The sequence below is a fragment of the Diceros bicornis genome, chromosome 9, assembly GCF_020826845.1.
Source record: "Diceros bicornis minor isolate mBicDic1 chromosome 9, mDicBic1.mat.cur, whole genome shotgun sequence".
Taxonomy (NCBI): Eukaryota; Metazoa; Chordata; class Mammalia; order Perissodactyla; family Rhinocerotidae; genus Diceros; species Diceros bicornis.
Genome location: NC_080748.1, coordinates 48661488 through 48733576, shown reverse-complemented (window position 1 = coordinate 48733576; position 72089 = coordinate 48661488).

Sequence of the window (72089 nt, the reverse complement as noted above, 5' to 3'; positions counted from 1 at the left end):
AAGAGAGCAGAGAATATTAGGAAAAAAGAGACAATTTTTTTTTTTTTTTGTGAGGAAGATCAGCCCTGAACTAACACCCATGCCAATCCTCCTCTTTTTTTGCTGAGGAAGACTGGCCCTGGGCTAACATCTCTGCCTATCTTCCTCCACTTTATATGGGACACCGCCACAGCATGGACTGACAAGGGGTGCATGGATGCACACCCGGGATCCAAACCTGTGCCGCCAACAGTGGAGCATGTGCGCTTAACCAGTAAGCCATGGGTCCGGCCTGACGAGTTGTTACACATAGATCTAACTACTAGACGTGTGATATCAAAACACAACTTCTCTGAGCCTCATCTTATTTTTAAAATAAGATGGTTAGAATAGTTGATCTTTAAAGATAATTTCAGTTCTAAATTTCAATGCTTTTTCTTCATTCTTAATAAATAATATGGTAATAATGTGACTCAATCGTTATTTATCATTTTTCAACCTCAGTAAATATACCCAGCCACTATTCTCCAGAGATGTCAGATTACACACTCTAGTTACATATGAATGTGCTTGCTCTCTTTCATGGGTGATTCACTAAGAATAAAGTCAGTCCTAGAAAAATATTTAAGTAGTTGAAAGTGTTCTTCAATATGCTCTCAGTAATTTTGATAGCACTTATAAATCTATTTTTGGTGCTCTTCGCCTCCCCAGTCTCTTTCTCTCCAGATATTGGCCAATATGTTGTGCTAGACAAAACAAACAAACAAACAAACAGAAACGTGTTCTGGAGTTTTTTCTTCTCACATCCAGCATCTACATTTTGTTATAATTTTTATGACTGTATTTTTCTCATTGCTAATTAACGACCAAATATTTCTGGGTACTGTATTTTGATACAATGATCATCTATGTCCTCCTGAATTATTTTCTGTTGTCATATGTACTGGAAAAGTGGACTCATGTTTCTGGACAATGTTGTCAGCAAAATTCCAGTTTGGATTTTGTCAAAACAACGTACTCATATGATATTTGGAATGTGGAAAAGAAGAAAGAAACCATTCTTCTTCTCTGGCCTGAAGGGTAGATGTGTGGACAGGTGACAGCCCTGAGGTTTGTAGCAGTTCCCTGTAAAGCTCCTACAAACCAACGCTTACTGCTGCCTAGGTGCTGAAGGGAGTTTGATCAGTGATGACAATTTATTGTGCTACTGTTACTTTCTGATTTTTCAAAAACAAGATCCCCCAGACTAGAAGGTTGTGCTCTTTTAAAATGCTTTTCTGAAGATAAATATGAAGGTCTGTATTTAGGTTCACAAATTAACAATAAAAGCTAAAATGAGAGGACCCTAGTTTGTCTGTATGTGACTGTCCTGATGGTCAGGAAATCTTGACTCTTTTGATAATATGAATAAATAAGACAAGACTCCTCTCCTTTTGCCAATACCAAATATTTGCTAATAATTTTTTTGGTTGTTTCTTGACAATCTCCTTATCTTGTTTTCAAAATATAACCCACCTATAACCCTTAGGCTCTGAGCTGAGGTTTAGGTCAAAGACCCACTTTTCCCTCCAGAAATAGTTTATTTTCCTGACTTCATTACAATCCAGAGGGAACACTAACCACTTTACTCTGTAAACTTCCCTTGGGTTCTTCCTGAGCTTATGTGCTTGAACTCGGCTGGCCTTTTTTCTTCCTCTTCCTCTTCCTCTTTCTCTACCTTCTTTAGAAAGAGCCATGTTTACTCTCATGTTTTCTTTGCATTTTAGGGCTAAACACAGTATGGCCTTAATAATATTCCAGATTTTGGTCCTCAAACACTCTCACACAAAATTCACAGATGGAAATATAGAACTGTTTCTTTGTGAATTTTTAAAATGACTCTGATATTTTCACTTAATAGAGGCTTTAAGCATCTATTAAGATTTTGATCAGTTTTCATGGTCTCATAATCCTTGTTTCTAAATTGATTGTTTAGTGAATGGAAATTATTGTTAGGTATGGTTGAATAAAATATTTGGATATTTTGTACCATCATTTATCGTGGGTATTTTAATAAATTTTACAACAAATTTACTACTTAGTTTATTAAGCCATAATTCATGTTTTGACAGCTTAATCTCAAGGAATGGACAGATTCTATAAATTTATCAAACAGCTATTTATAAATACTTCATTTAAGATTCTGTTGAATATCAGCTGATCTGTATCATCAGGATTGATAAAAGATCTGGGCATAACATTTCTATTTCTTCAATGTGGCCTTAGAGTGGATACCTCTTCCTACAGACTAACATAAGGATTGGAATGCTAGCTACTCCTTGAAAGATCTGTCAGCTTAGTCTCACTTAATGTGAACTCATGGTACTATAGAGGAGCTTAGTATTATAAATATAGAAATTGATAGTTTTCAGTTATGATAAGCAGATTATATAATTATGTGTCCTATGCGTCTGTCTGTGAACAGAGAGAGAAAGGGAGGGAGGGAAGGAGGAGGGGCGAAAGGGAGGGAGAGAGAGAATGAAAAGAAGGGAGGAAGATCAAATGAACTGGTTTGAATGAGTTGAGAATTGAAAATAATTTGATAGCCTAATTGGATAGAAATTCAAAGTTTGAACATGTTTTAAATATAAAATCTTGTGTATATTTAAGTATTAACGTTGTTATCGACAATACAAAACACAATTATTCTTGAGCTTGACTTTGATTTTCTTTGAGCTTAACTTGACATTTGATGGCCTTCATAGAGCATAACGTGAATAATCGCATTAACCATTCATATTGTAGATTATAATTGCAGAGCAATTATAATCACATACATGTAATCATTGTTTTACTCTTTGTAGTGACAAAATGGTTGTGTCTTTTATTCTCTTCTTTATTCAAGTCTGTGTTATAAGATTGGCTTTTTTAAATATTTTTTTTAATTTTATTGCAAATGTTTTTATTAACTGTTAATTCATCACATTAATGTATTGCTTGTTATTTTTATACATTTTAAAGTATTTCTAGTGGAGTTAAGTTCCAGTCAAATAGTTAAAATAGTGGTCAGTCGTATGTATTTGCCTGGTTTCTACAGTTTAGCTAGCCAAGTTACCTATAGTATAATTATATGATATATATTCATTTTGGACTGTGGAAGAATATTAACAGAAATAATTGAAGCTGCAATATGCTCCCTTTTTGTCTTAATTATCTCTCATATTACAGTTTATTTTTTAAGTTTTCCTCTTTTATTGAGCTAATTGCTTTAATTACTGGTAAAAATGAATAATCATAAAATATCGCTTCCTATATTTTTTGGATTTATTTTGTTTTAAAATATTTAATTTCCTAAGGAAGGTACTCTATCTTTCCTTCTCATAAAGGAACCTCTATTAGGATGTAATCATGTCTATTTGAATTAGACCTTGAAATGGTCATTCACGCTTTTGTTATTTCAGGATTAGATTACTGCAATCCTCTACTGGCTTCTGGCCCAGGAGGAACCTGCATAAACTCCAGCTGGTGCAGGATGTTGCTGCCAGATTCTTCGTGCAAAAGACATCAGTCTGAATATATTTTCATACTCTTTTCTGATTTTTATCTAAATTATTGGTTAAACAGTCCACTGATTATAAAATGACCCCTTTTCCTTGAAAGATTTTTAGTGACATTGGCTCGCTGAGTATTAGCAAGTCCTTTCTTTTAAAAAGTGTTCTTAAGCAAACTTTGCATTAACCTCAAGGTTAGCTTATAATCATCTTGTAATAAAGCCTTGTAAAGTTGTTCTGTGGCTTCATTTATAGAATTACTTCAATAAAAGTGTTTCGGTATTCCAGATATATATATTTCTCAGCAAAGTTATATCTTAACCTCTTGTAAATATGAGAAAATAACTTAAAAATCTTATTTCAAGGTTATCACTCTTACATTCACATTGTTTTCTAAATTGTCAGAAGTTATGTTGCATAAAACTGCCGCTGCAATGCTATTAGACAGCGCAATATATCGTCCATATTTAAGTGTTAGGTTTAATGACAAAAAAAAAAAGACAGATCAAATGATCTGATTTTCATTTGGGAACTGATTAATTTCTGTGAGCAGAACATGCTTCAGGTAAGCTCAATATCACAATGTTACTTTTCAGAAAAAAAAAATTTATATATATATATATATATATACATACTTGAGTTAGGGTTACGAGGATATATAAGACAATATTGGTGCCTTCATATCATTTATAATTTATTTATAATTTAAGAAAGTAGATGAACAGTTTAAACAATTGCAACATGAAGTAATTTGTTATGTGAGCTATATAAATACAATATACAGAAGACAACACAAGGGAGGGGAAAGATGAGAGTCGGTAAAAATTATACGCAGGATTTGGCTGATCTTAGACGATGAGAAATTTTTATAGGCCAGAACAGCAGTAGGGGAAAGGTAATTCAGAATGAGGAAACAATGACATGGGTAAAGTCACAGAGGAAGAAATATCTAAGAAATATGAAGTCACATAGTTCGATAGGAATGTATGTTTGGGGAAAGGAAATAGTAAAAGGAAAGAAAAAAATAGATTTTGGGGGAAAAATAGTAAAAGCCCTTAAACACTTGATCAAAGAAATCTGTAGAAAGTTTGTAGATAGGGTGTTGGTGTGATTAATATGAGGATCTAAAAGATTAAGTTAATGATGCCATACAGGATGCTATCGTGTCATTACCAATGAGTAATGATGAAGGCATCTGTTAGGTCCAAGAATAAAAACAAAACAGCAATAGATTGTATATTTAGAGGTGTATATTTTTTGAGGGACTTTAATGCACATATGTTAAGGGTTTTACACAAGTTTTTAGTTTATAATTATTATTAGAAATTATTGTTACACCTGTTTTATTAGATGAGCAAACCGAGCACCAGAATAATGTGCCCACCCTCACTTCCCTTAATAGGTATCAGTACCAGCAGTCAAAGTCAAGTCCCATTAACTTCTTAGTTCAAATGATGTCTATAAAATCATTTTCTGATTGTCTAAATTATAAAAGATACATAATAAATTCTTGCACTTACTCTAGAAAACTATTACTCTGCCTCATTATGATATCTTTGTTGTTTTAATAGAATGAGTTTTATGCCACATTACTATTTTTAAGTCCTCTGGGAGAAAAAATCCAGAGTACTGAAGAACATATGAACACTTGAGGCTTGGGTACACTCTAAGGTATTCAAAAATACTTATCAGATCTTGTTGATAAAATAAGTGCTAATCTCATATAATTCTCTGTCTGTTTACTATGTATTTTAAGAAGATTTACAAACATCTTATTTATCCACCATAGTAGAATGTGATTTTATAAAAATTACATTCCTCCGTCTACATACCTTTAAAATGTTTATGTTAAAATTTGCTTTTTTAGAACTCAGACCTCTAGTTAAATTCAGCACATGAAAGGATTTTCTTGCCTACCCTTTGAATGGCAGCTGCAAATATGTCCCCGACTTGGGGGTAAAGGTTCTACATAATTTATAGACTGAAGCTTGAGGATGTGTTGCAGTGTAAATCTTGTTCAGCAGGACTAATGAGATATTGACCGCTTCCTCCTTGCTACACAGTGCCTTTATTTTGAACCCGTGCTGGTGATAATGCATAACAATTGGGGATTTTTATCCTTGACAAGGTGGGAATAGGCAAATCCTCACATGAAGAAAACTGTGCTTGGTGGCCAAATCAACCCAATATTTACATAACAAAGAACACTATTGCTGCATACTGATTTGAGAATACGTAACACTTAAACACAATTGTTTCTAATAAATTGTTAATGCATTCAGTTACTTGACAATGTCAACTAAAATTAACAAATTACTAAAATGGAAAAATTATTCTCAGTAATTTAATAATTTTGTTAGCTGATGTTAATTATAGAGCTCTTCATTTTTTGGTGAAGAGCAAATTCCATTTCATGGGAAATTATTCCGATGTATTTAAATTATAGTGTAATTAATGATTTTTTTAAACAAAGAATTTTGTAATATCAGAATTTTTTTCTGTTCACAGACTAGTAGCAATATTTTAAAGAGAACAATTTACTCAAATCTGAAATAAGTTTCATTAATTGTTTTACGCTTTACTGTAACATTTTCATTACTCTAGTTTCTTTAAAAATAAGTAGGTGCTTTTAGAATGATTAAGGACTTCTCATCCATTGCTGTTCATACTGTCTATTTGCACTCTAATCAAGACTTTGCTTAAATTTTAAATTTATCAAAATACAAATGTGTTTATTTGTTGTAATAACAAATAATACAGGACTATAAGAAGCCGATATGCTTTTTTTCAATCTAAAATTTTCGCTATCCAAACTGAGTGTAGGGGAAGAAGATAATTCCTCTACCCTCTAGGGCCTTCTGACTGGTCTAAGAACCTAATTGACATAAGACAGAATAACAGGAAAAAATCAAACAAAGTTTAATAACATGTATACATACGAGAAACCCAGGAAAGCTGAGTAACTTGCCAGAATGGCTGAAGCAACCACCTTAAACATCATCTTTAGCTAAAGACAAGGAGGAAGTGGGGATAGTAGTTTGGGTTTTCAAAGGGGAGGATGGCAATTTACATGGAGATGGAAACGCAAATGTTTGTTAAACAAGGGTTTGCTGGGCCACCTATAGACAATGTGACCTGAGAGGCACATTTTACATTACACTACTGTTATCTTATGGTATTAGCTCCTTCCTGGAACAGGTCTTCTATCCTAAATTCTTTTAGGCAGTTAGGGGGAAGGTCACAGTGTCTTTCAGAGTCTTCTGTTCTTAAAAATAGGGCAAAGAGATACATGTTGGAGTGGCCGATTTTGATCCCCCCACATGAGCAATAATTCTAGAACACTGTCACATAAATGCAATTGGTACAGTTACTTCTCATGAAATTTTTCCATTCTTGTCTAGGTTATTTATAAAACTGAATGCTTTATAAATCCAGCTAGTATGGAAGCCGTTTTCTGACAATTCACTTCACTGTGTGTTGTTTATGAGTGAGCAGGAGTAATAATGAAACTCACTACATTGGAATTTTGAGACTAGAGTTTACTTTTTTCCCCTTAGTTTTGTTGAAAAAAGAAACAATTTTAATAATAAGCAAATAAAATTGCGTGAGAAATATTTAACATACTGGAGAGAATATTCAAGTACCTCATTCTTATTAATTTGCAAATAAAGTATTAATGAAGCTTATCCACTCAGTAAAGAAGGAACTAGATGATCTCCACTTGGCGGCACTTTGTTAGCAGTTGTTTGGAATGGATGAATGTAACAGCAATGATACTGTATTGTCTCAACAATTCTATAATTCAATTTACATTTTAAACTCAGACAGGCTGACCCACGTTCTAATTTTGAGTTTTTAGCCTCCTATAAGGTGGTGGCTAAAAAGACAATTTCTATTACAAACATAGTTGTTAGTCATTGGAAATGTATAAAAGCAATAAAAATGTATGGCAGTGTGGAATCGTGTCCTAATATTTTTGCATCAATAATTGTAGTGAATATAAGTTAAAGAGACTGTAGATTAAACAGTAACAGTGGTTAAAGACATATCATAATGGTTCACATTGTGTCTTTGTATAAGGCAACACAGTGGGTGAAACACAGGCAAAAATATTTCTTTGCTATAAGAAATATATGTAGTTTTTCCTCTCCAATAGCCTCATGTTTTGACACATTTCGTTATAGAATCATCTTACAGCAGCTGAAGAGCTGGAGACTAGAAGACAAGTACTTATGATCAGGACTGTTCTCTAGTCCAAGGATATTAAAGAGAAGGCTAGAGAAACTACTTAACTTTTCCTCCTGTTTTAGGACAATGTTGAGAATAGTAGTGAGGAGGGGGGCATTAGAAAAAGGCATCTTTTCTTTTCTCCCTACCTAGAAACTTTGCCCTCCGGGAATACTCACGTCTTTACCACTGCTCAAATATCTCCTCCTTAGTCATCTCTTTAAAATTCTTTCTAAACTAGCTGCTCCCCATTACTATCTCTGCTTGCTTTCTCTTGGCCAAGATGGCCTTCGCATTTGTCTAATCTTGACTAAACTTTAGACAGGCTTCCTCCCCCTTTTAGGCCCTTCACCACTCTTTTCTTAGACTATGTTTTTAAGAAAACTTATAGTTGTGAATTCTTTCTCTGCCCCTCGAGATATGTGTAAGTCTTTTTAAAAAAGCTTCTTGCCAGTTTACAACCCAAGAATGTCTTTCTCACAGACTTGGGAGATATCCCATCATGCAAGTGCTCCTATCTCCCAGTCTCTATGGGCAGGCTAAGAGCCTAACTTCCATGGCAGCCAATTAGCAAACACAGAGAAAAATATCTGCAAACTCAGGAAATAGCTCAATGTATGCCACATGTCCCTCTGATCAGCCTCCTCTCAAACATCCTCTAGCACTTTCCTCTAGTTCATCCCAACCCTTAAAAATTCACCTGGCCTAGTAAGTACATACTTATCAATAGTTACTTTAAACGTCAATGGACTAAACGCTCCAATTAAAAGGCATAGGGTGGCTGAATGGATAAAAAAACAAGACCCATATATATGTTGCATACAAGAGACACACTTCAGACCTAAAGACACTCACAAACTGAAAGTGAAGGGATGGAAAAAGATACTCCACGCAAATGGCAATGAAAAGAAAGCTGGAGTAGCAGTACTCATATCAGACAAAATAGACTTTAAAACAAAAACTGTAAAAAGAGACAAAGAAGGGCATTACATAATGATCAAGGGAACAATCCAACAAGAGGATATAACACTTGTAAATATCTACGCACCCAATGTAGGTGCACCTAAATATATAAAGCAATTATTAACAGACATAAAAACAGAAATAGACAGTAACACAATAATAGTAGGGGACTTTAACACTCCACTTACACCAATGGATAGATCATCCAAACAGAAGATCAATAAGGCAACATTGGCCTTAAACGACACACTAGAACAGATGGGCTTAGTAGATATATACAGAGCATTCCATCCAAAAACCAAAGAATACACATTCTTTTCAAATGCACATGGAACATTCTCCAGGATTGATCACATATTAGGCCACAAAATAAGTCTCCACAAATTTAAGAAGATTGAAATAATACCAAACATCTTTTCTGACCACAACGGTATGAAACTAGAAATCAACTATAGGAAGAAAATCAGAAAAGCCACAAATACGTGGAGATTAAACAAAATGCTACTGAGCAACGACCGGGTTAACGAAGAAATAAAAGAAGAAATCAAAAAATACCTGGAGACAAATGAAAATGAAAATACGACATGCCAGAACTTATGGGATACAGCAAAAGCGGTTCTAAGAGGGAAGTTTATAGCAATACAGGCCTATCTCAACAAACAAGAAAAATCTCAAATAAACAATCTAACAGTGCACCTAAAGGAACTGGAAAAAGAGGAACAAACCAAGCCCAAAATCAGTAGAAGAAGGGAAATAATAAAAATCAGAGCAGAAATAAATGAAATAGAGACCAAAAAAACAATAGAAAAAATTAATAAAATCAAGAGCTGGTTCTTTGAAAAGATCAACAAAATTGACAAATCTTTAGCTAACTCACCAAGAAAAAAAGAGAGAAGGCACAAATAAGTAAAATTAGAAATGAAAGAGGAGAGGTTACAACAGACACCTCGGAAATACAAAAGATTATAAGAGAATACTATGAAAAGCTACATGCCAACCAATTCGACAATCTGGAAGAAATGGATAAATTCTTAGAATCATACAACCTTCCAAAGCTGGATGAAGAAGAAGTAGAGAATTTGAATAGACCAATCACCAATAAGGAGATTGAAACAGTAATCACAAACCTCCCCAAAAATAAAAGTCCAGGACCAGACGGCTTCCCTGGTGAATTCTACCAAACATTCAAAGAAGACTTAATACCTATCCTTCTCAAACTCTTCCAAAAATTGAGGAGGGGGGAAGCTCCCTAACTCATTCTACCAAGCTGACATTACCCTGATACCAAAACCAGACAAGGACAGCACAAAAAAAAAGAAAATTACAGGCCAATATCACTGATGTATATCGATGCAAAAATCCTCAACAAAATACTGGCAAATCGCATACAACAATATGTTAAAAAGATTATACACCATGATCAAGTGGGATTTATTCCAGGGATGCAGGGATGATTTAACATTCGCAAATCAATCAATGTAATACACCACATTAATAAAATGAAGAATAAAAATCACATGATCATTTCAATAGATGCAGAGAAAGCATTTGACAAGATACAGCATCCATTTATGATAAAAACTCTGAATAAAATGGGTATAGAAGGAAAGTATCTCAACATAATAAAGACCATATATGAGAAACCCACAGCTAATATCATCCTCAATGGTGAAAAAGTGAAAGCCATTCCTCTAAGAAGAGGAACCAGACAAGGATGCCCACTGTCACCACTCCTATTTAACACAGTACTGGAAGTCCTAGCCAGAGCAATCAGGCAAGAGAAAGAAATAAAAGGGATCCAAATTGGAAAGGAAGAAGTGAAACTTTCACTATTTGCAGATGACATGATTTTATATGTAGAAAACCCTAAAGAATCCACCAGAAAACTTTTAGAAGTAATAAACGAATATGGTAAAGTTGCAGGATACAAAATCAACATACAAAAATCAGTTGCATTTCTGTACACTAACAATGAAGTAGCAGAAAGAGAAATTAAGAATACCATCCCATTTACAAATGCAACAAAAAGAATAAAATACCTAGGAATAAACTTAACCAAAGAAGTGAAAGATCTGTACACCGAAAACTATAAAACATTGCTGAAAGAAATTGAAGAAGACACAAAGAAATGGAAAGATATTCCGTGCTCTTGGATTGGAAGAATTAACATAGTTAAGATGTCCATACTTCCTAAAGCCATCTATAGATTCAATGCAATCCCTATCAAAGTTCCAACAACATTTTTCACAGAAATAGAACAAAGAATCCTAAAATTTGTATGGAACAACAAAAGACCCCGAATAGGTAAAGGAATCCTGAGAAAAAAGAACAAAGCTGGAGGTATCACACTCCCTGATTTCAAAATATACTACAAAGCTATAGTAACCAAAACAGCATGGTACTGGCACAAAAACAGACACACAGATCAATGGAATAGAATCGAAAGCCCAGAAATAAACCCACACATCTATGGACAGCTAATCTTTGACAAAGGAGCCAAGAACATACAATGGGGAAAAGAAAGTCTCTTCAACAAATGGTGTTGGGAAAACTGGATAGCCATATGCAAAAAAATGAAAGTAGACCCTTACCTTACACCATACACAAAAATTAACTCCAAATGGATTAAAGACTTGAATGTAAGACCTGAAACTATGAAACTTCTAGAAGAAAACATAGGCAGTATGCTCTTCGACATCGGTCTTAGCAATATCTTTTCAAACACCACGTCTGACCGAGCAAGAGAAACAATAGAAAAAATAAACAAATGGGAGTACATCAAACTAAAAAGCTTCTGCACAGCAAAGGAAACCATCAACAAAACGAAAAGACAACCTAACAATTGGGAGAAGATATTTGTAAATCATACTTCTGATAAGGGTTTAATCTCCAAAATATATAAAGAACTCATGCATCTCAACAACAAAAAAATTACCAACCCAATTAAAAAATGGGCAAAAGACGTGAACAGACATTTCTCCAAAGAAGATATACAGATGGTCAACAGACACATGAAAAGATGTTCAAAATCACTAACTATCAGGGAAATGCAAATCAAAACTACAATGAGATATCACCTCACGCCTGTCAGAATGGCTATAATTAACAAGACAGGAAACAACATGTGTTGGAGAGGATGTGGAGAGAAGGGAACTCTCATACACTGCTGGTGGGAGTGCAAACTGGTTCAGCCACTATGGAAAACAGTATGGAGATTCCTCAAAAAATCAACGATAGAACTACCATATGATCCAGCTATTCCACTGTTGGGTATTTATCCAAAGAACTTGAAAACACCAATTTGTAAAGGTACATGTACCCCTGTGTTCATTGCAGCGTTATTCACAATAGCCAAGCCTTGGAAGCAACCTAGGTGCCCATCAAGGGACGAATGGATAAAGAAGCTGTGGTATATATACACAATGGAATACTACTCAGCCATAAGAAACGATGAAATCCAGCCATTTGTGACAACATGGATGGACATTGAGGGTATAATGCAAAGTGAAATAAGTCAGAGGGAGAAGGTCAAATACCGTATGATTTCCTTCATTAAGTAGTAGATAATAACAACAATAAACAAACACATAGAGACAGAGATTGGATTGGTGGTTACCAGAGGGGAAGGGGGGAGGGAGGAGGGTGAAAGGGATAATTCGGTACATGTGTGTGGTGATGGGTTGTAATTAGTATTTTGGTGGTGAACATGATGTAATCTATGCAGAAATAGAAGTACAATGATGTACACCTGAAATTTTTACAATGTCATAAACCAATGTTACTGCAATAAACAAAAAATTAAAAAAAAAAAATTCTCCTGCCCTTTGTTTCAGTAGAGCTGAGTTCAGATTAGTTTTGGCCTGCCTCCCCTATTGTAGTAGCTTTGAAAAAAAAGTCTTCCTTGCCTGTTTAACATTAGTACTGTTCATATTAATAATCTTAAATCATATATTTACTTGTTTATTTTCTGAACCTTCACCTGAATGTAAACATTTTAGATGAGGCAAAATTTTACTTCCAACCCATCATAGGTTTCCAGCTGAGGATCTTCAATAAAAAGATAGATCAACAAGAGAAAAACAAACAGCTTGTTAACACGTTCAGCACACACCATTTGGGAGAAACCTCAACGAAAAGTAACTCAAGGTAGCGACTTAGAACTCTAGCTCACATAACATCTTCAACAAAGAACAATAAATTTGTAGGGAAACGGCAGAACCAAGCAAAGCAGTTTTAGGCTTCCAAGGTGGCCAACTGCGGGAAGGAAAAGAAATGGGAGGAAACTAATGGAATAAGGTTTGTTTGCAGATTCCTCTGGTGCCCTCTCTGGGCTCATAAGAGTCTATCTATCTCCAGTAAAAGAATTTATTTCTGGCCTTTAGGCAGAAAAGCAGAGGTCAGAGCAAGCTTTCCCTGTATCTTCTGCTTCTTAATTGCCTTCAGATCAAAATAATTTTTATGTCAGAGAAGCATATTTGCCAGTGACATATTCTGGTTCCTTCAGCATCGTGATGGTGGTAATTTATGTTTTGCTCACCATGATATCCTTACTTCCTAGAACAATGCCTAGCACAAAGTAGATATTAAAAATAAATATGTATTGAGTGAATAAATATTGATATATTTTTTAGTTCACCATTGTATACCCTATTTCTTAGCATGTAATTAATGTATAATAAATACCTATTAAATACATATTGTTATTAGATGTTTATTAACATTGTGATTAAAAAGAAAAGGAAATTATGTATGCAAAGGCATTTAGGGGTCAACCGCAGGCTAGGTGTGGAATAATTGCAACCAATTTCCTGTAGTCAAAACATGGAATAAAAATAGAGAAGTAGAAAGGATTTATGCTGATTAGAACAACAATTACTGGATCATACAACACCTTGAAATACATACTTGGGGTTTTTATCCTCTAGGTTATGGACATGTGATAAATGAGTGTGAGTAATGATAAAGGAAATCTCCGTTCACTCTTGCACATGCGCCTATGGGCCTGACGCTTGTATGACCCTAAGCCAACTCAAGTCTTAACATTCTAGACCTTTTTAAGAAGTGAGCACAGTTTGATGCTCACTAAAAAAATGTCACACTGTGATAATAATGAGCAAGGTGGATTTCCAGTTCCTTTCTATAAGAAATCAATAAATGCCTTTCCAATTCTTACCCTAATTAGAAGGTATTTCTGCCTTGCTGTATATGATTCTCTCGTACTTCAGAGTTGAGGAGACTCACTGAACTCTCTTCAGAAGTCATGACTCTTCCTTGCCTGGAATATTATAAATTCAGCCACAGAATAAATTATTATTGGAGGTCTTTGTTTCTCCTTTCATGGTAAAGTGGTTAGATGTTTTATGGGATCAGTCCCTACAAACCTATTGAGGACTAACGAAATCAAGTTTTCAGGATGGATACATAACAATATAGAGGAAAGAAATGCAAACAATTTTTCTTATAAAAGAGTATCAATTCTTTAAAAGTTCTCGAGGAATAGCTATGTTGTAGCCAATTAAAAGAAATATGGCATTTTTATGTTTATAATCCTGAGCAAGTACTTTGTGCAAATGTTAACATTTTCCATCATCACCATCCCAAAACACAAATTTAAATGATGAAAATATTTTTATAGTGGATTGAGGGTCATCTAGTATGTGTTTTCTTATGGAAAAAAATGCCTTATGGGAAGTGCAAAATCCTGACTTTAAGCAGATATGCAAAATTTTAATATAACATTTTTATTATAATTTTGAAATTTCCTAGAAGATATTCAAAATAGAAAAGGATTGCATCTTTAATATTTACAATGAGCCAAATACATTTTAAAGGGAAAACTTAAAGTAGGTTAAAATGCATAATTTATACCACATGTTAAGAATAGTTTGCTAAAAAAAAAATTGCTGGAGTAAGTAAACTTTATTCAAGGAAAATGTATAAAAGAGGGGCCACATTATACAGAGAAGAAAATAAAGTCTGATTTAGCTAGTGCCGTGCACCTGGACAACTACAAAACAACAATATGATCCTGAATTTAAATTTAGGCTGACGACAATATTGTTCTGACTTATTTTAAATAATTTCTTATTACTGGTTTCTTTATATAAGGTTTTGTTGTTATTGTTGCTATTTAGTATATTTCTAGCGTAACAATTTTTTTAAAAAAAGAAGAATCGTTTTGTACCTCCCTCAGGTATTTTTACAATAAGTGGCAATCCATGTTGTACAATAAATACCAGAATATCTAGCCTGTGGTTATCTCTCTGACCTATTTCCTGTGGATTTCACCTCTTGCTTACTTAACAACAGCCATATTGGCCTCTTGCTAATCCTTAAATACGCCAAGCATGCTCCTACGTTTTCAGTTCCTTAGTCTCTGCCTTGAATGCTCTTCATCCCATTCATGCCTCACTTTACCATGTCTTTGCTCAAATGTCACCTTTTCAGAATGGCCTTCAGTGATCAGAAAGAGCACCTCCCAATCTGGATTCACAGAGCTTGCTTTATCTTTATAGCTCTCATACCATTAACCTCATTGTATATTCACTTTTTACCATTTGCTTTCCCCCAATTGGAATGAAGCTATAGGAGAGTTGAGGCCTTCTTTAGTTTATTGCTCCATCTTTGGTACCTATAATAATGCCTGCACATAATAAATACTCAATAAACATTTGTTTAACAATTAATGAATAAATGGGTGAACAAATCGTCAACAAATTCCAATCATTGAGCTTTTACTAGTGTGAGGGCATAATGCTAATACTTTGTCTCATTTAATCTCAACAGAAATATTCTAGCATAGGTACTATTATTTCTGTTTTACAGACAAGAAAGTGGATTTACAGAAATGAAGAAAACCAACTCAGATTATAGTGTTTATATGTGCTATATAGCAGGGAGAACAACTTAGGATATAAAGACTATGAGTACAAATTAGAACATATTGAATTAATTCACCAGTGGGAAATGCACTTGGAGGTGTCTAGTAGGGACTTGGATATGAGTCTGAAGCTTAGGAAAGACAGCTAGTGTGCGTATATATATATATGATAAATGTAGCTATGACATATTAGAGGCATTGTGAGTATATAAGTGCTAGTTCAAACAATAAAAATTAATGGAATTTTCTAGGAATCTGAGTGTGAGAGAGAAAATGAAATTAACAAGGAAATACAGACATGCACCGCATAACGACGTTTCAGTCAACAACGCACCGCATATGTGACAGTGGTCCCATAAGATTAGTACCATGTAACCTAGGTGTGTATTAGGCTACACAATCTAGGTTTGTGTAAGTACACTCTATGATGTTCACACAACGAAGAAATCTCCTAACAATGCGTTTCTCAGAATATAGCTCCATCGTTAAGCGATTCATGACTGTTACGAACCTTTATACGTGTGAATAGCTATACATAGACAACTTTTTCAAGCTGGGTAAGTCACATTTTCCATTCTTTCTTCCTTAAAGAGGCATTACAGTGTACAACTCAGCAATATAGAAATTATGCTAGATTCTTCTGTTTTCATTCACACCTACTCAGCCATTAAATACTTTTGATTTTATTCTCTAAGTATTTTCCTAATCAATCTTCTCTATCCGATTTCCTCTACTTTGGCTGGACCTTTATCATTTTCTTATTTTGCTTTCTGCAACAGCCTTTCACCTTATCTCTCAACTGATATCTAGTCTTGTTCCTCCAGATTTTTTTTTCTACACTAAGTACAAAAGCTTATTTATACTAAATAAGCCTAAATTATCTTTCTGAGTCACAGTACATTCCTGGTACAAATTGTTCTACAGCTTCCTCTCAGGCAGCACAGGCATGAGCAGCTCAGTGCCAACCATCAATATATAGACCTTTTACCTTTGCAATCTAATGTCAGGAGCAACATTCAATTATTGCAAAGGAGAAGCACTGGGGGTAGAATGAGTATGGTACAATCAATATGTAACTACAAACTCGAGAATGAGGAGTTTAACAAAAAGAATTTGTAGAAATGCTCAGCCTGTGAATGATTCAGTGTGGTGCCCCTGCTGGGACTTAGGTCTAGTATTTGGGGAGCAATCCAATGATAGTAAGGATGCTATAGCATGTAGCCCTTCCAAGAGACCACGCATGGTAACAATGCTTCAGATGCGCAAGCCCAACTATATGGAGAGCCTATATCTACAAAATAAAAGGGCCTGTTTTGGAAAAGCGTGGAAGACTATTTTATTCATTGCTCTATTCCCAATGCCCAGCACAGCTCTTGACACTCCGTAGGTGCTTAACAAATGCTGCATTGAGAGGAATTAGTTTGAATCTTCAGCCCTTCTACACTGTGAGACTGAGAAAGTAACTTGAAGTCTCTGAACTTCAGTTGCTTTCTCGATGAAGTAAGTATGCAGTGAGATCGTACCTGTGAACCTGCCAGATAAATTGTAACTCAAATCGCAAATGAAAGGGATGAATGATAAAGCTACTTCTGTGTTGTTCATTCTAAAGTATTTCTAGATATTAATATTAATTTTCAGGATTAAAGAACAGTGCCAATTTCTCAGTAACATTCTTCTATTCAATAAAATAGATCGTCCAAGTTATAAGAATATATATTATTCATGGAATTCAACAAAGCTCTTTTAATTTGCAGGAGAAAAATGCAGACCATGAACATTTTTATTTTTCCTCAGTTATTCACCTCATTTTCACAGATTACAGGCCATGTTCCAAGAGGTTGGCTTTGCAGGAAAAGCGTTTCATGTTCTGACTACTGCCTCTCTGTGCCTCTTCATCCCCCTTCTATACTACGCATTAGATCAGCAGACACTTAGCCTACATCTGTGCTAAGCCCGGCTTACTTCCCTGAAATTGCAATGCTCTTTCTCACCTGTGAGCATTTGAGTGTGCTATCAGTCTACATAACCCACTTCCTGCTTTCCTGTGACTCACATCTCTGTAACATTTCAGGTGAAGAAAGATTGCCTTGTGATCATCACATATTACTTTCCATGAGCTATATGTACTGCAAGATATTTTTAGAGGGGATATAAATATGGGAATAGCCATTGTGAACACCTAAAATAATTTCACATATGGCAACATGACATAATTACATCTAACATTAACTAACTGTGTAGATTTGTGTGTGTGTGTGTGTGTGTGTGAGGAAGATTAGCCCTGAACTAACATCTGTTGCCAATCCTCCTCTTTTTGCTGAGGAAGATTGGCCCTGGGCTAACATCCGTGCCCATCTTCCTCTACTTTATACGGGACGCCGCCACAGCACAGCTCGATAAGCGGTGCGTCGGTCCACGCTCGGGATCCGAACCCAGGAACCCTGGGCCGCCGAAGTGAAGTGTGCAAACTTAACTGCTATGCCACCAGGCCGGCCCCTGTATAGATTTTTTTAAAATCTTAATGTACCTTACTGTGCCTTCATTCTTTAGAAAAATGTGTTGGCTTACATATAATCAAAGACAAGTCAATGTCCTTCTTTTCTAAATCAGTATTTCCCAAACAATGTTTCACAGGATGTTATAAGAATTTAAAAAAAATTCCATGGTCAAATATATTTGGGAAAACTGAGTCAAACAAAAATATTTTTTGTAAATTCCAGATAATAGTTCAATATACTGATGTACTCCGGGGACACTAAGAGATATTCATTAAGAAGTGTTTCCCAAACTTTTTTGAACACAGGACCATGTATATAGAAGTAATATCTTGCAGAAATATTGATGTAGGCCTATCAATTTATCTTTCTAGGAAAAAAGAGCAAAATAATTCTGCCTTGAGAAATATTCCCCCAAATAATCTCTTCTATTTAAATTTGTGCCAATGCCTACAATTCTAATTAGAATGCCTTTGGATTAATATTTTGGTTTCTGTTAAAACATCACTACCTAAGAGATCAGTTCCAGTTTATGCCCTACTAGTTATATATACTCCATGTTAAAACTGTCTCTCAAAGTTAATGTCAAAAATCATCTGGATGGATCATGGAAACCTTAGACATTTGAGAAGATGCTGTTACCCTAACAACAACAACAACAAAAATCTGGCAATAAAAAAAGGGTCAAACAGCACTACTTCAACATTTTTCTAAGGGTCAAAATGTTACAACAGTGGAAAATTACAAGGCAACTAGCTGGTCTTGCCTTCAAACCTTCCTAAAAAATTGTTATCTATAATCTGCCTCAAGAATGAAGTCATTTGGAGTTAACCATTATCCAAAATCTATTTACAAGTTAAGAGCTCTCTAAGCCTCCAGCTATGGAATCATGACAGTATAATAGATGGTGTGCACTGCCTTTGAAAAAATGAAGGTTACTTACCTATAAGCCTGTTTTTCTGACTATGTATCATTACCTATCGGCCATTAGAAAGCCACTCACCACCCCAGAGCAGTTAACTTGCTGATTGGTTTCTGATTATTATATTTCCTTGGGCAATTGATTGATTCTTATCATTTTTTTTCCTTCTCTGTTGCCTGCAAAAAGATTTGTACACTACAGGTAATTTTCTCAGTACTTTTCTGCCAGCAGGGGGAGTTTTATAGTTTTCTTTCAAATATTAACACTTTTATAACTCCTATGCCAGGAGGCTTAAACTGTGTTCCAATGACAATGGAAATGATGGTTCATATGTACTAAGAAAGAATTCCTGAGTACCCTTTTAAAAGGCCTTATATGGAGCACAATGGTAGTTTCACATCATCACAACAGTGTTCTGACAAGCTTGGCATTATCTTTGCAGTATCGATGATAAACATAACTTGCCCTAGGTTAATCATTTTAAACACAAGCTTCATTCCTTTTTATTCCTAAGGCTATTGCAGAAGATGACTTTTTAAAAATTAAAGTCTATAGCCTTTGATCCAAAGGATTTAATAAGTGGGACTACTGAATGACATTTTTCTGACAAATCAAAGAAAGTATAAAAATAGTGTAGGCAACTAGGACTCAGAATTTAAAAATTCCGCTCTGCCTAATAAGCGTTAAATCTACCTACAAAAGGTCCCTATGTTTGCCTGATTACTGCTACACTAGTTTGAGTTAAGGTAGTGTTACTTCCACATATCTACTTTTAAAATGAATATACAAATACAAAGGATAATAAAATCCACTATCAGCCTTGTGTGACTTAGTTTATCTGACCACTTTAATGACAATAGCTGAAAAAATAAACTAGAATATGGAGCATTGGATATGGGATTTGAAATAAACAACTTGGTCAGGGGAAATAACAACTGTGTGGGGTGCTGAAGTGAGGAGCTGTGTAAAATAGAGGAGAACCCTGAGTGAACTGGGCATTCATGGAGACCATGTGAAGGAAAGTGGTAAAAAAAGAAGAATTTGAATGAGAAGCTAAGAGGGAAAATAAAGATACTTCTCTCACCTCACAGCTTTGCATAGGAACCGTGAAATTCCGACACATTCATGGAAGTTCAAAAATTATCATTCACTGACAGGACACCTTTGTCATCAGTTTCCTAAATATTACCAATAAAATATCTGTCATGTTTTTGTGTCCTATTGGCAATAAAGATGACATTTCTTTTTTCTTTTTGCAAAGGTTACCTTGCTCTTCATATTTTTAGCTGTTGGAAGGCAATATAACTCTAGGCAAAAAGGACAATGAGTTTAAAGCTTTATTGAAAATTAATTGAGTTATTTCTTTATCCTTAACTGTATTATTCCTTGCCTAAATGAAGTAAAATTAGTGTATCCTATTTTAACAACAAATAATAACTTTTTAAACATGAATTTAATTTAAGGAAATATTTAAAGGGCTGATAAGATAATATATGCAAAATTAAAAATAGTGGGCTAACCTAATTGTAGATCGGTGATCTTTAAGAATTTTAGATTTTCAGAAGGGAGAGAAACATCATATAATATCTATAAATTTACTATTCTAACATAGTGTAACTATATTACAAAAACCATGCTAAAATTGATTAAGGTTTTTATTACCTATCATGAACTGAAGCAAAGTAATTTCTTAAATAATTAAACTAATATTTTACCTTATTTTCATTGTCATCATGTATTAAGTAAAGCCAAAATACTTTGATTTCTCTGCTGAAATTTCTAATAGAAAACTTTCTAAATTATAAACTTCCATCTTAATCTAAAAGGAAAAATGTGAACATAATTTTAAAAATTAATGGTGAGAAAGGCTTACTATAAAATTGATTGTATAGTAATAAAGGCTTTTTTAGTTGTAGAAATCATTTACCCCTACAATAAATGGCCTCAACCTTCTAGATAATGACCTTACATTTCTTTCTGCTGCAACTACTTCTTGAAGTTTTGTTTTTTATGTTACATAGCACTGTCTAGGTTAGAGTCTGCTTGTGACTGCTTTTCTTATAATCAGGCTTTTTTTTCTAATCTTGCTGTCATGATTATGTACCATAAGATTGAGGATGTTGGAGATAGAGGCTTTTTGTAGCTAGGATTTAAGTCTTAAATGTCTAGGTCATGATAAGTGCAAATTTATGTGTTAGACTGGACTGCCTCAACTTTTCTTTTTTAACTTATAAGATTATGTTAACACATATTCAATAAAATAACGTTTTAAATCCCGTTTTTCATATGCTGTGAAAACCTTAAATCACAAATAGAGTCAATGAACTAGACAAGCTTTATGTTGACTGAAGACAAACTAAGATGGTAAGCAGTTACCCAAAATCAAAACAGACACCAATGTACAGTTTTGCTGAGAGAGCTCTCTCTCTAGTAAGTTTAGAAAGTAGATGCTGTGGTAATACAACCCTATAATAAACAGTGAACTTTCTCATTATAGGTAGGTTAGATAGGTTAAAAGTATTGATTGTGATCTCGGTGATCACACATGATATCAAAAAATCAACAAATTATTTAATATTTTCATTTTTTCCAGAGATATGAAGAACGAAGGTTTTTAATTATATTTGTGTCACAACTCAGTTACTCACAAATTTTTATCATACAATTAAATAATATATACTATTAAAATTGGAATAATATCAAGCAATTTTCACCCTTCAACCAGACAATCTAACACTACATTTACCTTTAATTGCTCTCTGCATCCTGTCATTTTTTAACATTCTAAACCAAATCTTTTCTGCCCTAGGTAGCTAATTAAAGAGCATCTAGGTACTACATATACACAGAATAATGTTGAATAATACATGAAGATCGACTGAAGTCAATTTCTGTATAATTTTATCTTTTATTCATTTGGAATATTCATTTTATCATTTTATTCATTTGGTAAAGAAAAGTAAGAGGAAATGAATCCTACAAACCTGGGGCTGGCCCGGTGGTGCAGTGGTTGCATCCACGAGTTCCACTTAGGTGGCCCAGGGTTTGCTGGTTTGGATCCTGGGCACAGACCTACTCACCGCTCATCAAGCCACGCTGAGGCCATGTTCCACACAGAAGAGCTACAACTCTACAACTATGATACGCAACTATGTACTGGGGCTTTGGGGAGAAAAAAGCAAAAGAGGAAGATTGGCAACAGATGATAGCGCAGGACCAATCTTCCTCAAAAAAACAAACAAACAACCAAAAACACCACAAAGGTCTCTGTCTTTACCAAAAATTAAAAAAAAAAGAATCCTAGAAACCTTGCAGTCACTTTCAATGCAACTTTAGAAGCCGTGAAATAGTACTCACTTAAGAATCTGTTCTAAAAAGTAACAGGCCACTAAAAGATGAGATTTGCTATTCTCCAGTATTACTGTGTTCTATGGGATTTCCTTGACTCATTCGTCACTACCTGTTTAAAACATCTTCATTTACCCTGCACGTTTATTATGTCTGGCATTAGAAACGATATGTATTAGTGGTGGGAGTGCTACTGTTAACATTTTAATTTAATGAAGATTGTGCTTCTCTTGTCTCAAATTTCATCCATTCATTCATTCAGAAAATATTATTGAATATTGAATATGTGCCAAACTGTTGGGGGCTCTGGGATCATAGCAGTAAATAAAATCTGTAAAAATCTGTGCCCTTATAAAGCTTAATTCTGGTGGAGGGTGCGGGGAATGGACAATAAATATAATAAATAAGCAAAACATATGGTATGTTAAAAAGTATTAATTGCTGAGTGTAAAAAAAGAGTAAAGGGGAATGGGAAATATTGGTGATTGAATATTTTATATTTCTTACTCAAACTAAAACTGGGAAGTAGAACAAACAATGTTTAAGTAATGGAATGAGGTTTTATTTGTTTCTTTAAGTTTGTTTGCTTAACAAATTAAGTATGTAGCTTCATTCTGATGAGTAATCTATTCCAAATGAGTTTTATTAAACACAAGAACAAAATAAGAACACATACACACAAAAAAGAATAATTAAATCCCAACTATATTTTTCCCTTTTTCTGATTTGGATGGGAAGCAACTGTACATAGTAGAAAAAGAGACAGTTGTCACGAAATGTGGGTGTAATTTCTCATCAAGAACTATCGGTGTTTCTGTAAGCAAATTCTAATCTCTTGGATCATCAGTTCCTTAGTAGGATGAAGGAATAGACTGAATATTCTCTTAAATATAAAATTATAAAATAATAAGGGCATGTGAATGCTGTCCGACTGCAAGGTGAGCGACTTCCCATTTATCTTCAAGTATGATGTGGCTGATCCGACCAGCTACAAGGGCGAACTTCTTCCTTCCTTTCTCTATCCTATCTAAATTTTATGACAGGAAAGACTTCCCTGAAATAAGAAAACAGTTCTCTAGGTGGGTATAAGAGGAGATGTCCTCCCTGAATCTCCAGATGAGCTCTGAAAGAGTGTTTGTAAAAGATAGAAGAATCACACTTGGAAGTATGAAGTGAAAACTAAAGTTAAAACCCCGAGAGATTTCTAAAGATGAAATTTCATGCACAGAGAAAGGTAATGAGGAAGATATTTTATTTTAAGTAAAAATAATTCCACAGTGTTTTCAAATCATATGACATATTCAGCTACCTACTTTGACTCTTCATAAGGCCTACTCACGGATAAGGCTTGACAATTGGATTTAAGAATGCCACATTTGATTGCAGTTTCTGTGATTACAAAGAGAACAATGAGTAATATATGAATTTACCCTATTTTAAGAATTCATAAGTAAACGAGGACTTACCAAACTTACTTGTTAAGAAAGTTTGCATGACAAATAATTAATTTTTTGGTTAAAATCGGTATATCACAATACCGTAATTCCCTTTTTTGTTTTTATTTTACATGCTATTGCAATTGCTATCCTTAATTAAATAAAAACAAAGCTATTTGATTCCACCAAATCCTGAATTTGTAAGGATATGTGACTATTTTAGGATTTATTAAGAGCATATTTTCTGGAGTGGATTTTATGATTTCACATCTTTCAGAGTTCTTTGTTTTAAATAGTTTTTGCATATGAGCAATTAGGTTAGAAAAAAGGTTATTACTTCAAGTTTTAGTATCTAAAAAGTTTATATTATCTTAGATAATCACATTTGAACAATGAAACACAAGTAGAAATAAAGTTGCATAGTCAATGTTTACTATTTTATATTTTCCCTCTGGCCTGTGTAATTTCAATATGTAATAATGCAAGAAAAATAAATGATGATAATGATGCTATTCATTTGCTCATTTATTTATTCATTCACAGACTCTATATATCTATGAACCCCACAGGTAGATTCTCTTCCAGAGCAAGATGCAGTGGTCAAAAACAACAACAAGATCTTGCTTGTGCGTGGAGTTTACATTATAGCGGGGGAAATACATATACTATAAAAATCAATATTTTCTTAAGTAAATAAACAGGCTAATGTGAGACACAGTGGTAGGTTAGAGGAGAGAACAGTATAGTGGGTGATTATAGAAGGCTTCTATAAACAACTGGCATTAGATCCAAAATATAACTGACAATTATTAATCTAGAAATCTCCCAAACATTCAGCCATATCTATGTGATCATGTGATCTCAAACCTGATTATATTTTAAAAACGTGTTGAGTCATTTCTATTTTGTGCCCTGACATTTCACAAAATTGAACACCTTTCCAAGCATGTACAGAGAAAAAAACATATGTAACATAAAATGATATAATGCAATATAATACAACCATAAGAGCAGCGTATATCCATGCTCAAATGAACCTAAGGTAACATAAATAGCAAAGTTGCCCATGGATGTGTTAAAACACAACAATGCATTATAGAAACTTTATGTAAATGTGCATACATCTTTCTGAAAATACTAACAGTAACTATTGAAATTTTACTACATTTCAGATGCTGAGTAGAAAACTGATTTTCACCAAACCATATCTGTATTTTATGCCATGTGAAAAAGGAAAACAAAACAAAAAAATTATCTATGCTTTTAAATCTTGCATTCAAGGATTAGATAAAGATTAGGTCTGGAGCTGAACTGAAACAAAAATCTCTTTGTCTTTTAGTTTCTCAGGCATTTGATTTTCATTTGAAGAATTCTAAGGAAGTAGTTATCTACTACTAATATTCAAAACAATATTTTTTGCTTCAATACAGCTCTAATATGAACATAATACACTGCATTGTTGGTGATTACCATTAGTTTTACTTATATTTTCATTCTTTTAAACCGCTGGATAGCATTGGTAAGAATACAGGCTTGAGAGGATGACTGCCTGAGATGAATTCCAACCCTTTGTTGTACCAAATTATTCTCTCTGGACAAGATACTCGAATTTTCTAAGCCTTGTGAAGAAAAATAAGGCTACCAAGCTCACGAGCTCGAGTCTTTAAAAAATGTTGTGTGTGAACAATTCAAGATAACTGTTCTGGAGGAGAGCAAGAAGTTTAAAGATGCATAGGCTAGATTGAGGAAAGTCAGTCAAAGGATGGACTGAATGTAATTCTAGGTGTAAATATTGGAGACGATTTAGCCTTGTAAGTGTATGTATTAGTATCCCTCTTGTTTTGGTTATAGCTGCAGTTATATGGCTTTTGAAGGGTAAGCTTGAAACTTCTTCATCCTGGTAAGTCTTGTAATTTTTAATGTGTGAGCTAGAAGAATGTGAGTTTTGGGTTTTTTTTTCTAAAAAAAATAGCTATGTTGCTGAAATGCTTGTACTTAATATTACTGCTATTTTGGTTTCTTTTTTAGTTTCATTCTCTTGAGAAAGTTATGGGAGAACATGGGCCTAATAATTTCTACCTTCAAACTAGCTTGTTAAAATGAAGGCTATCCCCCCTCCTATCTAAAGTAGGCACATATAAATCATAATTCACCTTGTTAGTGTGCTAGCGAATGTGTACTATTTTTGCTAACCTTGACTTAAAGTTGGTTGTATCCTATATAGGACAAACTTCTTATATTTATAACCTAACAGCTCAAAAGTAGAAAGAGAGCAACCATGCTGCTAATTTAGTATTTCAATTCTATTTAAAATTTCATAATTTAAATGTAACATACATTGTCTATGTATGTAGTATGAATAGACTTTTAACCTTCCTCTTCAAAGAATCTTCCCCATCAATTTGTTCTTATGCATAAAAATGTATCAATGAATTAGAAAGTTATTATATTAATGAAATCTACAATAAAAATTCTTGGGATAGAATAATTTCTACCCTAGGTATCATTGACTGAAAACAAAATCTTGAAGAATAAGAAAGATGAAAGATAAACTAAGAACAAAAAGAGGAGATTTACCAAAAGAAATTAATATTCATAGGATTCAAATAATATATTTTTTTGAATTATTGACGATGATGTTAAATATGACATATAGAATATTTGGTAGAAATGACTCAGACTACACAACTAAAGATAGTACTGATAATAATATATATTTAGTGTCTACTGTATGTCAGAAACTGAGCTAATATTTTAACGTGCATAGTGTTATTTAATCCTCACAAGATTGGCATGAGGATTAATGGGTTAATATATTTATATAACAATTGTTATTGTTATTAGTTAATAACCTAGTCTTCGGCTGAATAAATAAGGTAATACATGCAAAGTACTTTAAAAAGTATCTCACACATAGTAAGCTCTTAATAGAAAGAAATTAACTCTATGAGAACAGTGAAGCACAGTGGTTAAAAATATAAGTTCTACAGTTCGTGTCTGGGCTCTGTCATTTCCTCAGCCTGTGATTTGGGGAAAGTGACTTTACTTATGTGTGCCTCTGTTGCTTCATCTCAAAAATGAGTATAATACGGGCTGGCCTGGTGGCATAGTGATTAAGTTCACACACTCCACTTTAGCGACCCAGGGTTTGCAGGTTTGGATTCCAGGCATGGACCAGCGCACTGCTTATCAAGCCATGCTGTGGCAGGTGCCCCACATATAAAGTATAGGAAGATGAGCATGGATGTTAGCCCAGGGCCAATCTTCCTCAGCCAAAAGGGGAGGATTGGCAACAGATGTTAGCTCAGAGCTAATCTTCCTCACAAAAATAAAAAAAAATTTTTTAAATGAATATAATAATATTTGTAATTCATAAGATTATTTTCTTAATAATATAATTTTAAATCATTATTAATTCTAAATATTTTCTGTTCTTTTTTTAGGACAAATAATCTTAATATGTTAATTTGATTTAATAATATATATGATTTTTTACAAGTGATTTATTCTTAATTTTTTTATTGTGGAAAGATATGCATAACATAAAATTTACTGTTGTAAATTTTTAAATTTAAAGGCATTAAGTACCTTTACATTGTTGTGCAACCATTGCCGCCATCCATGGCCAGAACATTTTTCATCTTCCCAAACTGAAACTCCATAACCATTAAATAATAACTCCCTATTCCCCACTCCCCCGATGTCCTGCAACCACTATTCTACTTTGTATTTCTATGAATTTGACTGCTGTAGGTACCTCATATAAGTGTGACTTATTCTATTTGAAAAGCTTTCCTCAGTTATTAAGTAGACTTTGTGATTTTTGTCCAATTTACTAGTTTTAAATCATATATTCCCATTTGAGGTAAGCTTTAAAGAGAAATAAAAAGGATAAAGGGTGGGGCTGGCCCTGTCGTCTAGTGATTAAGTTCAGCATGCTCTGCTTTGGTGGCTCAGGTTCGGTACCCAGGCATGTACCTACACCACTCATCGGCAGCCATGCTGTGGCAGAGACCCACGCACAAAATAGAGGAACATTGGCACAGATGTTAGCTCAGGGCAAATCTTCCTCAGCAAAAAGAATAAGAAATGAAGTCAGGCATCCAATCTATAAGTCGCCTGTCTTGGTCTCCTATTTTCATTTAGAAAGCACTTACTCGCCTTTAATATCCTATGCTGTTTTCCATACAAGGTTCTTACTTAAATAGACATACTAAAAGCCCAGTGCTGGATTTTGAGTAGGTAATATCTCCATCAAGATGTTAAAAACTTGATCTCTTTAGTAACATTTCCAGTGCAAATAAGACCAACAAAGTCATAAACATATTAAAATTGACAGAGGAAACCAGTAAAGGTAAATACTGCTGAATTGAAATCAGTTGAAGGCTAGCTCCTCTAGTCTTGCCAAATAATGCATTATTATTGGATAGTTCATCAATGTAACAAATTGTTTTTTGAAAAAAAAAATATGATGTTGAAGAAGAGACATAAGAACACTAAAATTTATGGTAAAACCTTTTTCTCTTTGGGTCTGGATTTTAGACATATATGGTAGCTCCAATAATCTGGATGCATGATGAGATCAATAAAATACTTTTCTTTGAGAGAGATTTCTCTTTATTCACAAACGCACCCTCAGACCTCTGGTAGGTCAAGAAAAGTTGTTTGAGGAGACAGCCTTCTAAATGTAGGAGTCAAAAGGAACCAGCAATGTTAGTTTACTGTCCAGATTCCATAATGTAGCTATTGAAGAGGCTGAATCCAGGTAGCAGTACATTTCTTTACTCAGTGAAGACAGGAACTATACCAATTCAAGGTAGCACTTTATGGAAAGTTTGCTGCTTAGCAACACAGAGTATATATGGAAGAGTGTTGCTAGGCAGCACACCTCATCTATTCTACTGCTGAGGATATTTTTTGTTAGTGCAATGAGAAAATAACCCAACATTCATCTCTTATAAAGCTTTTACGTGTATAAGTAAGTTTATACAAAGCAAAGTCATTTTAAGCATGAAATAGAGATATTAGAAAATGAGAAAAAGTCTACCACAATTTGGAGACTGGTAATACCATATGGTGGAGTGATTCACCTCTACAAATGTCAATTTGACAATCATGGAAAATCGACCACAACTGACAAAATACAACTGAAACAATGAGAAATAGAGTTGATATTCTTTTTTCTTTTTTCTTTTTTTGGTGAAGAAGATTGGCCCTGAGCTAACAACTGTTGCCAATCTTCCTCTTTTTGCTTGAGGAAGATTGTCCTTGAGGAAGATCTGTGCCAATCTTCCTTTACTTTGTATGTAGGATGCTGCCACAGCATGGCTTCATGAGCAGTGTGTAGGTCTCCACCCAGGATCCAAACCTGTTAACCCCAGGCTGCTGAAGTAGAGCACGTGAACCTAACCACTATGCCACTGGGCCAGCCCCAAGTACCCTAGAGTTGATATTCTTGACATGTAAAGATCTGGTATACACAAACAGGAGAATCTTTAAAACTTCACTAGGGAGAAAAAATGACATGACCAGACATAACAGGAAAAATAAAAAGTCAAGCAGAGACTAACAAGTCTATTCAAAATATCTAGGTATGTGTTGGTGTTACTCAAGTTTCTGTTGCTGTGCTTTTTCTCTACTTGTTCCTTCAGTCATCTCTTCTGAGATAGTGTCTGTATTAGTCACCTTGGGCTGCCATAACTAAATACCATAGACTGTGTGGTTTAAACACAGAAATTTATTTTCTAACAATACTAGAGGCTGGAAATCCGAGACCCAGGTGCCAACATGGTCAAAATCTGGTGAGAACTCTCTTTTTGGCTTTCAGATGATGGCTGCCTTCTTGCTGTGTGCTCTTACGGCCTTTCCTCAGGGCATGCACACAGAGAGAGAAAAAGAGAGATCTCTTCCTCTTCTTATAAACCCACCAATCCTATCAGATTGGAGCCCTACCCTTGTGACCTCATTTAACCTTAATTACCTCCCAAAAAGCCTCTCTCCAAATACTGTCACATTGGGGATTAGAGCTTCACCATATGATTTTGTGGGGATACAGTTTAGTTCATAACAGAGTCAAAATGCTAGCTGCCTACTTTGCATATCCTCTTAGATATCTTACAGACAAGACAATTCAAAAGTATTGTGCCCCAAACTGAATTCTTTATATTTGTTCCCTCTTCTTCTCTCTCTCCCACTCACTTCCCAATACAAAATCCATCGCCAAGTATCTTAAGTATCTTTCAAAACAGTTACTCCTTTTTATTTCCTTGTTCCCAGTTTAGTTTTTTATCATTATGTCTCATCACAATTGTTGCCATAGCCTATACCTTCATCTCCATAGAATTCTATCTGGAGACACATAGTGAAAATGGTCTTCTTAATATACAAATCTTATAATGGCATGCCCCACTTTAAAAAAATAAATTCAATGAATTTTCATTGCTGTCAAAAGTTTCAGTCCCATAATTTAGCTTGTTTATATTTTTTAAATGTTATATTATTTAGCTGTTGCTTATTTCTTCAGACTCATATTGGGTCACCACCCTTCACATTCTATGCTGTAAACTTTCTAAATGACATTAAGTTCCTTCTATTTTATTCCCTTGTTTCCAAACTTTTGTAATTTGTAATTTACAAATTTATAATTTGAAATACTGTTTCTCTACTGCCTGGAATACATTTTCCCACTTTCTCCTTTCTTTGTGTATTTGCTGAACTCTCAAGCTAGATGCTCTTTCTTCTGGGAAGCATTAGTGACTCTCCAAGTTTTGACTATGCTGCTCGTATTGTGTCATCTCATAGGGTCGTCTATACTTCTTATTTCTTTCTTTTTTCGTTTGAGGAATACTGGCCCTGAGCTAATATCTGTGCCCATCTTCCTCTATTTTGTATGTAGGACGCTGCCACCACATGGCTTGATGATCGGGGCATATGTCCACGCCCGGGATCTGAACCTGTGAACTCCAGGCCGCTGAAGCGGCACGCGCGCGAACTTAACTACTATGACACCGGGCTGGCCCCTATGCTTCATAGTACTTAGCAAACTAAATCTCTTCATGAGAGTTTCTTCCTATATACTGTAAGCTTTGAGAGAAATGGAACCAATTTAGTCTCTTTTTATCAATATATTGGAATATATATGAAGATTTTACTTTGTTGCATTTTTAATGGCATTTGTACTGTATTACTTATGCATAGTATTTTTCAGCAAATTACCCATTTTATTAATTTTATGCTACTAAGAAAAGTCTTCCATAGTGTAATTTATATATAGTTTATATGTAGAAATCAAAACTAAAGTCTGTATTTTTTCTGAAATATCTTTCTTTGTCCTCAAACTTGCAAAGGTCTTTTGGATAGTCTGATTTTTACATCCAATTTTGCAAGTTTGATAAGCATGTCCTCTAGATTTTATCCAAGCAACTGTTTAATAGGACAGTGTTGTAAACAGATACTTGAAGTATTTATGCTTAAAGCCTGTATCTATTAAAAAACATGATTAGGTTTTAGTTCTCAATTAGCCATAAAATGCAATGTCATCCAGAATAAATTTCTTTATTTCAGGTGTAGGGCAGATAAAAATTATTTGCTGTGTACTTTCTATATGTCAGGCACTGTGGTATTCCTTCTAATCAGTAAATTATTCAAGTTCCAAATAATTAACATTTTGCAACTTTCTGTTTAAGCAATTTATTGAGAAATTATGCCAGTAATCAATAGTCATTGGCCTATGGTTAGTGGATTATTACCTATTGGTCTGTAATTTCTAAGATTCAACATTTTTTTCTATTTCACTATTTCCATGTTTGACCATTTCCTCATTTTCTATAGCTTTTCAGAATCTTCAAACTGTACTTCAACAATATCTAAACATTCCCTCATTGAATTAAAATGTTAAAAAATGAATTAACATAAAACACCTTTTTTTAAAAAAACAAAACAAAACAAACAAATGCATTATCTTATTTGGAAAGGATTTTTCCCTAATTAATGAAATAAGTTTACCACTGTAAAATGAATCAATTCAGTTGCTTAGATTGACTGCAGGTTGTCCCTTCCATAAAAGAAAAAATATCTATGTATTAGCCTTTTTTCTTCTATTTACCATCTACCTTTTGGCCATTTCAGTACCCATTAAGTTTTCAATTAGCAGTTCAAATGAAGTAAAATAAAATGAAGGACAGGAAATTCTAAAGCTTTGACTATGTTGGAAAACTAATATGGAAAATTGACCAAGACCAAGGAATTTTATCAGTACGAATAATTTACTCAGAAATTTTACAGCTTGGAAGCATATTTTTTCCTCAAGATTAGAGGCAATATACCCTAAAATTATGTGCATAATTATCTCAATCATGTATATTTTCTATTTAATCTGATAATAAATAATAACTATTCTTGGACAGCAGGTAATCTAGATACTGCTAGATTTTACTTTGTACTTGATAGATCTTGGCTACCAATTGAAATATGAACATTAATTTTGATAAGAATTTAATGATTTGCTCCTAATAACCAATGTTTACCTGATATACAGATAATTATTTAAATTCTCACTTTTGTGCCAGCACAAATATATTGGTTAACAAAAGATGGCAGGAAAAATTTATTTTCTTGTTTGAAAAATTCAGGTGATAGAGTTTAAATGGATAAGATCATATATTTTTAAACACTAATTTTAGTTATTTGTGCCATTATTCCTATTTACATTGAGAGGATAATCATATATTATTACTGTCAATTAAATCATGTGAAAAACAAAGAATGCTAGTAGGTAGCTCTTTATAATTGCTTTGAGATTTTGAGAGGGAACAACTTTGCTAATAAACCTTTTCAATTACAAAATTTCCCCAGTAAAGATGAATAGAGTAGAAATATTACTTCTTATTTCTCTCATTAAAATTACTATGGCATGATTATTATTATTGAGTGTTCTCTGTGTAGTAAGAAAAACATAGTATATTCAAGGACACGGTTGCTTCTCTAAGGTCTTGCCATAAGTTACACAGACAATAAAATGTGGATATAAAATACACCAGATGAGAAGGCGGTTAAATCTCTGAGGCGTGGGGTAGCTTAAATCTCTTTTTAGACATAGAACCCTGTTGCAATTTCAAATGTGAGATTTTTATTGATCAAACAGTATTCTGAGTTTCCTTCTCCCATTTTCTAAAAAGACATGAAGTTTAGCTGCATAAAAGAAAAAGGAAAATATAATAAGGGAGAAAACCTCCAATGAACATCTTGGAGGCCAGAAGGACAGAAAAAATTTGCAAATGCACTATTAGCAGCTTTTTAAAAAAAGTGTATAATAATATATGTTTTATACTTATTGAGAACTTGGCTTTTAGTAGCCTACTATTTAAAATGAACTATATGTGTCCTTTTAGGCATAAATTGCTTTATAGACATAACATGTTTTTCTTAAGGAAATATTAAAAGTGAATAGTTGCAGTTCAATTTATTCTTCCAACTCTTATTATCAACTATTTGCTAGCTACTGGTGTGGACACTGAAGCTATGGTGGTGAACAAGATAGACAAGGTCATTGCCTTGATGAATTATGGTCATTAAACAACAAATAACCAGATCCACTACAGAAATATTCACTGGTTTTGGAAACACAAATGACAGTTTCTCTGGATTCAAATGCATAGTTAACTCATAAGAGAGCCTGGCACCTTGTTTCACACGCATGACATGTCTGCAAAAAAGCTCAAAGATGGAAGTGAATATGGTATAATTGGAGGATGTTGGGAATACAAACCTCTTTGGCCTGTCTTTTAAATTGTAATAAGTATATTTACTAGAGAATTTGATTCATCATCTAACTCCCAATATTAAGTTTGTAGGCATATCCTTTAATTAAAATGTAGAATCAGACTATTTTTGTGCTTATCATTTGTATGGCAGGATTTCAGATGATACTTTGGGTGAAACACTTAAACAAATCATCCTATCAAAATACTATCTGAAAAACTATGAAGATAGAGGACAATTTAATATTTTAAACATGTAGACTCAATGCTCTTTATAAGAGTTACTCTTATAAGATTGTGCTTCCTCACAGATACATTACAGGAGGTTAAATAGAATATAATTAACGTGTTTGGAAATGCCAATGTGTTATAGAAAAATTATTGTATCAAAATATAGTCTAAAGTATATATATAATTATATTATATAATTGTATTACATATATTTGCTATACATGTTCTTTTTTATTTAGTCACTAAGAGAAAGACAACAGTCCAATAGAAAATATGGACAAAGACAAGAAGTTTACAGAAAAAGAAATACAAAAGGTAAAAAATTCATAAAAATAATTCCTCAAACATTAAAAATTTTTAAATACAATTTAAAAAATAAACATGTTATAACAACAATATTATATTTTTCACTGATAAAGTTAATAAAGATTGAGAAGACCTTGTATTAGTAAGAATACAGGAAACTAGGCATTTTCATAAAACTGTCAGTGGGTATACAAGCTAGCATGCTCGTGATAATTTGATGATATCTTTTAAAAATAAAAGTTTTCACATACTTTGATACAATATTTTCATTTCTATTTATTTATTCTTCCTATAGAGTCACTCAAATTCGATGTAGATAATAGAGAAAAATTGGAAAATCAGAAATGCAAATTCCATCAAAAGCAATTTATGCTGCTTTCACACTATAACCTTACAACTATTAAAGATGATAAGTTAGATCTAGATATGCACAAGAGACTATTAAGAGAGAAAAGCAGATTGGAAAAAATGTGTAAAATATAACCCTTTTTTAAAAAGGTAAATATAAACTAGACACACACATATGGAAAAATATATGGAGGCATACTCACCAAATGAAATTGTGATAAATTTCTCTCTTTATGTAATACAGGGTCCAGAGGGGTAGGAGTTTTAACTTTTTTTTTTATACTAGACTATCTCCAGCACCTAGAACATTTCTCCGCATATGAGAGGAGCTCAGTAAATCTTTGTTTAATAAAGAAATCAAAACTACTTTATATAGACTTCACAATTCAATATCTCAATCCATGACACAATTACTTTATCATCTAACTTGCTTTTTAAATTACTCCCACTAGTAATTTTCTCAACTCTATTTGAAACATCCAGGACTTTTATTCATTCTAATGTTTTCCTTTTAGCTTTCTCTTCTTCCTTTTTTACCCAAATTAATACTTACAGCTTATCATCGAAAGAATTGGCATCCTTCTTTTGCCAAAATATTCAGCTAAGCAGTTTCATTGTTTTTCTATCCCACTAGTTGGTGAAAAGCTCCTCTGCCTCATCAATTCAAAGGTCTTTCATCTCTAATCTACATATAGAATGACCCCTCCATAGTGCTGAGGGCTACCCTAGAAATATCACATAAAATCTCAAAGACAGCTTCCTGTGTTAATTCATGGTCTTCAGCATCAACTATCCTCTCAAAGTACTCAGCCATCCTTCTGCATACATCCAGGCAGCTGTCTCTGTAGTTTTGAAGAGCAACTCCTTTAAATTTTATCTATGCCCTCACACTTCTGCTCTACCTACCTCTTTTCTCTGCTGATGAACTCTCTTTTTTACAGCACTAAGAAAATAGAGTGCCTCTTTCCTCTTCTTGCTAAAAATCATATTTTTTATCCACGTTTTCCTACTTTCTTGGTATACAATAGCAAAGATTATCTAAAAGCTAATATCATCTCCTACCGTTTTTCAGAAGCATATCTCAGTAAGTTGTGCCATCTTTTCCCTTCTAAACTCAAATTTGCTCAAATATTTCCATTTTAAGAAATACACTAATTTCTTTCTATATTCTTCTCCATCATCATATTTCTTCCCTTTCCTTAACATCTTATTTTTACTTCTTTGCAATCTGTTCACTGCATAACCTAGTATATTTTGGTTTTTACTTCCATCAAGTCTATAAAAACTATGCTAAAGTTATCAATGACCTTCTTGTTGTCAAATACAATGCTCGCTTAATGTCTTCCTGATTTTCTGTTCCTTTCCAAACGGTCCCTTAAATGTGTGTATGGTTCTGCATTTTGTTATATAAACTGTTTTTAATCAGTCTAGACAGTCACTCTGGGATTTCTCATATTTTTTTATTTATTAAATTATAATCTGAAAATCCCTAATATTTTATCCGTTTCCTTGTCTCCAGATCCACATATCCAACTGTCTATGGGCTTCTCTTCTTGTGCATGCTTTAGACACTTCAAATTCAAGATTTCTAAAGCAGATCTTGTTTCCTTCTCACTTAAACTCATACTCCACCCGATATCCCGTATCCCAGTGATCTTGAGTTACACAAGTCAGAAACCTTGGAATTATTCCTGACCTCTTTATTTAACCACTGTCAGGCACTCTGAAGGGTCTTGGAATTTATCTACTTTGCAAGCTAACAAACTAGTCTGTTGTTACTTAATGGATATTAGCAGAGGATATGTGACTCCTGGGTCAGAGACAAAAGACGTCATTACTCAAGAAAAAAGAAATAACCAGAACTTCTGGTATTAACACCAGTTCTCCATGATCCTCCAGATTCCATGGGGGCAATGTAGATCAGTCTAGATGCATAACTGAACACTTAGTGGGTTGTGTGAGAACAGAGGAAAACTGAGTTTTATAGTGAGTGGTAAGCAAGCCTGCTCTTTGTCTGGGGGGAGATGTTATCTCATCCAAAAAGGTTGTTTTCCGCAAACACAATCATCAGAGCCCAAAGTGGAATGCCTCTCCTGACAACCACTACCCACATCCAATCAATCACCAACTCCAGTTAACTTCAACTCCTAAATATCTTTTAAATCAATCCATTGATCTCAATCTTCACTGTTACTACCCTAGTTCAGACCACATCACATCATCTCTCACTAGGATTACTGAAAAGCCTCTTACAGATCTCTTTGCTCATCAGGACCCTGCCTTATTCCCCACCCTCTCACATTCCCAATGAATCTCAAATCTGGAGCCAAACTATCATTATAAAAATTAATTCCAATCATGCTGCTTTTACATTTATTGTTCTTATTGTCCTCAGGAAGAGTTGACAACTCCTTAAGTTAACTGATATTAATGTCTTTCATCATCTGGCCTTTGCTTATATTTCTAGATAAATTTATTTCACTGCTTCTTCTTTACCATTTTCTTTTCCACTTAATAATTCCCATACATTAACTTCCCTCACTTCCCACTGCCAACTGCTGTACCAAACTACTTTCTATTTCTCTCTTACCTCTAAGATTTTGGGTGTATACTTTCATTTACTTTATTGTGCCCACTTAATTTCCACTTGGTGATTATTTTATCCACATTTCTTCAAGTTTCAGCTTTAAGATCACGTCTGCCAAGACATTATTATTAACCTGTGAATAACTAACACATGGCGCCTCTTGCACGTGTCCCAATTGCAACCTGGGCTTTCCAATACAGAGCATCGCACTAGTAGTCTTTTTGCTAGCCCATATCCCTCATTGGGATCTCTGTGGGGACCAGGGACCACATCTTATTCTTTAATCTCTGCTATATCCCTAACAAATAACTAAGTGATTAACATACTCCTTTCTTAATAAATATTTGTGTAAAGAGTGAAGGAAATAAGTTATAAAATGTTTGTGATGATCAAACTTTCCCATATACTCCAGGATTAAAGCTCTATGAAGGAAAGGACTAGGTCTTATTTGACTGTGTCTTGGCACCAGTAAGGATGAGGCCTAACATAGACAGTCGCTTCTCATTATTTGCAGATTTTATATTCATGAATTCACCTACTTGTTAAAAATTGTTTGTAACTCCAAAATCAATACTATGTCTTTGGGTTAGTCATGGGCAATGCAAGTGCAAAGCAGCAAGAAATTTGACCCAAGGTGCCTGTTCCCATATGAGGTCAACATGGCACACTCTGTCTTCTTGTTTAAGTTCTCATACTGTAAATAAGTATCTTTTTCATGGTCTATCACGCCATGTTCTTGCATTTTTGTGCTTTTTTTTTGGTGTTTTTTTCTGTTTAAAAGGACCCCAAGTGAGAGCTGTCTGGGGTTCCTAAGTGCAAGTAGCCTGTGATGTGTCTTACGGAGATTACACCTGTCTTAGATAATCTTTCCTCACGCATGAGTTCTAGTGCTGCTGGCAGTGAATTCAATGTTACCGAATCAACAATATATATTAAACAAGGTGTCTTTAAGTAGAAACACATGTAAAATAGGGTTATGTATTGTTTGGTTGGTGGAAATATTGTGACCAGAAGCATGCAGGAAACTAATCCTGTGTTTTTTCTAAGGGCAATAAACTAGTATTTGCTAATTAAGTGTCCACCGTGATTCTATAGGACATAATTATGATAAATAATGAGAATAGACTGTAATTAGTTCTACATAAATATTTTAAAATTAATAGTTGAATGAAAAGAAGTAAGGAATGAAGAAGGGAGATACTGAAGGTGTGTTTCTGAAATTATATTATGAGCTATATAACTTTTCCTTTATGTTCTTGAGTGATTTGAGTGAAGATCAAAACACATATTTGTGTAACTGGTGGATGATGCATATCTGTGAGACACAATTATGCAGAATACAGAATAATCTTATTAGGCTGAGGAAATTTATTGGAAAACAATGAGATAGAATTTAACAGCGATACCAGGATTCACCGTTTAAAGTCTACATATTGGTTATCTAAGAAGATAAAGAAAAATCTTAATTTTTCTGTAAGTTTTCTGTAAGTTCTGGAAGTTTAATTTTACTTCATCATAGGAAAGAGATAAGGAAAATGTGTTGAAATCACATAATTCCGAAAGTTAAAGTTAAGAGGTCAAAATAGAAGACATAAATAGCAATTGTGGCTTAGTTTTATTATACCTACAGATTGAAAACCCAGATAAACTTTGTTGTAGGACTTTTATTTTTAAAATAAGTACCAAATGGATAGATTCAATTAATTAATGACGTCTTGCTTTTCTAATTGGATGTATGTAATTTCTCATGTTATTAACTAAAAACTTGCTATTATTGAATTTCTCATCTCTATTTTCACAGTGCTAAACTCTGCAAGACTGCAAATGACAAATGAATCAAAAATAGTGTTAATTTCACTTCACAGATCCCCCCAAAGCACATCTAATTGTGTAAAGTAAAAGTCTGGTTCCCTTGGAGCCAATATTATCTTATCTAGATGTATTGTAAGCTAACAAGTTGATTACAAAACCATAACAGCTTTAGAATATTCTAAACTTTATAGCCATATCCTGATACCATTTCAGAGGAAGATATAAGCTGTGTCTTAAGTAACCAATATTACACTGCATTTATTCAAGTGTCACTGGTAAGATTATTGTGGCTGATTATTTGGTTTGGTGACAACAAAAAGATTGTAATGAAATGCATTACTTGCCCTAATCATCAAAATCTTTCAAGTTTACCCAAATTTTTCCTGATCTATAGACTGAGCCTTTGACATTAGATTTTATTACACTATTGACACCATTCATGTTTTGCTTCAAAGTTAGCCCAACCCTGAAAATATTCCACTTGCCATCCCACTTCTAGGCCTCCTGTTGGACTATTTTAAACTTCCAAGTCTTTTTAACAAAGTTAAAACTTTAAAGCAGTTTAACTGTCTCTGAGGTCATGCTGAGAGTAGAGATGGAATACATCACTTACTTTAAATTCACCCTCTTGGGGAGCATGCTTAAGGATCTTTAAAGGAAACTTCAGCATCTCTGTTCTTGGACTAACCACCATATTTTGTTTCACAGAAGTCTAGCCACTTCAAAAAAGGTAAGACTTCTTTGGAGCACATTGGGCATGCTCTTTAAATAGCTAGATCATTTATGTTTTTGAACTATAGATTATTTCTACCTCCAGAGGGCTATGTAACTCTTAAAATGATATTTTTTTTTAGAGTTTGCTTGATTCTTTAGGAAATCATAGCCGGTCTCAAATATATATGTAATATTTATAACAGGATGATAGGTGTTATTAAATTTCAAGTACTTTTAAAATCAGTATATAGTGGTTATGATGAATATATCTTACAGTTCTCTTTAATGTAAATTAAGCTAATTTATTTTACCTATACTTATATTTGCTAAGATAAACATGTGCCTCATGGAATAACTGACATATGTGATAGTATTCTATAAGTTATAAAGTATCAAAAATATAATTTATCTCAAAATTAGTGCTTAATTTAAAAATTCTTAACAAGGGCTAAACTTCTAATTAAATTTTACAAGATAATTGCATCGAATATTATTCTGAAAGTTTTTGGTATATGCTTCTAATATTATTTTTGAGAATCTATCTAAAAGTATCTTCTCAAATGTGCATGATTATTCACTATAATATCATATTTACAGCTGTATTGACAATTTGTAAATTATAGAAAGTAGAATATTTTGTTCAGTATTAAAAGACTTACATTTACAAATAGTGATTCATTTCAGTATGAATTTCTTTCAGGAAAAATTTAAGGACTGGTGAAAAGTAGTTGAATAATTTTGTATAGAAGATGTGGCTGGAATTTTTTGGAGAAGAAATTGATATATGTCACTTCAGATGTATAAATTATGAAAAATGTATCATAGCATTTTTATCAGTTAGAAAAAATTCTAAAATTCCACTAACAGTAATTATTTGTCCAATGTTTAGAGACTATAAAAATCCATTATCATCACCAAATAGTTTTCTATATATTATAGCTGGCAGACTCTGAGATTACTAAAAATATGCCCTTAAATTTATATTCAATATCAATATGTTTTGATTCCTGGCTTCTGTTTTTTTAATAAAAATATGATTAACTCTGTGATTATTAAAACCATATTTACTAATACACATCTTATCATTTGGCTTAATTTTTCAAAAGTAAATTATTGAAAATAAGAATAATCAAAAGGTTTTTTAAGATGTGAAAAATATATAGAAAGATATGTAGCAATGCAGAATTTCCAAGATAATCTTTAATAAGTAAGTACAATAAGGGTTTGGGAAGTTTAGCTTTAAAATGTTACAAAATGCCATAGAGTTACAATAATTAAGACAGGGTGAACAGAGAATAAACAGGTTAAAGATCAAATCATATATCTCAAATCCTGATCCAGATATATTTAGGAATTCAACATATGATAAAATAATTACTAAAAGTAATATGGAAAACATGAATCAGCTAATAAATGGTTTGGAGAAAATAGACTATTAGTTGGGAAAAAAATCCACCTAATTTTTAATATTACACTGGAAACCAAATTTTTTTTCCAGTTGTTTTAAAGATTAAAACACTTCATACTAAAAGATAAAAACCATAAAAATTACCAACGGGTAAATATATATCTACTGAATACTTAGACATGAATCTTTATTTAATTTGTGAATGAGGAAGGGATTTGTAAGCTTCACAGCAATAAGGAATCACAAAGGAAAAGTTAAAAAATGACTGGAAAAGAATGAAAATTAAAAAATAAAATATGTTTTTACCACACATCTATGGACAGTTAATCTTTGACAAAGGAGCCAAGAACATACAATGGAGAAAGGAAAGTCCCTTCAACAAATGGTGTTGGGAAAACTGGACAGCCACATGCAAAAAAATGAAGTAGACCATTATCTCGCACCATACACAAAAATTAACTCAAAATGGATTAAAGACTTAAATGTAAGACCTAAAGCCATAAAACTCCTAGAAGAAAACATAGGCAGTACACTCTTGGACATTGGTCTTAGCAACATCTTTTCAAATACCAGGTCTACTTGGACAAGGGAAACTAAAGAAAAAATTAACAACTGGGACTACAACAGACTAAAAAGCTTCTGCAAGGCAAAGGAAACTATGAACAAAACAAAAAGAAAAGCCACCAACTGGGAAAAAATATTTGCAATCATATCTCTGATAAGGTGTTAATTTCCAAAATATATAAAAAACTCACACAACTCAACAAAATCAAACAACTCGATCAAAAAATAGGGAGAGGATATGAACAGACATTTTTCCAAAGAAGGTATGCAGATGGCCAACAGACCCATGAAACGATGTTCATGTGTCACAAAACATCACTAATTATTAGGGAAATGCAAATCAAAGCTACAATGAGATATCATCTTACACCCATCAGAATGGCTATAATTACCAAGACAGAAAACAACAAATGTTGGAGAAGATGTGGAGAAAAGAGAACTCTCATGCACCTCTGGTGGGAATGAAAACTGGTGCAGCCACTATGTAAAACAGTATGGAGATTTCTCAAAATATTAAAAATAGAAATACCATACGATCCAGCTATCCCACTGCTGGATATTTATCCAAAGAACTTGAAATCAATGATCCAAAGAGATTTATTCCCCCTTATGTTCATTGCAGCATTATTTACAATAGCCAAGATGTGGAAGCAACCCAAGTGCCCTTCTACAGATAAGTGAATAAAAAATATGTGGTATATATATACAATGGAATACTACTCAGTTATAAAAAGACAAAATCATCCTATTTGCAACCCCATGGATGGTCCTTGAGGGTATGATGTTAAGCAAAATAAGCCAGACAGAGAAAGACAAATACTGCATGATTTCACTCATGTGTGGAAGATAAATAAACACATGGATAAAGAGAACTGATTAGTGGTTACCAGAGGGGAAAGGGGCTGGGGTGAGTGAAAGGGTAAAGGGGCACATATGTATGGTAACAGACAAAAATTAGACTACTGGTGGTGAGCATGATGAAGTCTATTCAGAAATTGATAAACAATAATGTACACCCCAAATTACACAGTTGTAAACCATAATGATCCCAATAAAATTCTTGAAAAAAATAATAAAATAAAATATGTTTTTAAATTGTGTCAATAAACTAGGAAAAGTTTCAAAAAATTTGAAAAATAGGTACAATGTTCTTAATATTTGAAGAGTACACACACATTTGAAGAGTAAATAAGAAAAGCAATAGGACTTCAAAGGAATAAAAAAAAGGGCTAAAAAGTCAATAGCATACTCGATAATTATTTATTGAATAAATGTGTGATATAAAAATGAAGGGGAAACTATCGAAATATTATCAATTATTATTTTGGGTCATTGAATTAGAAGCGATCTTAGCTTTTTGAATATCATTTCTGATTTTTAAAGGCTTTAAAGTGATAAGATATTACCTTTTATAATCATACACTAAGACTAATTTTTAAAGGCTGCAATGAGATTAGTAATTTTTTTATATATCAGCTCTTATTCAAATCACAATTCATACATTTCACACAAAATGCTATGCAAATAGTTGTCATTAAAGTCCAACAGGGCAAATAGTTTATGCAGTCATCAATAACTAAATGGAGTTAAACTCTTGCTTGCATATTTGAAAACTTGTCAGCGTTGCATAATTTCAAACTTGAAAGAATGGAAAGCATATGCGAGATTACTTAGCGCAATTCCCTCTATTTATGAGAAAACTGAGAGCCAGCGAGAAGTGAAGCAGGTTATCCAATATGACACAATGAATACACAGTAGGAATGGGGGTGGAATGTAGGTCTCTAAACTCTCAGCTCAATACTCCATCTTTTACCATGAACATTAAAATAGTTTCAACTATTTGCAAGGCAATATATGTTTTACGTCTAATAACAATAATAACTCAAACAAGTTATTTCAGCATAAAATCCGTTTAAAAAAATAAGTTGGGAAAACTCTTTGTTTTAAATTTATAGATAACTGATTGGGATTTGTAGTAAAAAGGAACTTCCACTTCCGTATAGTGTTGCCATTATGAAAGCAGAACTTGTATAGGGCCATAACTGAATATGATTACATATAATTTCATTTAAGGGAGGAGCTATAAGCAGTGTAAACAAGAAAGATCCTGCATACTATATATTTTTTTCTGATTCACTATGCTAATTGCTTAAGTAAACTGTGTATTACAATCAGTGGTTTATTTTGAGATGCAAATGTCAGAAAACCAAATGTCACTCAGTTTTAATTATTAGCCCGGATAAACCACACGACAGTTATCATTTCCTTTGCAGCCTAGAAATATTTTTGTCTAGATTTTGTAATTTTATTCAAATCCTAGATTTTAATATCATTATGTAGATTATTACTTAAAATATTAGGATAAAGTAAAATTCTCTTATTGAATATCCTTTGTATATGTATTATTTTGAGGTTCTGATGTAGAATTTGCCAATAGAGTATAAAAACTAGCTTTCTAATGTGTCTAATCTAAACTTTAGTATAAAATAGGCATTGAAAAAGGTGTTTCAGAGCTACTTATTTTTAAAAAAATGTCTTTAATCTATTAAAGTATACTGAAATATACTGAATAAAGGTATTATAAAGTTTTCTTCATTATGATTTAAAGCTAACATCTTATAAGGGAGAGGTATAAAAACTCAGATATCATTTGTGTTTATTGAACAATACACAGATTTATAGAAAGGGATTCCATTATTTTTAACCTTCCCCTTTTATCTATTAAAGAGACAAATTAAGATACTACCGTAAACAATTGTAATTAATCTGCCATGATAATGTAGAAGTAGGCATAGAGGAGCAGAAAAAAATAACAGCGCACAAAAAAAGAAAGGTTTGAATTTGTTGTCAGATCTAACAAGAGGTATAAAATTTAATTTTGACAAATAAAAATAATGAAAATGAAGTCCAAAATTCGTATCATCTCGCGCAAAAGGATTTCAATTGAACTTGTGCAGAATTCTGAAAGTGACCTTGGAGCAATTGAAACTCCTCTTTAGACATGTCTAGACAGAGAAAAGGAGCACTTAACTGCTCAAAGAAGTTGCAATAGACAGAGGTGGAATATGAGCTATAATCACTACCCACCACCATCATGCTAGTCTCCGCTAACAGAGTCTGACATTTACAAGCCACTTCTCCATAACCCTCCGAATGATTTTTATGCTTGGTTTTGGTTATTATAACTATATATTCATACTATCAGTTGGATAAATGTGATCAAGTACCAACCTAATATAGCACACCCTTTCAATATATTTGAAAGCACTAACATTAAAAACTTATACCATATACATGATGTTTCATTTTCTTAAATGTTTTTCAGAACTCACTAAAACACCTTAAAGTTACTAAGGGTCCTTATTGTAATACACCCCTAAGAAGATACTGTATTTCAGCCCTAACTACCTTCAGGCATAGAACTTCACCTTTGAGGATGAAGATGGAAGTGGATAGGGGTTGAAAAGTCTTTTTCCTTAGAGAGATAACAAAAAAGACACATGCCTGAGGTCTAAGAGATTACAATACCCAGTTATTTTTTTCTTTTGAACACATTATAACCTCCTTGAGGTTCAATTTCCTCACCTATAAAATGAGGAAGTGGGATAGACGATCTCTAATGGCTTCCAAGAAACAAATTCAATGAAGCTCTCAGTCTTCTTCTATATCTGTATAGTATAATGCTTTTTATTTATTCTCACAATAGAGGGGAAAACATCTTTCTGAATTGACACTAACCAGAAGATATGGGTCCTGCTGATGTATTATCATGCCCATTATCCAAGCGTTTAAAGTCACATAAGTGAAGATTCCAGAGACTCCTGTTTTCTTTACATGAAAAGAATGAATTTTGGGTTTTGCTTTTAAGAGAAAACCACAATCAGCCTTTGATTATAATAAATGTAGTTCTTATCTGAAAAACTTTTTTCTTTAATTATTGTTTAATGGAGGGGTTCTTACTTTAAAATAATTCTTCAATTGCTGTTGTTTATTGCGGTGTTAATAAGCAATTCAGAAAACTTTTCTTCAATTGATTAATCAAGTGACAGATTTACTCTGACTTCGTAGGTGATGCCAGAGTATAAAGAATATGTTTTAAAGGGATGGGAAGAGTAGCATATGGTGCCCCTTTCTGCTCTATCCTGTTTCCATTCTACCTGGATTTCCATTCTATCCTCCATTCTACCCTGGATTGGGCCAGCCCAATCCTCCTGGATGAGTTCTGAAGCCTTGTGGCTCCAACAAGTGGATTTCTTTAAAAATTATTTTCTTGAGGTCATATTGGCTTATAACATTGTGTAAATTTCAGGTGTACATTATTATATTTCATCTATATATGTATAGACTGCATTGTGTTTACCAACAACAAATGGATTTACACAGGACCCCAGGAGGGTGAATCTCCATTCTTCCCATTCCATGTTTCCCCCGTGCAGCAGTGTTGACTAATTAGGAGAACAAGTATGGCGATATGGGTATGTAAGAATGTGCTCTTTCAACCACACTAGCTGATGCTAGTGGAGAAGACAGCCTGTGGGCCCCAAATATCTCTAAAAATTTTTCCTGAATTTACAAATGTTTACAAAACAGACCCTGTCTTTTTTGTTACCTCTTTTGCTCCTACTGCATATTGACCCATTTTCTCTCTGGGATGGTAGTGGAAGTTTAAATTCCATCACCAGGCCCCACCCTGCTACAAAATTCTCTGCATGGATTACACCTGAACATTCACATCCTCGTATATTATTAGGATGTTATTGTATGAAGAGTAGGCTTAGTGTCTTAAGTTATCCTGATTCTTACCTCTTTGTTTCTTCTTTAGCGATAACCCTAATGCTTATTGACTTTCTTCCCAACTGTACACAAAAAAATATTATGCTTCTGTGATTAACCTTATGCAAAGAGACTGACTTTCTTTTTATCTAATTGTTCAAAACTCAGTATAAAACACTTTAGTTTTTATATAAAAACAAAGAGGCTTGAAGAAACTTCCAATAATTAGAAACACTGAAGCATCTTGTCAGAAAAGCCCATCCTCTCCAAATGGCTATTATTTAATATATGATCCAAAATACACACATTAATCAAATGACTGCAGTGGCTTGCCTTTAAAAAGCATCTCATTTAATAAAAAATATGAAATCATGTTATCAGACATCAATCCCACTTACACTGAATTCTTTCTTCTTGACTAAGATATTAAAACTATAACCCTATCATTTCAATTCTGTTTAAAAAAATTCACGTCTTTATATTTGTTAGTCTACAGGAGATTTACCCTTCTTCACAATAGAATCATACTGCTTCAGGTACAGAAATATATACTCTTCTGCAAGCCACAGGACAATCAATAGAAAAATCCACTGTGTTTCACTGGCAGTTTGCCAATCTTTTAGAGGAAAAAAATGTTAGTGATGTGCAGTATGATATCAGTTTCCTCTCTTAAGGAATACGAGAAGCTCTCCTCCAACCAACATTGACAAAAGACTCAGACATCTCAAATCTAACTTTATAATACACTCTCTCCTGGGGCATCAGGAGGCTTTATCATACAAACATTTGAGAACAGAGAATTAATGGTAAATAAAAAATCAAACTAGAAATATACTGAGTGCTGAAAAGAGCAATCGAACTTAGAAGTGAAATAACAGAAGAATTTTTTATACAAAATATCTCCCGGATAGAGACACTGGGTAATATAGGCTAAAAAATTTAAACATTGAGCAGAAATCATATATATTTCAGTTTGTTAGAAGTGCAAGACTGTGTTCAAAGAGAGTAATTTATTATTTTCCAAAAGTTCTGCAACAACACACATAGACAAATGGGGCAAACTAAGCAAGAATATTCTGTACATTCTGACTGATGGTTGTCTTCTTTGGTCTGGGAAATGGGATGGACAGATACATGCTAGCAGCCAAAGTGCCATCTTGCCACTTACCCTTGAATTTTTTGTTTTTGTTTTTTTTTTTTTGGTGAAGAAGATCAGCCCTGAGCTAACATCTGCCAATCCTCCTCTTTTTGCTGAGGAAGAGTGGCCCTGGGCTAACATCTGTGCCCATCTTCCTCCACTTTATATGGGACGCCGCCACAGCATGGCCTGACAAGTGGTGCATCAGTGTGCGCCCAGGATCTGAACTGGCGAACCCTGGGCCGCCGCAGCGGAGCGTGTGCACTTAACCGCTTGGGCCATTGGGCGGTCCCTCCTGTGAAGTTTTAAAAATCCTAAACCTGTAAGGTGAAAATAAATGTCCCATTTTATTTAACAAAGCAGATAGTTGATCTGCCCCATCTTACCATCCAATGATCATTTGAGAAATCATGTTCATTTAATTTGATTTAAAAAAACTTATATTTTTCTTTACGGTTGTTAGAGTATAGGGTCTGATATTTTCTATATTCTGAAATCAAACATAGCTTATTGTTAAAAATTGTCTCATACAAATTACTTTGTTCTTAAGAAACAATGTACTACATAGCCTTTTAGGTGTTTATGTTGAAAAAAAAAAGACAAGAAGGAAAGGGAAGGGCAGGGGAAAGGGAAAGGAAGGAGGGGAGGAGGGAATGAGGGAGGAAGGGAGGAAAAATCTTTGAGGTGTTTAGGAGGCAGATTTTACAGACAAGTTTCCTAGGTAGCTAAACACAAACTCAATCATTTATTTCATTACTCGCAACTCATTTTGTTTTATGACATACCACAGGATGCCAAAACACGATGTGACCCATTTTGACTTGTGTAATTCCCACAATCTTTTCTTCCAGAAAAACTCACTCTAGGTAAGACTGGCTAAAACCCCATCCACATACTGTGTAGGTCAAGGACTCCTCAACGTTTCTCAGATTTCCTGAGAAACTTAATTCGTCACTGCCATCTCTGCCCTGGGCCTGTTTTCACTGAAATCTTCCAGCTTTCAGGTATCTCAACATTCTAGGCACATTGCCAATTAAAAACCATATAGACCTAGTCATAAATAAATTCCTTCAGCAACTGGCAGAGAGGTGGAAATATATCTGGGTAAGTAAAGAGGGGGGTAACTAAACTCACAATAGAACAAAGAGTACTGAAAATCTCTATTATTAAAATATCTTTTGAATACAGCAGCGCCGGGGAATTTTCACTGGCTGCTTATCTGCACACGATGCCCCAACCTAATCTTTTTTAGGCTCCTCAGTCCATGCTTTTCTGCGTGCCGCTCGTCACCCTCCGATATTGCTCCCAGGCGTTAATTCTTCCTCTCTCTTAACATAGTAGTTCAGCCTTAAGGTCTTTGAAATGCTAGGTCTATTTTCTTTTTAATACGCATATTATCAAGTTGCTTATTAGCAGGATAGCAAAATCCCGTACAACAAGAGTGACTCTTCTAAGCAGGAAGTTCCTGTTGCACTCATCACATTTCCCCCCTCAGGTATATTTTACATAAAGAAGAGGTGAGCAAAGTTATATGAATATATTTATTGAGTTTTCCAGCAATAAAAACAGTGTATATATATTATAGCCTCCATAGTTTTCTCAGCAGTTTCATCCTAACGTTTTTTCTCCAGCACAGTGCTTCTCAACTGGGGACAGTTTTGTTCCCCGGAGGACATTTGACAATGTCTGAAGATATTTGTGGTTGCCACAACTGAGGCAGGGGGTGGCTACTGGCATTTTCTGGGTGGAGCCCAGAGATGTTACTAAATGTCTGAAAACACACAGGACAGTCCCCATAATAAGAATTATCTAGACCAAAACGGCAATAGCGCTGATGCTGAGAAACAATGTGCACCACGCTAGTGAGCATCAAAGTTTAAAGGGTTAGCTATACTTCAAAAAAAAATGACACTGTAAGAAATTGAATTAAAAGCATGATAAAACTTGGTCATACAAAAAATGATAAATCCCTTGATAACACTCTACTGCATAGAAATTGAAGTCTATACTCGCCAGTTCTTTAACAGTATCTGAGCCCACTGGAATTTTAGCCGTATCTCCCACCATGTCTCCCCACTCACAGCTCGTCTTTGAGTCCCTCTGGAGAACCTGGGGAACCTCAGTCTCATGCATCCCATTAACTGGGTGCCTAATCTCTTGCTGCCCCCTGACTAGAGGAGGCTTTTTCCCTAATCTCCATAGCATTACAATGCAAGTTATTATTAGAAGTCTTAAATAAAATTATCTCCTTCCGGAAACTTCTCTAAATGCTCCCTTTTCTAGGAAAGACACTTTGATTCTCTCCTCTATATTCTCATCAGTATTTTTAATAGTTCAGTTACAACATTCACTATGCTATATTTTGTAGCCCTGTATGCATCTACTTAACTAGAATATATGCTTATTTATTTACTTATATATATATGTGTGTGTGTGTATATATATATATTTATACTTTTTTCTATTAAATCCTTTTTGTCCACAGTCTGTTGGACGACAGAGACTTGAAATCATGTACAAGAGAGGATCAATTGTAACAGCATAGTTAGTGTTTACGTGTGTTTACTATGTGCTTGGTCCTTTACAGACATGCTTTTATTGATTTATTTCAGAAAATCCTATGAGAAAATTACTATTTTATCTTCATTTAACATGTGAGGAAATTGAGGTTTTGGCATGTTAGAAGTTTAGCAGAGCCAGAATTTTCAACCACATTTTCTGAGTCTCCATCCTCAAGTCTGAAATATTGGGTTGTGTTACGATACTTATTTTAGCAAAGATAAGACAAAAAGGTGCTACGTGAATGTTGAAAGAACAAAAGAAACTAGCTTTTCTGATGTGTTAACAACAACGTCACAGAACAGGATGTACATGTTAGCTCTGGGCCTTGGAAGGTGAGTAGTAACAGTGAGGAGAGGAGTCACTTTTTATTATTCTCAACATTTCTAACCTATAATGCATGCACATGTTACAGTCTTAAAAATAACAATAGTGCTAGCACTTACTTAGCGCTTGCTGTATACCAGGAAGATTTCTAAATGTTTTACATGATTAATTCATTTGATTCTCATAACAGCTCAACAAGATAAATAGTATCATTATCCTTGATATACAGATGAAGAAATTGAATAATAGAGATTAAATAATTTGAAAAAGAACGCACAGCTAATAGTTTGTAGAGACAATTTAGTCCAGATTCTCATGTGTAACTATAGATTTAAGAGGAAAAGAATTAATATTGTGCAAACTACCGTGCATCAGGAAGATGCAGTGTTAAGTATTTTGGAAATTACAGAGAGTGAAAAAAGCCTGGTTGCAACTGAAAAAATATGGGAGGAATATGTGAATTACAAAGAAACTTGTTTTTGTACAAATATTGTGTAAGTTATAGTAACCATTTGTATGCCTTGGTGGATATTGAAACACCATAATGTCTGCATACATACATATAAAAATAACTGTTATTAATAATCATCACATAAATATGGATTCTAGGGGGAAGAAATCATTTGGTCTCTTACAAAGGAAGTATAACCCTTATTTTGAGGAGCTGTAAAATTACTTGTGCTATAAAATAGCATGAATAGGGTGCGGGTGTGTGCATGTGTGTGTGTGTGTGTCTGTGTTACTACATCTGCAAGAATATGAGCAGAAGAGAAGACAAAAAGACAGAGATGAAAGTAAAAAAAGAGCTTAGATAATTTCCCTTCCTGTCTTTCTATGGGGGTTAATGGTATATTTCTTCCAATGGACCAAGCATAGAACTCAAGAATGTCAGAGGCTATAGAACTGAGGTGGCTTCTGCTGCAGATGAAATAAAATGTGCAACTATATTTGATGCAACCTGAAGGCAGAGGTCACGTCATTTTATTTGCTAATGTGTTCCTAAAACCTGGCACAGTGCTTAGCACTCCAAATAAATAAACACAAGAATTAATGAAATAAATAACTAAAAGAGGTTTGAGATTCAGAAATACAGTTGTCAGTTACTGCACTCCAGAATAATTAGGTTGGAAAACATGTTTATCTGTGTCATCCTCTAGTCAATATGACTGAGCAGAAGAATCACAAGATTCAACTTCTATTAGTATAGTCATCTGCTTCTCGAGCTTTCTTCTGATATAATGCTATATACAGACACGCACGTAATATTTATATGTAATTAAATTATTTTTAAATGTGAATGCTTAAATATATATATCATATATAATTATACATATATCCAGACACCCCTTCCCCCCAGACACACTTATGTGTATTTTAGATGCTTTTGAGTGGCCGGAACATTTTACAGAGAATAAAACATAATATAAATAAAGGGAGAGGAGAAGAGATGTAATTGTTGGTAGAGAAATTTAAAAGGGAATAGGTTGATGTTCAATTTTCCCAATTTCTGACTTGTTATTCAATGTGACTGTTTTCCATCTTTGTTTCTTTCCTAGTCATTACACATTTAAGAAAAAAATTCTATTTTTGCTCCTTTCTTACCCCTAATAATGGGTGAAAATTTTTGAAAAAAAAAACACTTTCTAATTCCCACAATTGATAATCCTTACAGATTTCTTTTGCCTCTGCTTATGTCATGCTTCTTCCTGAGGCTGAATTGTGTATAGAGGGATCAATTACAGAGAAAAGCTGGAATGACAGTCTAAGTCTTCTGTGGCTTGATTATATCTAAAGTTTCTTAGTTAAGTCAGTGAGACACTCCCTCCAGGCATGGATCATTGTATCATGAGCATCATTGGAAGAAAGAGAGAAAGACAGGGGGGAGAGAGAGAGAGAGAGAGAAAGGAGAAGGAGCAATGATACTTGTGCTAATGTATAAATTGGTATCTCTACAAATAGTGGACACTGATAATTTTTAAATAGGTCATACGTGTTCATTTCTGCTTGACAGCATTGCTCATAAGGAAAACACACATAAAGAGATATTCAATACAGTGAACGATGTTGAAATCGTGCTCCCTTTTTGAAGGTACTAACTGAAAGATAAAGAAAAATTATATGTATAGGAATGTAACCAAATATATATTAATCTTCCATGAGTTTTAAGAATTTTCTCTACATTCTAAAATAAAAGAGAAATTAATGAATAATTTGCATTTTAGATTTTTCCAGTTGTTTCTACCATTCAACTGTTGTTTAATTCAGTTTTAGTTAAGTGTCTATGTGTTTTATGAATTTTTAGAGACATTTTATATTGAGTATCATATAAAGTGAAGTTTAATATGAAGTCATTTGAAGTCATGTAAAGTCATTGAAGTCATGTAAACCATTTTAGTGTTGACATTTTCTAAAAGTAAGATAAGTGGAGCATAAGCAAAGGCTCAGAAATATCATATGCAGACATTGAAATGAACGACTGAGCTGATTATCATGGGCAAAAACAAAAAATGAAAAGAAAACTACCAAAATCAGGGGAAGCTGTGGTTTCTATTCCTTTGCATCATAAGAAAGCTTTTAGCTTTCTGAACCTGCCACAAACCTCACTCAGAAAATGGGAAACTACAGCTGGCAGCTTATGTCAGTCAGAATGAGAATAAGAGAAAGAAAAACTCCAGCTGTTGTGTATATTATATTTGTAATAAGATAATTTGTTATGGCTTATTTGTTACCAGAGCAGTCACCTAATTCAGACAATGGCTAATGGATGTCAGAATTCTGGTAAGAGATTCAAAGACTCAAGTAACATGAAAATTGAATTCTGTTAGTTTATTAGACTCTGAAATGATAAAAAGTATTTTAAAAGGCTTATGAATGATTGAGGTTATCCAAACAGTGTCAACCTATTAATGCTGCAAGTCTCCTATAACAAAAAGCTTTGGATCTATAATACTGTATTTGATACCACGTGGGATCTAAAATTTGCAGAAAGAATTACATCTAAAAATTCCAAATGCAATTGCCTTCACTGATTGAACCTAAAATGAACTTGAAATCTTTAGCTAACTGGATAATTTGTTCCACTTCCTTTCCTCTGATGTTCTAAAAAATGCAATATTTTAAAATATATTAGACAGTCTTTAAAGCTCAATCTAAAAACTGTTTTCCCACAACTAAGATGACAGTCAGGAGAATTCAAATGTGAAGTTCAGCTATTTGAATATAAAAGATACAGAGTCACTTTTTTTGGTGTACTTCAGGGTTGAAATAGAGTAAAAGTAATTGACCAGCAGAGACCAATTCAATCCAGTGAGATAGAAATAACTATAAACTACAGACTTGATACACAAAATTCATGTATGTTAATTATGAAAAAATGTTAATATGTTAACAGAATAACTTGCTTAGTCTACTAACACATGTGTAACAAATGCCTTCCTATGCTCTTAGGATAATTTTGTTGGTTTAAAAAGACTGAACTTATAGAACAATTTGTTGAAGGCAGCTATCATAATAAAATATTTTTATTGGTGACTCTTTCCTTTTTGTACCTAATTAATCACGGCATGTGGTGGACGTGTGAACATCCTCCTGCAGTCATGGAGTACTTGCCAGCGGCTTACAAAGTATTAAGAATTCTGATCTTTTGCAAGAAGCTTTTGTTCAATAGCATACTCTTCCACATGCAGGAACACCCTGAAGATACTGTAGGTACATTTTAATAAAAAATTAAATTGTTCATACAAGTTCTAGCTTTGTCAGAATATTGTGTAAGAGCTAATCAGCCTAATATTTGTTTGTCCTTAAACTTTATTAATACTTAGATATGAAGTACTACAATTGGAATTAGCCCCTAAGATTATATGTTTATGTGTAGAAGACAGAGATCAGTTCTTCTAATGGCACAGGAAACAGACTAAACACCCCAAAACGTGAGCTGAGCGTGCCCCTTTGGGAAGGCAATCATAAGAAGTAATACACTGAGATGAAATCTAACTATGGGCTGATCCAAGCAACTTAAAGTTAAAAGGAGAAATACTCAACCACATGAACTAACATCTTGAAAATTTCATGTTACTTCTCACTCGTCTTCCTAGTCTAGTTTCATTTCATCAAACCTTGAAAAATCGATTTCCTTCTTTGTAACTTTTACTGTATTTTTCTTTTCTTTTCTTTTAAACATACAATTATGTTCCTGTTCAAACACCATATGATGGGAAATTTCTTCCCTGACCACCTAAATTAAAGTCACCTCCACATCAGTCACACAATTTTATTTTTATTATTATTTTTGTTTTTTTTGAGGAGGAAGATTCACCACAGGCCAACATCCATTGACAATCTTCCTCTTTTTTTGCGTGAGGAAGATCAGCCCTGAGCTAACATCTGAGCCAATCTTCCTCTATTTTGCATGTGGGATACCTCCACAGTGTGGCCAATGAGTAGAGCATGTCCGTGCCTGGGATCCGAACGGCCGCCAAAGCAGAGCATGAAGAACTTTAACTACTCAGCCTCCGTGGCCGCTGCCACATAATTTTATTTTTAAAAGCATGCATCACTGTTTGAAAAGATCTTGTGAAACTATTTGTTTTCTTGTGTATTGTCTATTTCCCCTCATCCTCCCCCACATGCAGTGAGAGTAGAATGTTCACTCAACATTCATATGCATATTTTGAGACTACTTTTCTTTTGTACAAAACAGGACTCAATAACTATTTGTTGAAAGAACCAATAAATAAAACCTAAAAAGCTCTTGACTAATTAAATTTATTCTTACATTAACAGTTTTAGAAATAAGCATGTAAATTAATTATTTCATAATTCTTATGTATTAAGTTCCATAAGAGGCTAACTGTAGAAGTATCTATACTACATGGGTAGTAGTGTCATAAAAAAGTTACAAAGAAGTCCTATAAATGTCCTATAAAAGAAAGTGGAGGCACAATTTCTCCTCCTCATATATTGCATAATGTCTAACAAGCATTTCGGCTACAACTCAATATACAACAAAATTACTGAAAAATTTTGCATTCTGCAAATGTCCAGTCTAAAAATATCAGGACTAATGAGTAAAATGGGTTTGGAACAGTTCACTCAAAAACTATGTGATTATATAACCATAACACTAACAAAAACAATAATCATCCTAAAAGGAATACTAGCAGAGTTAAAATATGTGAAGTTTCTAGTGGATTAAAAAATATTCAGTAAACATAAGATTTACATGTTTAAAAAGATAAGTGGCTATGATGAAGAATGTAGATTATTGAGTTATGCAACCAAGGCAAAATACACAAGAAGAGGGACATCTCCAGAAGAAACATTCTAAGGTCCAAAGAGACCAAACAGAGCTGCCAGGAAGAACGTGGCATGAATGGCCTTTGTGTGTGTGGTATGACCTTCTTCAGTGTCTTTGCCGCTACTTGGTGGTACAAAACATTAACGTGTGGGGACAAGCAGTATGTGATCCAAAATGACATCTGTATTACCTTAAATATATTCCTTGTTCACTGTTTATATACAAGCTAACCAGCATTATGGAAACACTCCTTGTAACAGTACGTAATTTACTTTCTCCTTAAAGCATATAGATTAATATGTATTTGCTGATTTTCTCTCTGAATTATAGTCTTGTGATAGAGACTAGCACATTTTTAGACATTAAATGGAGGCAATTTTGTTTTACCAAAGAACAAAACATGAATTTTATTTTGTTGATACTATATCATTCTTAATATTCCAATAAAACCTAACATCTCTTATGTACCCAGCCTAGGAAAGACTTCCAGAATACTGAAATGAATGAAATAAAGTTATAATTTTTAATGTTATGCTTAGACTATAAAAACATGACTTTTCTATTAAAAATCATAAGCAAATAAAAGTGATAAGATTCCTAGGATGATTGTGTGTTTTCTTAAGACGTTGCATATTCATCTGACGAAACACTAGAATAAAGAATGATATAAGCATGGTCTTCGATGACAGGTATATGGTTAACTCTGAAAAGGAAAAGTTCTTAGAAAAGATTGACTTAAATTTTTGGATTTTATAATATATTTTTTTAAACTTCTTTCTCTATTACTAGCATACAAACACTTCTGAATTTTATTACATACTCATTTTTGTAAGTATTCTATTTACCAGTCCCCCAGAATTTCTACCTCACTATCTTTCATTCTCAATTTATAAATTCATGACTCTAACCACTGACTGTATATCTGATAAGTAGGTCTAGGAACACATTTTCAGGTAAACCTGAATGGTAGAAGAAAAATAAACAAAACCCAAAATTTTTTCCTTAGTTGAAAAATAACCTCTCAATTTAAAAATAATAATGAGCATAAACTCTTACTTGACCAAAATTCTTAAAGTTCATTCTCATTTTTGACAAGTTTTTGGCCATTTTTGTTTTATGTAAAATTATATTCATACACCATGGAAAATCAATGATCTAATTTTTTATTATTTATAATTTTTAGTAATCTTAAGAATGCTCAGTAATAAATGTTCCATACATCACATTCATCACAGGATTTAACAAATACATGGCTGGGAAAATTAGATTTACCAGGTATCTATACAGTAAGTTTATTTATACACATTTCATACTACAAAAATGCTTTAGTTCTTTTTTACTTATTTTCCCACCCTCAGCTCTACCCTATTTCATTTTAGTTGGTTAACTTTTATAAATGTAGTATAGCCAAATTGTTTTCCAAAGGCATATAATTATTTTCCTATGCATCTTCTTTAATATGTTTAGAATAACTTTTGTATGTCTACTTATGCATCAATAAGTAGCAGTGGTATCTGATGTTTTTCTCTATATTGGGAATTTTCCCTAAAAGACTAAATGTACAAGCAATAGTCATGGTACAATCTGTAATTCTCTTCATAAAGAACAATATATGGGTTAGGGATGGATAAAGGCAGAGCATCTAGAACAATTCAAACTGTGAAATCAAAGAAGATATGAGAAACAACAATTTTATACTTTCTCAAGTTAAATAAGTCGATTCCAAGGAATTTGGGGGCAGTGGCCTTAGTTCAACTTTTTTGAAAAAGACAAGTGTTATTGATTAGGCAGCATAGTCAGGGACAAAGCCAAAAAAAAGTGCCAATTGATTTTGTAAGAAATACTGTGGAGTGTGAGTCACAACTTCAGTTGAAGGTTAGTCAATACGCGAGAAACAAATGTTTGAAGGTAGAAAGTCTCTTATGTGATGAAAGAGGAGGAACTAAAATTTTAATTCTTGTTATCAAAGTCTCTCTGAGATTATTTTATTCTGTTTGTTTCTTAAATATATAGCATATTCCTAAAGTGACAACAAATACGTTAAATATATTTGTTTTCTTCAAAATTTTTCCCGCTAAATGTGTTAATTCCTATACCAAAAAATAATTTGATCAAATGTATAAATAAATTCTATTAGTGACTGGCAAATAAGCAGGGGATCGTTTTACAGCTTCAATTCATGAACGTGGACTTTCGATTCCAATTTCCTGGTTTCAAACTTAGGCTTTACGTCATATGACTGTTTAAATTTGGATCAGATACTTCATCTTCTTGAACCTCACTTTTCTTATTGGAACAACAATAATAGCAACAACAACATGGTGCTAATAATAATTACCACATATGTTTGTTTTGAGAATAAAATACCTTGGTAATAACAGTAACCCTTTTATAATCCTTAGTATTTGCCAGAAACTGATTTGAGTGTGTGTGTGTTTAATTTTTAAACAACCCAAACGTAGGTGCTTTTATTTTCCCCAATGTGCAAATGTTGAAATTGATAAATGGAACTTTCCCAATCTCAAACAACTAGTATTGGGGAGGCAGGAAATGAACGCAGAAGGCTGGTCCCAGAATCTGTCAAGTTTCCCACCGGAGAACTAATTTTGTCAAGGACCTTGCCTAGCCTGACAAAATTTAAGTGCTTAATGAATGTTGGTTCAAAAGATCAGGATAAGACACAGAGATTCTGGGAACATGGGAACCTGTTCCTCCTCTCCTTCCCTCCTACTCTCCCCTCTTCCACCTTCAATTCATTTTTCTTTCCTGACTCAAAGGACTCCAGGGGCCCGTAGGCAGCTGTATACATGGAAGAAATTTAGATTCGGAGAAGTTTTATGCCAAAGCAATTGGTATATGTGTTCTATTCAGTGTACTGAGCCAAGAGTTAAAACGGGAATGCAGCAGATCCTGAGAAGGGCTTGACCATCCAAGATCTGTGCCTTCCCAGATGATTACTATTATCATCCCAGACTACTATTATTATTGTTGTTGTTATTGTATTTCAAGTTGTTTTTTGTGTTATTCACAGTTGTATTTTACTTGGTTTGTATTTATTTGCTCTAATTGTTAGAGGCTGGCGCATTACTTATATCATTTACAGTTTTCCTTAGTTGACTCATTGGAGCTCATTCAGGTCTGATGGATGGTGTTGGTAAATCAGATGGTGAAAGGCAAACGCTTCTGTATCTGTGCCAAAGAAGGTTGTCCGCCTGGCCCCCTTGAAGCTTAAGAAGCCTCCTTGGTGCCTGGTGTCTGGATACGCATCCAGCTTAGCAATTGGGACAACATTTCAATTTCTTTCAGTTTCTTCCCTTCTTGGGGCCAGGGAGACCAGGACATGGAAAACAACCGGAAATAAGTTAATAATGATGATGATGCTAATGGTATCATTGAAAGATTTAAATTCTACACACAATTATATTTCTACAACTAAAGAATGTGATTTATCAACTAAATAATTCAGTGCGTAAATGGTGGAAGTGATAGACACTGTTCAATCCCATGTAAGTAACCTAGGTTACCTAGCGCAATAAATATCTTAAAGAATTGACACAAAAATATAAAAACTTTGAAATTCTAAAGAAAAATATAAGGCAGATATAGAAAAGGCAATCATTAAACATATTAAATAAGAAATTTATCTAGGTTGAAGAATCTAGATACACAGAAAGCATTATAACAATCCAAGACCAAAAAATTTACCCCAAAAGAAAAGAGTGTCAGATGGAATCAGATTAAAACGTATAACAAGACAAAATAGAAAACCATGAGATTGTGCATTCAGACAACAGGGAGCATTCTGTCCTCATTCAAAATATCATTCAATTGCCATAGCAAGAGAAAGTTATTTGAGGATATGAATAACTCAGACAAGATGACACATAAATACCGCACTAGAGGAAAATAAAGCTACATTCAACTGTCTGAATCTGTTCATTCTTGAGTCTGGATAGTGAGTGAGGTTGTATTATTCAAATCTATTTGGTTCCTGAGTTTCATATATTAAGTAGCCAGAATTCCCTTATTAGAGTACTGTGGTAAGCAGAGTAATGCCCCCACCCCCATCCCAAAGATGTCCAACGTCCTAATCCCTGAGACCTGTGAATGTGTTTCCTAAATTTACATGGCAAATAGGAATCTGAAGATCTTGAGATGGAGATAATCTAGAATTACCTGAGTGGGCCCAATGTAATCATAAGTGTCCTTATAAGTGAAAGATGGAAGAAAGAGAGTCAGAGAAAGAGATATAATGAAAACAGAGGTCAAAGTGATGCAACTGCTGGCTGTGAAGACAGAAAGGGTCACAACTCAAGGAATGTGGGCAGCCTCTAGAAGCTGGAAAAGAATTCTTCCCTACAGTCTCCAAAAAGAGTGCAGCCCTAACCACACCTTGATTTTAGCCCATTGAGACTATTTTGAACCTCTGACCTCCAGAGCTGTAAGATAATAAATTTGTGTTGTTTTAAGCCACTAAGTTTGTGGTAATTTTTTACAGCAGCCACAAAAACTAATACAAGGACTATCTCAAAAAATGTATCCTAATCTATTCAGTTGCTGAGTTCATGAGAAAGCATTCATGTAATGAGAGATATTTGTACTCAAGTCACTCTCAAAACATACCAGTGAACCAGAACAAAGGTCTGACAGACAATGAAGAGAAATGGAACAAGCTGTGAGCAAAACATAGCTCTCCTCTCTCTCTCTCTCCTTCTCTTACCCACCCTCCTACCCCATCTCTCTGACTTCCTCTTTCTGTCTTATTTCCTACACACACACACACACACACAAACATACACATGCACATACATTTGACCTGAAATTATAGGGTAACTGAATATATGGAACATAAATTCCAAATGAGAAATCTTGACATGGAGGCAAATACTATAAGGGAAATTCTAATACCGTAATTTTTTTTAATCAAAGCTAAGAAGTCCTTATGTAAAACACATTATTTTGTATAATCCTAAGAAAGAACAAATTATTCTATTTAAACTGTGACATGCCATCTATTGTAAGACTCATTCCAAGTTCAAAGAGATTAAAATGAGAAAAATATCTAAGAATAGATAACATATGGTAATACTTTTGCATTATGCTTATTAATCGAATACAGAGTGACTTAGGTGTTTTCGGGTGAGAAAGGTGAAGAAAGGAAGACAAATTTAAAGTAATGGAGAAACTATAGTAAATATACCAAATCATACTTGGAAAAATTTAAAGTATGGCAATTTGATCTAATCAGTATCTCTTTTTCCTTAAAAAGAGACAGCAACAGTATAAAATAAATTTATACAAGCATAAAAATGAATTAAAAAGTATAATATAATTTGCAATTATCTATTATCTAATTATATACATTTGTATATAATTAGATTTTACAATTTTAAGACATAGATGGAGTGGTTACAATAAAATAAAACAACAAAATCAAACTATCTGCCATTTACAAAGAATACATGTTAAGTACAAGATCAAAAAATGCGATCTTACAGAGGGAATATATGATTTTACGTCGTTTTACTTTATAATTTTTATTTTCAAATTTAAAATTGATATGGAGGATCTGAAAAATACAATTATGGCTTTGGTCTGAAAGTAGCCAAAGAGATGGGTGACACTGAACAGGTAATTTAGGAATAAATTCTACAATATATATGTTTATTTATAAATAAAAAAAATGTGCAAGTCCATTTCAGTAGGAAAAAGATGTTCCATTTAATAATAATGTTGACACATCTGGTTGTCTGTCTGAAAGAAGATAATAACATGCCCCTATGTCATGTAATATAAGATACAGTACTGATAAATAAAACCAATATGTTAAAAAAATATAAAAACATCTTGCCAAAAAATCAAAAAGACTGCTTTTATAATATAGGGGCAGAGGAAACCTTCTCAATCAAGACTAGGATCCCAGATACTATTGGAGAAAAAATGGAGAGATTAAAATATATAATATTTAAATGTTTGCATGGTAAAATATACCTTAAAGAAAGTTATCAGAGATACCACGGATGTTAGGAAAAGTATTTCTAATGCTAATAACGTGTGTTAGACATTTAACATATACAAGATCTACTGAAATGCACAATGAAAACACAAACAGTTCAATACACAGCTGTGCAAAGAATTTGAATAAGAAATTGTCAATAAGCACAGTAAAAAATGTTCAGCTTTACCAGTACTTAGGGCAACACTAATTAAACAAAATTGGAAAAATTAAGAAAAACATGAGATTCTAATCCTATTGAGAATTTTTATCAGTGGTGGAAATATGGAAAAAAAACAAAGCAATCTAAGAATATAAACAGTAAAAACATACATCCTTTGACAAAGCAAGCCCTTTTGATGAATCTGTGCCCAGAAATAAACTGCGTATAATTGGGCAAGTAAACACACATATTTATCACAGCATTGTTTATATTGGGAAAAAAAAACTAAAAATAAAATAGATATCCAGAAAAGGTAATGATTGACTAATATTATGTCAAATCACATCAGATCAAATATTACATTAAATTATATTTCATTATTTAATAATATCAGATCAAATCATTAATGGGAAAGGATTAGAGTTCTACCAGCTGACCTGGGAGGATTTCCTTTAAATTGTGTTGAATGAGACTATCAACTTATGTATACAAGTGTGTGTGTATATGTATCAGCATAGGAGTATGTGACCATAGAGAAACACATACAATGAAAAGGAGATGTTCTAGATTGCTAACCTGGATTATATGGGAGTGGGCATTGGCCAGTCTGGATGGAGAGATGAGAGTGGTAGAAGCTGAAGAATATAGGGTGGCCTAGATTCCTGGTTGACTTCCCAACCTTCCATCTCCCAATGTAGTGGCTGAAACTGCTGAATACTAACTTTCTCACCGACCCTTATGGCTAAGGAGGAGGCATGTGACCCAATCTCAGGTAATAGTTCAAAGAGAAATTTAAGATGTCATGTCTTAAAATTATTTTCTTCTCTATTAATAAGAGATTCCCAGGAGGAAGTGCTCTTCTTATTTCAGAATTTGGTCGGTTGTTGATGTGACATCAGAAACTGCTACAGCTATGTTGTAACCGTTAAGGAAGAAAGTGGCATACCACTGGAATGGAAAAACGAGAGCAGAGGAGGACGACGGAAAGAAAATATCAATGAAATAATGAATTAACCCTGGAACCTGCCCTATCTCTGGTCTCTTTGTGATGTAAGGTGATAAATGTTCTTATTATTTAAATCTCTTTTAGTTGATTGCACGTAAAAACGCTATAAATGTTTCAGCAGGAATAAAGTGTAAAGGAAAAGAAAAAGGAAATGTATGAAATGATTACATTTAGATATTATTTTTAACATTATAGATATGTATGTATATATAAATGCAAAAGTGAAATGGGACAATTTTTGTCACCATTTAATAGAACTAGAGTATTAAAACCGTTGATATAAATAGCAGGTTATATTCAAACAATAGATTCAGTTTTAGCCTGCCTTGGTGGTCTAGTGGTTAAGATTTGGTGCCGTCACCGCTGTTGCCCAGGTTCTTTTCCTGGTCAGGGAACCACATCACTTGTCTGTCAGTTGTCATACAGTGGCGGCTGCGTGTTGCTGTGATGCTGAAAGCTATGCCACTGGTATTTCAAATATAAGCAGGGTCACCCGTGGTGAACAGTTTCGGCAAAGCTTCCAAACTAGACAAACTAGGTAGAAGCACCTGGCCAACCACTTCCAAAAAAAAATTGGCCATGAATACTCCATGAATAGCAGAGGAGCATTGTCTGACACAGCGCTGGAAGGTGAGAGGATGGTGCCAAAAGACCAGGTGGGCTTCCGCTCTGCTGTACACAGGGCTGCTAGGAGTTGTAATCCACTCAATAGCACTAACAATATTCAGTTTTAAGATTTTCTAAATGATCATCTAGAAAACGCTGGCCAGGGTCGACTTCCATTTTTATCTCAAATGTTTTTACTTCTCTTTCTCAGTGCTATAGGGAACTACATTTCCCAAGCTCCCTTGCTCTCTGGTTTCCAGGTAGTTTGAGTCCTTAGGTTTCATTCGTGATAGAACATTCGAGGGTAGGAAGAAGGGGAGAAGCCAGAGTATTCCTCTTTCTATCTTTGCTTCTTGCAGTGTTTCCAGTAGTTGGTGCACCTCCTCTGTGGCTCCAGTTCTCATCTGTCAGCCCACATCCAGTTCTAACTCTTGGCTGTGGTTTCTGGGCTATGAAACACCACTTCCCCCCATTGCACCTAACCTACTGGCTGATAACATTGACTGCACCCTTTGTTTTAAATTCCAACGTCCAGACCACATTAAGACGAATTACTTCTGAATTTCTGGAGCAAAATCTAGGCATCATATTTTAATATACCTCCAAGACTGAGACCTAATGCTGTAGTTCTAGAGGTAGTCAAAGTTTCCCAGTCCCTTACCAATACTTGTTTAGCTTCTCAACTCCTCCTTTCTTTGAAAGATCTAGATTGCTTACTGTTTCCTGGCTGGACCTGACTCATTTTTACTATTATTACCATTATGCTAGAATTAATAATTAATTAATGCACAGCATGGTGACTATAGTTAATAATGCTGTATTATACATTGAAAGTTGCTAAGAGAGTAGATCTTAAAAGTTCTTATCACGAGAAAAATAAATTTATAGTTATGTGTGGTGATGGATGTTAACTAGACTTATTGTGGAGACCATTTCACAATATATACAAATTTTGAATCATTATGATGCACATCTGAAATTAATATAATGTTATATGTCAATTATATCTCAATTAAAAATAAATGTAAAAAAATGATTAATATAAGAAAACTAGAAGACTGGATACCCAGTAATTTTCACATTTCTAAATACCAGAATACATCAAAATAGCCAGAGGAAGGACTGCAGTACTAAGTCTGAGAAGGTCAAGTAGTGTCTCTATACAATTCAATCGCGTTTATTTCTTGTGTGCTCTCAAAGGCAGCGTAGGAAATGATCAAATAGAATAATAGAGAGTGAATTGAACAAAAACTAATAACTTCAGGAATTCGTCTGATCAGTTCACCATTTTCTATTTCTTTTTAAACTGAATTTCTAAATATGAAATACATTGTACATTTTCTTGGTTTAAATTTATAAAGCATTAGGTAGAGAGAAATTCTAAAAACTAAGAATTAAAAATAAAATACTCTTGGTATAAAGCCATCATGTGTGTTGAAACTTTTATAAAAATTTCTATTTCTTGATAATAATTGCTTGTACAATCGGTAATGCAAAAATCATCTTTTCCATTTAATGTGGCAATAAAACTTAATATAAATGATTCCTTAAAATAATAGCTGTCAAATTAGTTATTCACGTTAAAAAAATCAAAGCTATCCATCAACAAGCCTTATTTAACATAGATTTAGTGTTTTTGAAAAGCCACTATTTTTTCTACAACTTTGTGTCTAATCAACAAGTCCATTAAAGCAATTATTTTGGTTACAATTGCTTTTGGTTAAACTGATCAGTCAGGATTCATTTTTATTTTGATGCAATTCCCTTTATATTTCATGTAATACTTATCCATGACAATCATTCCATCACTGTCATCACTAGAAACAGGCTATTGCAATACTGGACTATTTCACCAAGTTTTATTTTGTCTTATATTTTCCCAAGTATTTCTTCACATGGATATAGAGCAGGTGAATATGATCATAACCATTTTTAAGGTGCAAGTATTGAAACAGAAGCATGTTACTAACCTTCAGAGAAGCTAAGATTAGCATCCAAGTCTCTGAACTCATAATTTCTTTCTTTAGTCACTTTAGAAGACGCTATCAAGTCATACAACATATTTCAAATTTTTGCTATATAATAGATTGCAAACACTTGAAATCAAGAATATATTTTCTGTTTCTTCTTTAGTCTTTTTTTGACAGTTGACTGATGTCATGCAGTTTAAAGTAGAACTGGGCAAGTAATATTGACCTGCTCGTCACTATCCTGTTTATGTCACAGATGTGTTTCAAACATTGATTTGATTGGAACTCAGAACACCTTTTTAAAATATGAATAATATTATAACTGATATTTTGGTTTACTTATGTCATTAAATATCTCAGAGATAGAATAGGCAAATTCTGTTATATTTTTTGTCCAATTAGGTTTATTTTTTTCAATGATTTCTGTGTCTTTGTACCAATTCAACACAAAAGGCAACTCCACCCCTATTTTCTTCTCTCTTGCTTCAAACTAAAATTCAAGATTAACTTGTAATTGTCAGATTTCTTCACCAGAGCCAAATACACTTGAGAGCCAGACCAGTTTTTTTTTTCTTTTTTTACCTCTCCTTTCTTCTGGCCAATCAAGGAAATTTATGAATGAGGAGTAAATCTTACAAATGCCATTAGTATTAAACGGGTAAATGATCCGAGATGGAATTGTAGTCTGTTCATTAATGTTTAGAACACACTTTGACCTAGTATACCTGTTGCTTAGGACAAGATATATATTATGTTATAAAGCCACTCTTGGACTATTTGACTGTGAGCTGTGTTCCCTGATAAGCTTCTAGAGAAGAGACCCACCACATCTCTGAACAACTTCCCGAACAAGGCTTCTAATGGTATTTGCAGTAGTAGCTGCTTTTACCAGGAAATCAGTGCCTTCACCTGAATATGAATTTACTGCTGAAGGGATATATGATTGTGCTCTAGGCGTAGCAGTGTGATGAGAAGGGAAAGAGAAGACTTAAGAAACAAGTTGTTTTATACTACTTCTGCCACAGTGTTATAATGTTGTACTGCCTCAAGTTTTACTGCCTCGGGTCTGTGGTGGTTGCTACAGGAACACCTTGGGCCCACACCCATGCTGAGGCAGAGTCTTTCATCCACGCCCATTGTATCTAGGCACACACTTGGCTACCCTGGTGTGTAAAACCTGACAGAGAGGTTCACTGGCTTTTGATAACATCAATGACATTGCTTCAGTGTGCATTCTTCCTGGAGCTCTGTTGGAATTCATGTGTGAATATGGATTTTAATTTTGACAGGAATCTAAGCCAATCTCAGTCTGGGGGATTTGCTCCATAAATATCTCAATTCAATAGTATAATCATTATAATGACAATCGGTATATATGGAGATTTGTGTAAGTCAGGATAGTTTCCTGGTGTCACTACACCAGAGTACCTTAAAGGAATTTTTAGCTAAAGTTCAAAAGAAACTCTTCTTTCTTGACCCCAAATTAATTCACAATGGTGAAAGATTCTGAGTTCTAAGAGATTGTCAGACAAAATTTTTCTCCTCAGAAAAACACCTTTGTATTCTACTTCAGATAATAATGAATAATTAGCCATTACCCTCTGCTTGTGAGATTTCTCATTTTTAATCGGTTGAAGCAACATTGGAAAGTCTTCCTTATTTTAGAAGAAGAAGGAAGTACAATTTCATCTACAATCAAGCTTAGCAGAAATGACATTGTCACTGCTGTTGGTTTTTTCTCCTCCCAAAGTGACCCACCTTCTTTTGTACCCTACGTGATTGACGGTGAAGGCACTGAATTATACTTTTTTTTCTCTTTTGGGATACTGAGGGGATGACTTTCTCCACCTACTAACAGAAATACTACAAAGTAAACAAACTGCAAAATTGTCAAGATATATTGAAACATAAAAAGTATGAAGAAGCTCTCAGGTTTACTATTCCCTTGTTATAATTATAAAAATTGCTGCAAGGGAATAGAACAACCTCAGCCTTACTAAACCATGCTCTCAGAGTCAAGGTCTGTTAAGCCCATATGTTCAGGTGAAGGAAGAGGTTTTCAAATGGCAGATGTCTAAGAATCCCCCTTGACCTCGTGTGGCAGAATTATTCAAAGTTCCCCAACCACCTAGTTTTATCTCTGATGTGTTTCCCCAACACTTTCACATCAAAATTCTATTTTATAAAGACTAAAAATCTTAGGAAATGTCAGATAAATGCCTTATGAATATTCACATGTGATAAACACAGTTGTTCATATTTGGCTCTACCTTCATATGTCTCTGTCCCCAGCTGGACTTTATGCTCTCCCGCCTAATCAAAGTAACTCAGGGGCAGTTGTGCAGTGTTTCCTTAAGCCTGATGGCTCAAAGATGCAGCACGCTGTGGTGCAGTGGTTTCCAAACCTATTCCTTGGAGGCCTTGAGTCCCACTGAAGTGATTCAAGAGTTCCAAACATTGGTTCGTAATATTAACATTTGATAATGTGGTAATTAAAGAAAACACTCAAATGTGCTGTCAAATTTTAACACATTGGAGACCACTGATGTGTTAACTTAAACTGCAAGGTTAATTTGCTTTTGTGCATTCCTCAATAAAGTTACTCCTGCTGTCTCTGTAATACGTTTAAAGGTCTTATAATATGTACTGATTAGCAAAGTTAAAGCTCAGTCCTAATCTTTTAATTTTTTTAATTCCTGTGTGAGCATTTCAAAACTTTAAAATTAACCAGCAAGTCCTTTATTAAAGTGTTCGCCTATGCACCCAATTAAATGGTAAGTAAAGCTATGAGACATAAACTTGTTGCTTACTCTCTTCAACAAGTAATTGTCAGTTATAAAACAGCTACCAAATGTGAATACGATAGTTTTTAATGCATAAAAATTATGTAAGCAGTTTTAGCTTTTATCTTTCATTGGCTTTATAAGAAAAATGATATAAATTTGAATTTACAAAATACATTTGTTTTAAATTATTATTTTCATAATATTTATAAATTAAAGGTGTACATAAAAGTTTTGTTTGCATAAGTGGGTACAATTCCTTAGCTGAGAGTGTGGGGGCGGGGGAGCTATGGCATAGTGAAAAGAAAATTGAAAGAACTAGGAGTGGGGAGGCTTTGATCTACCTCTAGTAGACTGCTTCTGTGGCTTGGCAACTCACTTATTTACAACAGGCACGACTGAGATAAGAGGCATAATCTGGCGTCACCATTTAGGCAGTGGAGGTCTGCAATTGCAGCTGTTTTAAGATCAGCCTCTTCATTCTGAATGGCGCAATATTATAAAACATCATTTTTTCTATTAAATTGAATTACCAGGAAATAATTCAATTATTTTTGTCTTTGAATGATTCCCAAATTTCTTTATGTAGGTTTTGTCAAATTTTGGTATTTATCCAGAAATAACTGTGGAGGGCAAACTTCAAGATTCCTGGTATAGTCCAAAGTTTTCCTAGCTGAAAGATAGATAAGGAAGATCACACTTTTGACAAGACCTCAGAGTATAAGATGAGGGGCAGCTTACCCAGGGGAGAAAAATGGGTACCATTGCAGATGCAGTTATCGAGGAGACTGATTTTGGCCCTTTTGGCAATTTTTTCACACCTCCTTGCCCTGTATTAAGATAAAAATGATTATTTGATAGAGAACTAATTTGGGAGAAGTTTATGTAACATTGTGTTGAAGGGCCATATAATTCTTAATAAAATTATTGCACATCTTTGAGGCAGGCATTTGAGGCAACTATCTAGGTTCATATTGTCTGTCTCCTATGTGACCCATTGACTGCAAAGTGATGATGAAATCTTCTGTGTTACTCCCAGGCACCTTGATATAGCCCCAAGATGTAAAGGGCTGAGCATTTCTAAGTAGGTAATCTTAGCTCTCACAAAAACTGCTTTCTTAGAGGGAAGGCTCAAATAAAATTGGAAATGAAAGAGGAAAAATTACAAAGCATACCAAAGAAATAAAAATGATTATAAGAGAATAATAAGAAAAGCTATACACCAACAAATTGAATAACCTAGAAGAAAGGGATAAATTTCTAGAATCACACAACCTTCCAAAACTGAATTAAGAAGAAATACAGAATCCAAATAGACTGACCACTAGTAAAGAGATTGAAACAGTAATCAAAAACCTCCCAAAAAAACAAAAGTCCAAGGCCAGACAGCTTCTCTGGTGAATTCTACCAAACATTCAAAGAATATATAATACCTATCCTTCTCAAATGCTTCCAAAAAACTTGAAGAGGAGGGGATCCTTATTAACTTATTTTAAGAGGCCAACATTATTCTGATATAAAAACCAGATAAAGATGACACACAAAAAGAAAATTATAGGCCAATATCGCTGATGAACATAGATGCAAAAATCCTAACAAAAGTATTAGCAAATCAAATACAACAATACATTAGATTAAATGATCATACATCAAAATCAAGTGGGATTTATTCTAGGTGCAAGGATGGTTTAACATCCTCAAATCAATCAACATGATACACCACACTAACAAAATGAAGAATGAAAATCACATGACCATTTCAATAGATGCAGAGAAAGCATTTGACAATATTCAGCATCCATTTATGGTAAAAACTCTCAATAAAATGGTATAGAAGGAAAATACCTCAACATAGTATAGGCCACATATAACAAACCTACAGCTAACATCATACTCAATGGTGAAAAGCTGAAAGCTATCCTCCTAAGAACAGGAACAAGACAAGGATAGCCCCTCTCACCACTCTTATTCAGCATAGTTTTGGAAATCTTAGCCAAAGCAATTAGGCAAGAAAAAGAAATAAAAGATATCTAAATTGGAAAGGAAGAAGTAAAACTGTCACTGTTTGTGGATGACATGATCTCATATTTAGAAAACCCTAAAGAATCCACCAAAAACTATTAGCAATAATAAACAAATGAAGTAGAGTTGCAGAGTACAAAATCAACATACAAAAATCAGTTGTGTTTCTATACACTAACAACAAATGAGCAGAAAGAGAAATCAAGAATGCAATCACATTTACAATCACAACAAAAAGAATAAAATACCTCTGTATAAAATTAATCAAGGAGGTGAAAGACCTATACATTGAAAATTATAAAACAGTGTTGAGATAAATTGAAGAAGATGCCAAGAAATGGAAAGATATTCCATGCTCATGGATTAGAACTGTTAACATAGTTAAAATGTCCATATTACCTAAAGCAATCTGCAGATTAAATGCAATCCCTATCAAAATCCCAACAATAATTTTCCCAGAAATAGAACAAAGAATCCTAAAACTTATATGGAACCACAAAAGACCCTGAATAGCCAAAGTAATCCTGAGAAAAAAGAACAAAACTGGAGGTATCAGACTCCCTGATTTCAAAATATACTACAAAGATATAGTAATTAAAACAGCATTGTACTGACAGAAAAACAGACACAGAGGTCAATGGAACAGAATTGAGAGTCCAGATATAAACCTACACATCTATGGACAGTTAATTTTTGACAAAGGAGCCAAAAGCATACAATGGAGATAGAAAAACCTCTTCAGCAAATGATATTGGGAAAACTGGACAGCCACATGCAAAGAAACGAAAGTAGACCACTATCTTACACCATACACAAAAATTAACTCAAATGGATTAAAGACTTGAATGTAAGACCTGAAACCATAAAACTCCTAGAAGAAAGCAGGCAGTACGCTCTTTGACGTCAGTCTTAGCAGCGTCTTTTTCAATATCTCTCCTAGACAAGGGAAACAAAAGAAAAATTAAACTAATGGGTCTACATCAAGCTAAAAAGCTCTGCACAGCAAAGGAAACCATCAAGAAAATAAAGAGACATCCTACCAATTGGGAGAAGATATTTGCAAGTCATATATCCAATAATGGGTTAATATCCAAAATATACAAAGAACTCATATAACTCAACAAGAAAAAAACAAGTAACTCGATTCCAAAACAGGCATAGGTTCTGAACAGACATTTTTCCAAAGAAGATATGAAGATGGCTAACAGGCACATGAAAAAAATGTTCAGCATCACTAACTATTAAGAAATGCAAATCGAAACCACAATGAGATATCACCTCAGGTCCGTCAGAATGGCTATTATTAAAAAGACAAGAAATACTGGCAAGGATGTGGAGAAAAGGGAACCCTTGTATGCTGCTGATGGGAATGTAAATTGATGCAGCCACTATGGAAAACAGTATAGAGATTCCTCAAAAAATTAAAAATGATCCAGCTATTTCACGTCTGGGTATTTATCCAAAGAACATAAAAACACTTATTCAAAAAGCTATATGTGCCCCTGTTTTCATTGCAGCATTACTCACAATAGCCAAGACTTGGAAACAGTCTAAGTGTCCATCAAGAAATGAATGGATTAGATGTGGTATACATATATATATACACGCATGTAATGGAATACTACTCAGCCATAAAAAAAGATGAAATCTTACCATTTGTGACAACGTGAATGGACCTTGAGGGTATCATGCTATGTGAAATGTCAGATGGAGAAAGACAAATACCTATGATCTCACTCTTATGTGGAAGATAAACAAACAAACACATAGATACAGAGAACAGATTAGTGGTTACCAGGGGGGAAGGATAGATTAGGGAGGAAGGTAAAAGGGGTAAAGGGGCACATGTGTATTGTGACAGACGGCAATTAGACTTTTGGTGAGGAACATGATGTGTTCTATACAGATGGAGGAGCATGATGTGTTCTATACTACATGATGT